Source organism: Prionailurus viverrinus, chromosome B2 (genome assembly GCF_022837055.1).
Source record: "Prionailurus viverrinus isolate Anna chromosome B2, UM_Priviv_1.0, whole genome shotgun sequence".
Lineage (NCBI taxonomy): Eukaryota > Metazoa > Chordata > Mammalia > Carnivora > Felidae > Prionailurus > Prionailurus viverrinus.
Genome location: NC_062565.1, coordinates 18093425 through 18165332, shown reverse-complemented (window position 1 = coordinate 18165332; position 71908 = coordinate 18093425). Strand labels below are relative to the sequence as shown.

At 44.8% G+C, this 71908-nt stretch overlaps 1 protein-coding gene and 1 non-coding gene across 2 annotated transcripts; both read left to right on the top strand.

Moving 5' to 3' along the window:
- The first annotated feature begins 44614 nt into the window (after nt 1–44614).
- LOC125166397 (uncharacterized) lies at nt 44615–66772 on the top strand. Its single transcript, XM_047860337.1, has 5 exons — nt 44615–44746; nt 45806–46048; nt 62914–63036; nt 65899–66068; nt 66751–66772. The coding sequence occupies exons 1-5, from the start codon at nt 44615–44617 to the stop codon at nt 66770–66772; spliced, it is 690 nt and encodes a 229-aa protein (XP_047716293.1).
- LOC125166972 (U6 spliceosomal RNA) lies at nt 60946–61052 on the top strand. The gene has a single exon (XR_007152650.1). It is a non-coding gene; the product is annotated as a U6 spliceosomal RNA (small nuclear RNA).
- Nucleotides 66773–71908: the final 5136 nt, after the last annotated feature.

Genomic DNA, 71908 nt, shown 5'->3' with positions numbered 1-71908 from the left:
CCAGTGACATTCACAGTCCAGGGACACAGGGTCACCAAAAGACTAAGACCTAATCATAGGACTATAAAGTGCTTCTTCTCACTGTGCATCTTAACTCCCTATCACTAAAAGCCTATTTACCACAGTTCCATTTACACAGTACATCATATATGCCATTCAACAAAAACTTACAAAGCATACTAAAAGGCAAAAAATGCCCCTTGGGAAGACTAAACAAATATCAGAACCCGAGTCAGATATGGCAAGAATATTGGAATTATCAGACCAGGAATTTTTAAAACCTGTGATTAACATGCTAAGAGCTTTTTTTTTTTAATTTTTTTTTCAACGTTTATTTATTTTTGGGACAGAGAGAGACAGAGCATGAACGGGGGAGGGGCAGAGAGAGAGGGAGACACAGAATCGGAAACAGGCTCCAGGCTCTGAGCCATCAGCCCAGAGCCCGACGCGGGCTCGAACTCACGGACCGCGAGATCGTGACCTGGCTGAAGTCGGACGCTTAACCGACTGCACCACCCAGGCGCCCCAACATGCTAAGAGCTTTAATGGGAAAGGTAGGCAGCATATAAGAACAAATGTAAGCAAAGAGATGGAAATTCTAAGAAAGAACCCAAAAGAAATGCTAGAAATCAAAAACACCATAACAGAAATGAAGAACATCTTTGAAGGGCTCGCTGGGAAAGAAAGGATCTCTGAGCTCATGAGTATGACAGAAGAAACTTACAAACTGAAAATCAAAGAGAAAAAAGACTAGAAAAAAATAGAACAAAGTATCAAAGCACAATGGGATAAAAGACGCAATATATGTATAATGGGAATGTCAGAAGGAGAAGAGAGACAGAAAGGAACAGCAGCAATATTTGAAGTGATAACAACTGAGAATTGTCCCAGATTAATGTCAGACACCAAACCACAGATACAGAGAGCTCGGAGAACACCAAGCAGGATAAGCGTGCGCATACACACACACACACACACACACACAAATAGAAAAATACACACACACACACACACACACACGCACACACATACACAAATAGAAAAATACACACACACATACAAATAGAAAAATACACACACACACACACAAATAGAAAAATACACACACACACACACACACACACACATACACAAATAGAAAAAGACACACACACACACACAAATAGAAAAATACACACACACACACACATACACAAATAGAAAAATACACACACACATACAAATAGAAAAATACACACACACACACACACACACACAAAAACTACGCCCAAGCATGGCATATTCAAACTACAGAAAAATCAGATATAAAGAAAACATCCTGAAAGAAACCAGATGAGAAGAAAACCAAAAACCTTACCTCACCTATAGAAGAGCAAAAAATAATAATGACATCTGACTTCCCCTTTGGAGCATGCAGGCAAGAAGAGAGTAGAGTATTTAAAGTGCTAAATGAAGGGGCACCTGGCTGGCTCAGTTGGTTAAGTGTCCAACTCCTGATTTTGGCTCAGGTCATGATCTCATGGTTCCTGGGTTCAAGCCTTGCATCAGGCTCTACACTGACAGTGTGAAGCCTGCTTGCGATTCTCTCTCCCCACCCCCATCTCTCAAAATAAATAAACATTTAAAAAAAATTGTTTAATTAAGTGGTAAAAGGAAAAAGGCAAAAACCAAAAATCCCCCAATCTAGAATTCTGTAATCTGTAAAATTACTCTTCAGAAGAAACAGGGAAGTAAAGATTTTCTCAAACAAAAATTGAAGGAATTCATTGCCAGTAGATATGTCTGGCAAGAAATGTGAAAAGAAGTTCTTCAGAGAGAAGGAAAATCATCTAGGTCGGAAACTCAGATCTGCGTGAAGAATGGAAAAGCTTCAGAGAAGGAAGAAGTGAAAGTCAAATAAAAACTTTTATTTTTATTCTTAATTCATCTGAACTTATAGTAGTTTGCTCAAAATACTAACCATGTATTCAATTATGTTTTCTTGCCGTTCCTTAGCAGTATTCCACACATATTCCACTGGGGACAAACGGCCAGTGTTTCTCTGAGTGCTCTATACCTTTCTAATCTGTGAACTCAGATGCCTATTAGAACAAGCAGTTCTCTTGAGACAAAATAGAACTGACTCATTTGTCATCAATAGGGAATGAGTGTCTTATCCTGCCCACACTTGGAGTGGTTTTCCGGGAAGTGTGGGTGTGTCCCCATACACCTGCTCAGACAACAAATGAATCCAACCTCCCACGATTCCTCTTCTCAACAGTCGGGGGTAACATGGGGCTCAGCATGCCGGGGGCTCAGTCGGTTAAGCGTCTGACTGTTCGTGTTGGCTGAGGCCATGGTCTCACCGTTGTGAGTTTGGGCTCTGTGCTGGGCATATAGCCTGCTTAAGATTCTCTCTCTCTCCCTACCTCTCTCTCTGTCTCTCTCTCTTTCCCTCTGCCTCTCCCCTGCTTGCAACACACGCATGTGCACGCTCTCTCTCTCTCTCTCAAAAAGAAAAAAAAAACTGAGAGAAGGATTTGGGGGTTTAGCATTTGCATAAAAAGCTAAAAGAAATTTTTAACTACTTGAAAGAAAGAAAGAAAGAAGAAAGAAAGAATGAAAGAAAGAAAGAAAGAAAGAAAGGGAGGGAGGAAGGAAGGAAGGGAAGGGAAGGGAGAGGAGGGGAAGGGAAGGGAAGGAAGAGGAAGGGAATGAAGAGGAAGGGAAGGGAGAGGAAGGGAGGGGAGAGGAGGGGAGGGGAGAGGAGGGGAAGGGAAAGAAAGAAAAGGCGAGGCGAGGTGAGGCAAAAAAAAAAAAAAGAGAGAGAGAGAAAAGAGAGAAAAAAGGGAAAAGAAAGCCTGATCATTGCTGAAGCAGCGGAGTCTTGAAATTTCCATTGCAATGGGGCTGGTGTTGCTAAGCCCCCATTCGGCCTGGAGTCCCTGCACTGAGGCCCGTGGGAGCCTCTCAGGTGGCTGACCCGAGAATGGCAGCAGAAGGGGCAGCTGAGCTGGTGGCCGGGAGAAGGGGGATGGGAAGAGAAGGGGGGGTGGGGAGGAAAAGAAACAAAAGAACGAGTCCAGGAAAAGTGTACTCGGGGAAGAGCAATATTAGCTGAAAAATCGGACAGGTTAGCGATTCCCTGTGACGGTCAAAGCTTTAAAGAGCAAAGTTACCGAAAGACTGAAGCCAAATTCTACTAATACCTGCTCAGCTCACAGAATCCTGGACACGCTGGTCTCTCCCAAAATGTTTTCCCCAACATATTAAACTGCAATACTGTTGGATCAATTGTGTTACTTTCAAGACAATCGGCTTTAGTTTGCACACATTTATAAGTCTTCTATCTCCTCAAATCATTTTCCCCCCACAAGACAAATAAACGTCTATAATAAAGCATGGAGGTTACAATCCTCCAGCTCTCTTTCCCGTATGGACTAGATACCTTGGAATACTTACACTGGGATACCACCCGTCTAGTTACCCACTTTGATGATCGAAAACACAAAATAAAGAAAAGTTACAAAATAAACTGGATTACAAGGTTGTTGAGAAGGGTCGCGTTTGCCAATGAAAATAATCAAACCCATCAGTCACAAGCAGAGGAAAAGAAAAGCCAGCCAATAGTTCATTAGAGTAGAAAAGGTTTTTTCTTAATCGCAAAGACATCATGGGGGCGCCTGGGTAGCTCAGTGGGTTAAGCGTCTGACTTTGGTTCAGGTCGTGATCTCACAGCTCGTGAGTTCAAGCCCTGTGCCCTGCTCAGTGCTGAGAGCACACAGCCTGCTTGGGCTTCTCTCTCTCTCTCTCTCTCTCTCTCTCTCCCCCCCCCCACCCCCCCCCCCCCCCCTCCGCTCACACCCTCTCTGTCTCTCTCTCTCGGAAATAAATAAACGTCAAAAAAAAAAAAAAAAGGAAAGATATCATGAAACTGATAGTTAGAAATGGAATGAACTCTTATATAATGAGACAACACTCTTGCTAAGGGAGCACCTGTAGGGAAGTTATTTTCAAACCCGTGGGTCATGTGGCCCTATACAGCATCTCGAACATGTTTAGTAAATTATTTTATTTGATCCCACTTAGTTTGTACATTTCTTCCTCGTGCAGAACCCCCGGGGAGGTATCCGTAAGCCACGGTAACACGGGGACAACTTTTTTCCTGTGGACTGATAAAAAGTTTACCAAACGTACTGGAGACGCATTTCCCCAGGCTTAGAAACTACATCTGAAGGCCAGCTTCGAGGAATTCCTGGTCCTTTGAGAATCGGCTTTGCCCCTTCGCCCTGCTTGGGCCCTGGGTGGGCCGATGAGCGCCCAACAACAGTTGCCAGGCACTCTCCCGCAATCTGCCTGATTCCTTTCCTTTGTTCACACCGCTCTCCTAAAACCGGCAGCCCAGGATCCTTGCAGGAAAAAAAAAAAAAAAAAAAGCTGCCAAGTCACGCGCGTTGGACTCGTAAAAAGTTGGATGCTTGACCTTTCTGGTTTTATAGCTGTGTACAGGCGGCACGAAAGACCATTTAGCTGCGTGATGCTTCTCTGCAAACCCCCTCCGCCACCAGCACCAGGTGGGGACCACCCCCCACCCCCCACCCCCGCCCCCAGATGGTCCAGTTCTCCTCTCCGGGACCCGGTTTGTTCTCCCAGGCGCTTCCGAGTCCGGAGGCCCGGAGAGGAAGAGACGGGGCGAGCCCGCGCGTGCACCGGCACACAAGGCTCAAAACCGGGCTTCTGCTGAGGACTGCACGGCGGGAACCGAGAGGCCCAAGGCTGCCCGTGGAACAGATGCAAGTTCGCCGTGCTCCGGTTCAGCTGGGAATGCAGGCTGGAACGCAGAAATAAATCACATGGAACTTGCTGTCATCTCTGCCTACCTTCCTGCTAAAGCCTCCAACACCGCCCGCGTGACTGGCTGCAGTCGCTGTAGTTTTTAAATGAAGGCTGGAGACGCGTTGGCAGCGCTGTCTCATTTTTAGCTAATACCTTTGTGGGCTCTGCGTTCGCATCTGGCCAGTGCCATCATGCTGGGTATGATTATAATAGGCTGCTGCTCTTTCCCAAGCAGGAAGCTGGAGTCCTGTCACTGACAGCCTAAACAGAGGCTTGTTCCAAGCACAACAGCACATCGCAGCCAGGGAAGGGTCTGCGGCGCGGGACTTCTCCCAAGGCATAAAAAAAAAAGAGAGAGAGAGAGAGAGAGGGAGAGAGAGAGAGGGAGAGAGAGAGAAATGTGTTAACTGTGCTAACAGTGCCAAGTAATATGCTTCGTTAAAAATTTAATCACCTACAAGTGCAAAACAAGTGCAAAGCAATCATGTTGTAATTAGCACAGCAATTAACACCTCCCTTTTCGATAGCACATGCATCCTAGGAAGTGCAGGATTGCAAGTGTTTATGCCGCTGACAGGCTCGGTTCCTATAGAGAGGGGGGAAAATGGCTTAAATAGAATTTTGGGGGGTTTTGGCGTTTGGGCTGCTATGCGTTCATGAAATCTCAGAACCAGCTGCCATTTTGGTTTTGTGCGAAAGTCGTTCTGCCGTGTGGTGTGACTCAGGGACTTGCCCACTCCGTGTCCTCTGAAGTTTCCGAGTTGGCATTGCTTCCTCTTTTCTAACGTTCAAATGTGAATGCATCCGCAGAGGGGCCGAATTTGCACGCACAATGGGGCTTCCTACCAAAAATCTATCCATAAATCATTGTCTTCCTCAGACCGTTATCAGAAAGAAAATACCCAATGGCGAAGTGAAGGCCTATTGGGGGGAAAAAAATGGTGCTGGAAGTATTCACTCTGTCACTTGAGAAAATTTAGGTCTTGTCGATGCCCCCAAACCCAGTCACTGAAGCAAAGATCTTCTTAAGGACTAACAGCCAGTTCTTGAAGGAGGTGGGGTAGGGAAAGGAGTTAGACCCTCTCCCTATGCACTACCCCAAACCAAGCACAAGCCTAGAAAGAAGCAGAGAACGTGACGGGAGCTGTCTGACATTGAGGGGGAAGCCCTTATTCTGGCGTATACTGGCCTACTAAGCTGATTTATAGGGACCCCTGCACCCATACGTGGAGATTTGTGGGTGAGACAGCTAGAAAGACAGAGCAAGAAGTCTTCGATACCCCACCGGACAAAGAGAATTTTACCTTTAAAGAGAGATATCTTTAACTGCTCAATCTGTTTCAGGTCCCCAGACAGACAAAAGTGTGACAGAGTGCGCAGTCTACTGGAAATTCTTCCGAGGCCCCAAAGTTCACGGCATGGTTTAGAAATGACTATGGAAATGAAACCCAGCCAGCGACTCTCAAACTCTAAATGTGTTTGAAAGGAGTTTTACAAGGAATTAAAGAACAACGCAACTAATGAAACATTCAGGGATTTAAGGATTTCCCGAGCAGCATGAAGGCAAAGCAAATTAAACCTTTAGGATGAATTTGTTTTATTCTTGTTGGCCACTGACAATGGAATGCGTGCGATTCGAGGAGCAGAGGAAATATTTCCAGGGTGAGATCTGGGGAGCAGAAAAGCAGTGGCCCAGCCTCACATTTCGACCGTTGACTTTGTGACAACGCTGCTAAGATAGGAGGAGTGAAAACCAAGAGGCAGTTCCGGCATTCTGCATTCTTTGCAAAGCGCAGGCGCTCTTAGGCGCTGTTCACTTTCTTGGTTTTGCTATTCCATTTTCCCAGCAAATCTTTGTGTTCAAGCTCAGACGCCGGTCCCGGAGAGCTGTGAGGAAGGACTCGGGGAGACAGAACACACAGGACACGCAGGACAAACTGCAACAGAAAATTTCGCCCCGGAAAGCTCAGTAGGAAGTAAAATGAAACCCCTGTCTCAAATACAAAGAGGACAAATGTCTTATTATGCTAGGAAACCTCCAATTAAGGATGGAGAGCCAGTTGGAGTAGACAGCTCCCATAGTCGTGGTTTTATTCATTCTTACAAAAATACGTCTTTTGAGACCGATGTTCTTTAAATATTGCTATCATTTGTAAAACTGGTTGAAATGTCTGCCAGATCATAGCCTTACTCCAAAGACCCAGATGATATATTCCTGCATTTGCATTTATTTCTAAGGAATATTTTGTCTCTGCTGCTCAACTTTTATTTTCTCTTTCACCAATGAGGCTTAAATGAGGGGAAGTTTAAAAACAAAGTCACCGTGCATCTTTGGTAATCTTATTAATTTATTTAGTAGGAAGTATCTACTTAATACACCGAGCATTGACCTATGACCATGCCAGGCATTGACTGGGAACTCTTCCAGGCACTGACCTAGGACTAAGCATTCTTTACAAGATAAAAACAAACTAGTAATAACTAAGAATAGGGGCACCTGGGTGGTTCAGTCGGTGAACCACCCAACTCTTGATCTCTGCTCAGGTCATGTTCTCGTGGTTCGTGGGATCGAGTCCCGAGTCGGGCTCTGAGCTGACAATGTGGAGCCTGCTTGGGATTCTCTCTCTTCCTCTCTCTCTGCCCCTCCCCTGCTCACACACACATGTGGGCACTCTTTCTCTCTCTCAAAATAAATAAACTTTAAGGCAACAACAACAACTAAGAATAAAGACCCAAGGCTATAAGCAATATAAGGAGGTTTTTTTACTGTCATATCCCCACTGCCTTGCTCAGAACCTAAGATGCCTTAGAAGTCCGTTGAATGAGTTAATCAATGAATCATCGGATGATCATCCAACCTGATTCTAAGTTGACACCCTAGTAGAAGTAAGATCAGTATATATCTCTAACACAACTTCTAAATTAGTAAGTACTCTAAGAAAGAGACCTATTAAGTGTTAGGAGAGGATGGAAAGAATACCTCCATTTTAACTGCTGGAGGGGGAGGGGAGAGTTAGGATGACAGAACAATAGATATTTCAGTTTTGCGGGAGCATGCTGTCCTTCGGCGGGAATAGTGTTGGAATAATGCTGGAAAGGTAGGTGGAGGCCAGATCACGGAAGTGTTGAATGCCTGCCAAACAAAATTAAGTTCAGGAAGAGAAGCCATTAAAGGGAGATTAATCTGGCCACAATGTATAAAACTGATTACACTAGAAATTGACTGGCAGCAGGAACACCAACTAGGGAACTACTAGAATAATCTAAGCAAAAGTTGAAGTTTACCCAACTGGGTAAGCTGTGGATGAGGTGGTGATTTTCTACTGGAAGCTGTCTTGTGAGAGCCGGGCCACGTCAAGCATCACACTGAAGTCTCAACACTTGGTGACAGAAAAGGTACTGGTTCTATTCACAGAAACTGGAAACACAGAAACATGAGGATGTGGTGGAGATAAGAGGAAGATTTGGATTTTACGCATACTTTTTTTTTTTTTTTTGACCGATTGGCTGGACATCTGGTGGCAAATGAGAGGCCCTTGGAAATGTCAAATGAAAGCCCACAGAAATGGGGCGCCTGGGTGGCGCAGTCGGTTAAGCTTCTGACTTCAGCCAGGTCACGATCTCGCGGTCCGTGAGTTCGAGCCCCGCGTCAGGCTCTGGGCTGATGGCTCAGAGCCTGGAGCCTGTTTCCGATTCTGTGTCTCCTTCTCTCTCTGACCCTCCCCCATTCATGCTCTGTCTCTCTCTGTCCCAAAAATAAATAAACGTTGGAAAAAAAAAATTAAAAAAAAAAAAAGAAAGCCCACAGAAAGAAGTCGGAAGTGGAGGTAAAAATTTCGCATCCTCAGCATGTTATTTTAGAATCATCCATGGGCTGAAGGTTTGGAACTGAATGACAGAGAAAAGCAAAGTGAGAATAAAACTTTGAAGGCAAGTCAAGTGTTAGAGGAAGAAGGGAAGTGGAGGAGGGAAGAGGGTCATTCAGAACCATGAAGCCCAAGGAGAAAGGAATTTCCAAATGCTTGTGGGGCCGAACGCCGCAGAGAAGTGAACGTGATGTGAATGAGGAAGGGCCATTGGATCTGACTTCCAGGAACCGATCAGTGACCTTTGAGAATACAGTTTCAATAGACTGGTGAGGTCAGTAGAAAGATCGCAAAGGATCAAGGGTGGAAATGGCAGCAAATCAGTGGAAGCAGAGAGTACAGATATGGCTTTCAAGAAGACTGACATTTAAGCGAAGGGAAAAAAATAGAGGTCTATCTTAGGAAAGAACATGTCAAAGGTCAGTTTCTTTAAGACAAGTGTGCCTCAAACTGAAGGAGGGTATTTATCTAGTAAGACTCAAGATACAAGCAGAAAGGGATAATTGGTGGAGCAAATTTTCAAAGCAGACAAAAGGAAATGGGATGGTTGGAGAGACCCCAGACAGCCAAACAGAATTTCTCCCTCTGAGGCAGTAAGAAATGAGGAAAATTTTAATGAAAAGAAATACTGAAGTGAAAAACTGAGAGATTTTGATGGACTCAACAGATGAAAAAGTAGGTTACTTTTCTCTATTCCTTCTGCCAAAAAAACCTAAAGACCCTGGGGGTTGTATATAAAAGAAACATAAGAAGAGAGAAGAAAGTGGACCAGCTAGGGAATCTCAGCACCCAAAAAAGGATCAGTGATTTCTGCGAGTTTTCTTTTTGCCTCATATATCCAAGATTTGGAGCTAAGAAGTCAGCCTGGAAACCCCAAGAAGCACAGACAAAAACAAACAGAAACGGGAAAGGGGCAGCCTGGCAAGGCAGAAAAAGTTTCAGATAATAATTGTTCTACTATAACAAAAAACAAAAACAAAACAAAAAAAAACACTACAAAGCCCCATGGCCTCACCCACACCAACACCAGCAAAAGCCCAGTGGGGAGTCTAGACTCCTACCTTCTTGAGGCTGTAACACGGTGCCCAAACACACCCACAGAGCTGGCAGGCCTCGAAGAAGGCCAAACAGGGAGCTGAAACTTTCACCCCCACTAGGAGATGGTGTCAGTGGAGGCCATAAGAGGAGTAGAAATAAGGCACTCTTACACCCCGATCCACATAGCTCAGTGGAGAGCTCAAACGCCCAGCCCTTGTTAGCACTGAGGAGCCCTCTAGACTTGTACCCCTACTTGACAGGAATAAGGGTTTACCATCTCCCCTGCTACTGCCATAGAGCATCAAAAGAAGCCAGCAAAGCAGAAGGTTTAAATTAGATTCAGAGTCTCATAAAATAACACTACAAAGGTCCAGGTTTCAAACTCACTAATCAGACCAAGAACCAGGAAGATCTCAAACTGAATGAAAACAAGAAATATTTTTCCAAAACAGAAAACTCATTGCACAGGTTCAGTAACAGAAGGAAAGGGACAAAGGCAAGGACCAGTCAACTGAGATAGAACAAGGGAAATTAGCCAATCTAAACAACAGAGAGGAAATTAACTGGAAAAATTAAATAAATAAACAGAGTCTCAGAGACCTGTGGAACTATAACCAAAGTTTAACATTTTGTCACTACAGTCCCAGAAAGAGAGGACAAAGAGGACAGAGCTACAAGAAGAAAAAGAGGAAGAAGGAGAAGGAGAAGGAGAAGGAGAAGGAGAAGGAGAAAGAGAAAGAGAAAGAGAAAGAGAAAGACAAAGACAAAGACAAAGAGAAAGAGAAGGAGAAGGAGAAGCAGGAGAAGGAGAAGAAGGAGAAGGAACAATGCCTGAAACATTTTCCAACTTTGGAAAACATACAGGTCTAAGAAGTACAGTAAATCCCAAAATAGGATAAACTCAAAGAAACTCACACCAAGTCACATCAAAGTCTAACTTCAGAAAACTAAAAGTAAACAGATTTGAACAGAATTGAAATCATACAGCATGCATTCATAAACAATACACGTCTAAATAACCCATCAGTCAAAGAGGATGTCTCAAGTAAAATTAAAAGAACATTGAACTGAATGAAAATGAAAATAAAATATATCAAAATTTGTGGAACACGGTTAAAGTAGTGCGAAGAAGGAAATTTATAGCGCTAAATACATACGTTAGAAAAGAAGAAAGTCTAAGTCAATTTTCTAAGCTCCTACATCCAGAATCTACAAAAGGAACAAAATAAACCCCAAACAAGAAGGAAATTCTAAAGATAAGAACAGAAATCGGTGAAACTGAAGACAAAAAAAGAGAAAAGGCAGCTGATTCTTTGAAAACAATAATAAACTTGACAAATTCTAGCTAGACTGACAAAGAAAAAGGAAAGAAGATGCAAACTACCAGTGTTAGGAATGAAACAAGGGATACCACTATGAACCCCACAGACATCAAAAGTATAAGAAGAGAATACCACCACCAACTTTAAACATATAAATGTGATAACTTAGGTGAAATGGACCAATTTTTTAAAAGTACAAACTGCTACCACTCACCTAATATGAAACAGATCACTCAAATTTTCTTATAACTATTAGGGAAATTGAATTTGTAATTTAAAGTTTCCCAGGGGTACCTGGGTGGTTCAGTCAGTTGAGCATCCGACTCTTGATTTCAGCGCAGGTCACGATCTCATGGTTAGTGAGTTTGAGTCCTGGGTGGGGCTCCACACTGACAGCACAAAGGCTGCTTAACATTCTCTCTCTCTCCTCTCTCTCTGCCCCTCCTCCACTCCTACACATGCACGTGCTCTCCTGCCCACCCACCCACCCCCCGCCAAAAATGAATAAATAACCTTCAAAAAAATCCCACAGAACAGTAGTCCTCATTAATATAAACACAAATCTTATTGACAATACATTAGCAAATAGAATTCAGGAATATCTAAAAGGTTTATATGCCATGACCAACTAGATTTCATTGCAGAGATACAAGCCTGGTTCAATACTGAAAATCAATCAATGCAATCCAACATGTTAACAGGGTAAAGAAGAAAAACTGCATTAACACATAAAATGATACAGAAAAAGGGGTGCCTGGCTGGCTCAGTCAGGGGAGCGTGAGACTCTTGATCTTGGGATTGTGGGTTCAAGCCCTCTATTAGGTGTAAAGATTACTTACATAAATAAAACTTTTTTAAAAATTGATATAGAAAGGCCTTCACAAAATTAAACACTTACTCATGATTTCGAAAAAATACTCTCAGAAAAGTAGGAATAGAGTGGAACTTCCCCAAACTGACAAGAAATGTATACAAGAAATCTACAACTAACGTTATACCTCATGGTGAAAGACCATGTTTTCCTCCTAAGAGCTGCAACAAAGCAAGGATGTTCACTCTCATCATTCTTATTCAGCATAATGCTAGAAATCCCAACCAATGCAACAAGGCAAGAAAAAGAAATAAAAATATATGTATCAAAAGGAAGAAATGAAACTAGAGTAAAACTTGTGGAAGACATGACTGTCTATATAGAAAATCCTCAGAGGGGCACCTGAGTGGCTCAATTGGTTGAACATCTGACTTTGGCTCAGGTCATGATCTGACAGTTTGTGAGTTCAAGCCCCGCATTGGGCTCTGTGCTGACAGCTCAGAGCCTGGAGCCTGCTTTGGATTATTTGTCTTCCTCTCTCTCTGCCCCTCCCCTACTCATGCTCGCTCATTCCCTCTCTCCCTCTCTCTCTCAAAAATAAGTAAACATTAAGAAAATTTTTAATTAAAAAAAAAAGAAAAAGAAAATCCTAAGAAATCTTGGGGCGCTTGGGTAGCTCAGTTGGTTAAGTGTCCAACTCTTGATTTTGGCTCAGGTCACAATCTCACAGTTCATGAGATCAAACCCTCCATCAGGCTCCGCACTGATACCACTGAGCCTCTTGGGATTCTCTCTCTCCCTCTCTATGCCCCTCCTCACTCATGTGCATGTGCATATGCTCTCTGTCTCTCAAAAAAAATAATAAACTTAAGAAAAAAGAATATCCTAAGAAATCTACAAAGATCTTAGACAGTTAATAAAAGTTCAGCAAGGTCAAACAATGTAGGATAATTATACAAAAGTCCATTGCATTTCTATATTCTGGCAGCAAACACATGCACATCAAAATTAAAAATTAGAAAACATTTATAATTGCTAAAAAATAAAATAAAACACTTAGGGGCAAATCTAACACAACATGTAGAGTACTTGTATGCTGGAAACTACAAAATTCTCATGAAAGAAATCAAAGAAGACATAAACAAATGGAAAGATATATGCTGTTCATTGATTGGAAATATCAACATAATAAAGATGTCAATTCCCACCAAATTAAATATACAATTTTCCTAAGGCTGCCGTAACAAGTTACCACAAACTAAGTGGTTTAAAACGAGATTTTTTTTTTCTCACAGTTCTGAAGGCCAGAGTCTGAAATAAAGGGGTTGGCAGAATTGATTTCTTCTAGGGTCCTTGAGAGAGATTGGTTATGTGGCTCTCTTACCCTCTAGTAATTCCCAGCAATCCTTGGCATTTCTTGGCTTATGACAACATAGTTTCAGTCTCTTCCTCCACCTTCACATGGGTGTCCTCCCTATGTGTCTCTATGTCTCTGTGTGTTCTGTCCTCTTCCTATAAAAACACCAATCACTGAATTTAGTATGACTGCATCCTAAGCCAGTATGACATCATCTTAATTAACTACATCTACAAAGATCCTAATTTCCAAATAACATCACATGCTGATGTTCCAAGCAAACATGTTTCAGGGGGAGGGAGAGGGGACACTCTTCAGTTCCCTACAAAGTTTAACTCAATTCCTATCAAAACCCTGGCAAGATTTTTTTTTAGTAGATATAGACAAGATTATGCTGAAATTTTTATGGAAAGGCGAGAGAACTAGAAAAATTAAAATAAATTTGAAAAAGAACAATGAAGTTAGAAGAATCATTCTACCCAACTTCAAGAATTTTTTAGCTATAGTAATCAACACTATTTAGTATTGGTGGACAATGGAATGGAATAGAGAATCCAGAAATAGCTCATACACATATGCCCAAGTGATTTTTGACATGGGTGTAAAACTAGGTCTATGGAGGAAAGACAGCCTTTCAACAAATAGTGCTAAAGCAGGTGAATATTCATCCATAAGGGAAAAAAAATAAACCTCAATTGAAACCTCGCATCTTCTATCAAATTTAACTTAAAATGAATCATAGGCTTAAATGTAAAATGTCAAACTATAAATCTCTTAGAAGAAAATATTCACCAGCTAGAGTTAGGAAAAGAGTTCTTAGATTTAACACAAAGAACACAACCCATAGCAAGAAAAAAATAATAAATTGGACTTCATCAAAATTTACAACTTTTGCTCCATAGAAGACCCTGTCAAGATGATTTAAAAAAAAAAAAAAAGAAAGAAAAAGGTGCAGACTGAAAGAAAATATTTGTAAACCACATATGTCACAAAAGTCTAGTATCTAGAGGGGTGCCTGGGTGGCCCAGTTGGTTGAGCATTCAACTTCGGCTCAGGTCATGATCCCACAGCTTGTGAGTTCGAGCCCCACATCACGCTCTGTGCTGGCAGCTTGGAGCCTGGAGCCCGCTTCAGATTCTGTGTCTCCCTCTCTCCCTGCCCCTCCCCTGCCCACACTTTGTCTCTCTCTTTCTCTGAAAATAAATAAACATTTAAAAAAATTTTTAATAAAATAAACTTAAAAAGCATAAAAAAAGAGAAGGCACTGGCAGGAGATGGGAGTAGAAAGACTTTGAATGGATGCTGTCTTTCTTTTGGATAGGAAATCAGAGATTAATTAGAATGGATTCTTACCCCCTCTTTTTCCACATCAGCCATAGAAACCCATTAAGATATCAAAATGCACCTACACACATATACACAAATATCCTTGTGTCCCAAAAGAAAAACAGAATGCTGAAAAATCAAAACCATGGGGCCCTTGGGTGGTTCAGTCGGTTGAGCGTCTGACTTCAGCTCATGTCATGATCTCGAAGTACGTGAGTTCCAGCCCCGCGTCAGGCTCTGTGCTGATGCCTCGGAGCCTGGAGCCTGCTTCCGATTCTGTGTCTCCCTCGCTCTCTCTGCCCCTCCCTGCTCGCGCTCTGTCTCTCTCTGTCTCTCAAAAATAAATAAACGTTTTAAAAAATTTTTTTAAATAAAAAATGAAACAAAAAAGAAAAATGTGAGAAAGGAAAGGAAATACACACCTCGGTGAGATGTGGTATTAGTAGGAGTACTAGGAATCGTAGCAGCACTGACCATTTGCTGAGCACACAATAACAGCCACCTATGAAGACCTTCCCCTGCGTTACCTCATCTGGTCATTTTCAAGTAAATTCCACCAATGTGCCAATTTTACAGATGAAGAAATCAAGGACTGCAGAAGTGAAGCCACACAGCTGGGAGACAGCCAAGCAGGGTAGTACAGCCTGACTTGAAAGCTGGCGGTCATCCCTGAGGCGCTGTCCACCTGTTCCCAAGAACAGAAAATGACCTCATGGGGCGCCTGGGTGGCGCAGTCGGTTAAGCGTCCGACTTCAGCCAGGTCACGATCTCGCGGTCCGTGAGTTCGAGCCCCTCGTCAGGGTCTGGGCTGATGGCTCAGAGCCTGGAGCCTGCTTCCAATTCTGTGTCTCCCTCTCTCTCTGCCCCTCCCCCGTTCATGCTCTGTCTCTCTCTGTCCCAAAAATAAATAAACGTTGAAAAAAAAAAATTTAAAAAAAAAAAAAAGAAAATGACCTCATGACAGACCGTGTGGCGTTGACCTTGAGATGCCCCCTACCTGGAAAACCGGAAGAGACAGTAACCCAGGGACACCAGGGCTGGAGCCCAGGAGCTCAGCCTTCCAAATTTAAACATCCACAGAGTGTGGAAAAACTCAGGCCCCAATTCTGACAACCTTGATTCCCAGTGTTTTTCATCACGTGACCTCCAAACATCCATTTGAAGTCTGGTGCTGTCTATGTAAGGATGGAATTAAAATGAGAACACCCTTAAAGTGTTAATTTGTTGGGCTTTGTTATGACTGTTCGTGATGGCAATTATTTAAATGATACTGGTTAATTTGTTTTATTGTTTCACATAGTTTGAATTTATTTGCTATTTATCGGTTCACTTATATAATGAGTAGGGTTAGATTAATAGATTTTAGAATGTAAATTCATTTCCACTAATGTTTATGAGCTACGTTTGTAGATGGGTTTAAATAAAAACACAACCAGGAATCAGGCTTACAGTACATTTTTGAAGTGATAAAGTAAAGATTCAAATATGTTCCAGGAAGAGATAAGAGACTCAGATTCACAAAGAAAACGACCCCACCAGAGACGGAAGCCACGGTCAAATTCAGTCACATGGTAAATAGGCCTCCTTTTCTCCTGGTCCACCTCCAGCCCCAGCCAAAATTAAAAATTATAAAATAATAATCCCAGGGTCATGAATACGTAATGTGGGAGGCGTCGCTGAGAAAGGTTTCCACCCTGTCCTGCTCAGAGCTGGTTTTGTGGTATCGTGACAGAGTGTTATCTGAGACCCGAGCTCTGGGGACCCCTTCTAGATCTTGCTGCTGCCCTACTGAATGGGATGCCTGAGGAGGAGTAGAGGGCACATAGGAGATGGAGTTCGCTGTGAAACCCGTGCCTGCCCAGAACTGAGCAAGCTATTCACGCTGATCTGGGAATAAATCACTCCCGCCCTTGCAAAGAACGAACCTTTTCTAAGCACCTGGGTAGTGCTCAGCACATGAAAAGAATCTGTTGGTAAAGCGGGTTGTGGTGCCCAGGATGAACGGATTCATCTCACTAGAAACAGCCAAAACAGTCACGGGGTACCTGCCCTGGCCTGAACCCCCCAGCCCAGTTCTTAAGAAGTCCGGGTGCCCCGCACAAGCCAGTTAACTCTGCATAAAGCAACAGTGTTGTTATGGGGCCGGCTGAAAATGGAAAGTTTGAATAGATGGCTTAATTTCTCCAGGCATTAGTGATTGTGTTTTCTTTGTTTGTTTGTTTTTAAGATTTTATGTTTTTTAAGTAATCCCTACACCCAGTGTGGGCTCTAACTCACAACCCTGAGATCAAGAGTTGCGGACTCCAGCAACTAGAAGCTTGGGTGGCTCAGTGGGTTAAGCGTCTGCCTTCACCTCAGGTCATGATCTCACGGCTTGTGGGTTCGAGCCTCGCGTAGGGTTCTGTACTGACGGCTTGGAGCCTGAAGCCTGCTTCGGATTCTGTGTCTCCTCCTCTCTCTGCCCCTCCCCCACTCATGCTCTGTCTCTTTCTCTCTCTCTAGCTCTCAAAGATAAATAAACATTTAAAAAAATGTACATAAAAAGAGTCACAGACTCCACCAACTGAGGCAGCCAGGCGCCCCTGTTTTCTTTTAAACTTATTTAAAATTTTACATATCTTTTAGATGTCTTCCATAGGTAAATGTTTCATAAGAAAATGTCTAGGAAAGGGGCACCTGGGTGGCTCAGTCGGTTGGGCATCCAACTTCGACTCAGGTCCGATGTCACTGTTTGTGGGTTCGAGCCCCGCATCGGGCTCTGTGCTGACAGCTCAGAGCCTGGAGCCTCCTTCCAACTCTGTGTCTCCCTCTCTCTTTGCCCCTCCCCCACTCCCACTCTGTCTCTCTCAAAAATAAATCAACATTAAACAAAATTTTTTTTTAGAAAATGTCTAGGCGACACGAAGAAACTGCTCTAGACATGAAAAATTGAGAGTCGTCAGAATCCGTGTTTGCCTAAGAGAGACACACGTGTGCACGTTCACTTATAAAAACTATTTACGGGTTTTGAACTACATCATGTTAAGCCTCCAAGTAAATTACTGTTTGGAATGTAGGAGGAGGCTGAAGACTGGATAAGTGAATGTATAATTCTAGCTTTACATTAAGGACCTAAATTCTTAAGACTTGGTGTTCACAACCGTTAGAAGCATAAGCTACAGAGGCAACAATAGGCCTCCCCTGTCCCCCAGGCCACACTCTGGATGTGCAGCTCCCCCATTCTGTTCATTCACCCTTAAACTGAGAAGTGACACTTCAAGGGGCGCCTGGGTGGCTCAGTTGGTTGAGCATCTGACTCTTGATTTCAGCTCAGGTCACAATCTCATGGTTTGTGGGATTGAGCCTTACGCTGGGCTCCGTGCTGACAGCACAGAGCCTGCTTGGGATTCTCTCCCTCTCTCTCTGCTCCTTCCCTTCTCATTATCTCTCTCTCTCTCTCTCTCTCAATAGATAAACACTTTTTGAAAAAGGGTAACACTTCAAGATGTTCGCTTCCGGTCACAATGGAATGACAGGAGCTGGATTTACCCACTTGCCTTAAACAACTAAGAAACAGGACAAAACACATGAAAAATATACGAAACTTCAGATCGCAAACAGCGGATCCCTAGGTGAAGGGAGAGCCCTGGAGTTGTTCCCACACTCCCCTGGTTGGGGAGAGGGTGGGGGCAGGGGAGGTCCCAGGCCACAGTGGAGGCAGGGAGTCCAGGTGAAGCCCAGCAGTCTCCCTGAGTTGAGAGCTGGGACTTCAGGAAGGCCAACAAGTCTAGATGTCACAGAGAGAGTTCTGGAAATCCGCAGCGAGTCTGCCTGGAGTCTTCAGCCAAGTACTCATCAGACCATGCCCCTGAGGAAACTACTAGAGATCAGGAGAGAGCTACTCCAACGGAGCAGGCAGAACCATCCTTAGAGCTCAGACAGTTTCTGGAATATTCAAGTTCCCTCCTGCCAGAGTAGAAAAACCTCACAATACACAGGGCGTTGAGCAGAGGTACTCAGAAGGGAACTGTTGCAGTGGTGGGGAAGAAGTAGTCCCAGACTAAAGGCTGTTCTGGTCTCACCTGCAAAGTTTAAAAGTCAGCCTTGGGGCGCCTGGGTGGCGCAGTCGGTTAAGCGTCCGACTTCAGCCAGGTCACGATCTCGCGGTCTGTGAGTTCGAGCCCCGCGTCGGGCTCCAGGCTGATGGCTCAGAGCCTGGAGCCTGTTTCCGATTCTGTGTCTCCCTCTCTCTCTGCCCCTCCCCCGTTCATGCTCTGTCTCTCTCTGTCCCAAAAATAAAAAAAATAAATAAAAACGTTGAAAAAAAAATTTTTTTTTAAATAAATAAATAAATAAAAATAAAAGTCAGCCTTGGGGCGCCTGGGTGGCTCAGTCGGTTGAGCGTCCAACTTCGGCTCAGGTCATGATCTCATGGTTCATGAGTTCGAGCCCCACGTCTGGCTCTGTGCCGACAGCTCGGAGCCTGGAGCCTGCTTCGGATTCTGGGTCTCCCTCTCTCTCTGCCCCTCCCCTGCTGCTTGTGTTCTCTCTCTCTCTCTCTCTCTCACTCTCAAAAATAAACATTTAAAAAATGAAAAATAAAAATAAATAAAACTTCAAAAATCAAAGTAAGCCTCAAAAGGATCAAACTGCTTCTGAGAATCTGAACTGCACCTCCACACACAGCTCAAAAATATTTAAAAGAATAAAAGAATATTCAGCTCCCAACAAGATAGAATTCACAGTGTCGGGGGTCCAATCAAAAACCACCAGCCATGCGAAGAAGCAGGAAAGAAAAATCAATCAAAACTGACACAGAAATAATAGAGAGTACAAAATTAGTAGACAAGGATATTAAAACAGTTGTTAAAACTAGCTTCTAGGGGCGCCCGGGTGGCTCAGTCAGTTGGGCGTCCGACTTCGGCTCAGGTCATGATCTCGCAGTCCGTGAGTTCGAGCCCCACGTCGGGCTCTGTGCTGACAGCTCAGAGCCTGGAGCCTGTTTCGGATTCTGTGTCTCCCTCTCTCTGACCCTCCCCCATTCATGCTCTGTCTCTCTCTGTCTCAAAAATAAATAAACGTTAAAAAAAATTAAAAAAAACAAACAAAAAAAACTAGCTTCTACACATTCGAGAAGGTAGGGAAAGCAAAAGCATGCCAAAGAGAAATATGTACACTATTTAAAAGGCCCAAATAAAACTTCTGGAGGTTAAAAAAAAAAGTCTGAAATAAAAATATATCGGATAGTATTAAAAATGAGACCTCCTATTATTTTTGTTAGGATTAAGGTAAAAAATTTAAAATGCTTAAGCACCATACAGGGTATTTCATTTGTGTCGATAATTGATTTAATAAAATAATAAGGATTTGGTTTTAAATTCAGATTGGCATACGGGCACCTGGGTGGCTCAGTCCGTTGAGCGTTGGACTCTTGATTTTGGCTCAGGTCGTGATCCCAGGGTCATGGGATCAAGCTCTGTGTCAGGCTCCCTGCTGAACATGGAGGCTGCTTAAGATTCTCTCTCTCTTTGTCTCCCTCTCCCCCACTCCCCCACTCTCTCTCTCTAAAATATTAATTAATTAATTAATTAGTTAATTAATTAATGAAATCCAGATTGGCATAATAATAGCTAACATTTACTTAGTATCTACTTGGGTTCTGTACGGTGCTAAGGACTGTAATTTCAATATTTCTAAGTCATACAAGTAAATTTTAGATACCAATAAATATGAGGATTTGGTTTTGTTGTTATTACTAGGGTTTGATTTCCAAATTTAGTTTTGGCATTCTGATCTTTTTCTTAATTTTTTTTTTAACGTTTATTTATTTTTGAGACAGAGCATGAACGGGGGAGGGGCAGAGAGAGAGGGAGACACAGAGTCGGAAGCAGGCTCCAGGCTCTGAGCCATCAGCCCAGAACCCGATGTGGGGCTCGAACTCACGGACCGTGAGATCGTGACCTGAGCTAAAGTCGGACGCTCAACCGACTGAGCCACCCAGGTGCCCCTTCTGATCTTTTCCTATCTCTCTTTTTACACGGTGGTTAAAAACAGCATCAAACTGGGGCACCTGGGTGGCTCAGGCTGTTAAGTATCTGACTCTTGGTTTCAGCTCAGGTGACGATCTCACCGTTTGTGAGTTCGAGTCCCAGATTGGGCTGTGCACCGACAGTGTGGGGCTTGCTTGGGATTATCTGTTTCTCCATCTGTCTCTGCCCCTCCCCTACTGTCTTTCTCTCTCTCTCTCTCTCTCTCAAAATACATAAATAAACTTAAGAAAAAAATCATCCATTAAAAAAAAAAGCCAACATCAAACTACGTGACCAGCTAAAAGCCTTATTGCCATGGCATACAATGTCCGAAAGAGCATTCCACTGCAGGACGTTTAAATTTCTTAACTCAACTTAAAAAAAAAAGTCACATAGAGAAATGGATATTTTACATAATTCTACCTTTATCCTGGTATTTTTAAAGTTTATTTATTTTGAGAGAGTGAGAGAGACATAGAGCATAAGCAGGGGAGGGGCAGAGAGAGAGGGAGAGAGAGAATCCCAGGCAGGCTCCACGGTCCTCACTGACCCCGACTTGAGGCTCGATCTCACAGACAGCAAGATCATGACCTGAGCTGAAACCAAGAGTTGACTGTTCAAGGGACTGAGCCACCCCGGCACCCCTACCTCTATCTTAATATTAATAACACTTATACAGCACTTTCTAGTCTACATGTTTATTATAAACATCCCCTCATTTTGACTCTACAACACATGAGGTCATCGTTATCCACATTAAACAGAAAGGAAACCGAGGCCCAGAAAGATGCATTCGTTAGCCCAAGTTTATATAGCTGATTGGTATAGATCTGGAATCCAACTCTGGGCCCCCTGCCAACTGGGAGATAACCGACTGTACTGTCTCACCTTGTAAATCCCCCAGGCCAGCAAGCCCAGTGCACTGGCCATTTTCCCCTAGCGACAGGAAACACACACACACACACACACACACACACAGACCTTCTAGGAATCTCTCAGCATTTTGGCACCTTCATTCTGAAACTTAGACATGAATTTGTCAACAGTTGTCCAGTTCCTTTGGCACATTGCTAGGCTTCAAGTCCCAGCTGTTCTCCTTAACAGCTGTGTGACCAAAGGCAGGGCACTTAACTTCTACACTCCTGAGTTTCCCAACTTATAAAGTGAAACTCCTAACAACTGAGCCTGTCTCAGAAATGTATTTTAAAGATTTTATGAGTCAACATCTTTGTAGGGTTTGCAACTGTACCTGACTTACGGTAAGTGCCCTAAGGGTTTACTATTATTATTGTTATTCCTGCATAGAGATTCTGGGCTAAGGCATGCCCAGATAGCTGGTATAACGTTATTTCTGGACATGTCTGTAAGAGTGTCTCTACAAAAGAATAGTACTTCAACCAGTAGATTGAGTGAAGACTATCCTCACCAAGGCGGGCAGGGCTCATCCCATCTGTTGAGGGCCTCGATAGAACAAAATGGTGGAGGAAGGAAGATTTCACTGTCTGATGGAACTGGGACAATCATTCTATCTTCTGCCCTCAGATATCAGTGCTCCTGGTTCCTGGGCCTTTGGATTCAGACTGGGATTTCTACCACTGATTCCCCAGATTTTGGGGCCTTTGGGCTCCAACTGAGCAATGCCACCTGCTTTCTCGCTTCTCCAGCTTGTAGACAGCAGACCATAGGACTTCTTGGCCTTCATAATTATGTGAGACAATTCTTCCAATAAATATATGTACCTCCTATCGATTCTCTTCCTCAGGCACACCCTGACAAACACACAGGTCCTCTCCATTTTCAACCCATTTCTTAGATAAATGGAAACTGGCCCTGGGCTGAATCACTGGATTTGGCTGTTCTGATGAATATTCCACTCATAACAGAAATTCTCAGTTAGGGATATGCCAACAAAGGGATTTCCATGTGTTTTGTGTCAAAAGCTAACCACTCAGCTTGGGAACACAAATGGAAATTTGAGTGCCATAACCCTGCAGTGCGTGCATACCCATGCAGACACACACCCAAATACACCCCAAGTTTCTGCCAGGCTAGACTGGTCGCTCCCTGAAAATGCAGTGGAATTGGTTCTGGCCCAGCCACAGTGCTGAGTTTTTCAGTCCTGGGCAAGCTGTCCCGGGAGGAGACAAAGAATACAGGGTGAGTGAGGATTCTCGTCAGGACCTATCAGCATTATTGCCACGGTGAAATGTTGTAACTAATGTGATTTCCCCTCATTCCTACTTTGTTGACTTTCTCAACAGGTACGATGAGAGCCAGTAGTAAGAGGAAAGAATTTAGGAGCCCTTCATTCCGTGACACTTTAAGAAGGATGGCTTCGGAGACTTTTGACCCCCAAAGATCACTCAGAGCCATTTCACAGATAAATAATCTGCACTTGGGCTCTCCCCCCAGCAGTGAATAAGGATCTTGTCACCCCAGGGTCTAGCCGCATGCCCCTCGAAAAATTAATACGGGCGATCCCCAAGTCGGAGAGAGGTAGCGAACACACATTCTTTCATGGCACGCCGTGGCAGTGACTTCGCTTTGGATTTCTTCAAGTCTCTTTTTCAAGTAGAAAATGCGATTATTCTGAACAGCACCATATCGGGGTCCACCACAACTGGACTCTACGTGTAATTTGTGGATGGTGAGTGCAGCAAGACCAAGCCTATACCACCCAAGCCCTGGACTGTCACTTAGGTAGAAGTATACGTGTCTCCTTACTCACTGCTTGCTCTTTGCTGCCTAGTATTTCCACCATGCCACGTGTGACAAAGCATCCATTTCCAGGCAACCCTCCATTGCATATTCTTTTTTTTTTTTAACTTTTTTTTCAACGTTTATTTATTTTTGGGACAGAGAGAGACAGAGCATGAACGGGGGAGGGGCAGAGAGAGAGGGAGACACAGAATCGGAAACAGGCTCCAGGCTCTGAGCCATCAGCCCAGAGCCCGACGCGGGGCTCAAACCCACGGACCGCGAGATCGTGACCTGGCTGAAGTCGGACGCTTAACCGACTGCGCCACCCAGGCGCCCCTCCTCCATTGCATATTCTTGATGGGAGGTGGCAGGCAGCACCATACTGCAGACCGGAAACACTTTCCGCAGACACACATCCTGCCACGTTACTGCCACCTCGTTGATTTAGGATCGGCATTCGCTAGACCCCTTCTTCAAGATACTGCGACCTGGGCGCACTGTTCGCCTCAACCGTTGTCTTAACCAGGGCTGGTCATTTCCAACGATCATTCTCCCCATTGGGTTGGCACGGGAAGCATAATCCAAGCGGGAAGCGGGGCTGTCTGTCGTTTTGCTTTTATTGTCTTCTGCATATACAGAGGGGTCCCGGGTGTCCCTTTCCATAGCTAAGTTCAATATTTTGGGCGCAGAACTCAAATTCAGTAGCATGCAGTTATGGAATAAACAAGGAAATGAATCACAACAGCTTGGATGAGGACAAGGCTCTGAAGCCAAGTAACCCACAGAGTGCCCACATTTATAGGCATGGTCGATGTTGCTGCTGATTTTATTTAAAGCTGGGGAATGCGGGACTCGGGCTGCAACAGGGAAAGGCCATTTCAAGGCAAATGCAGGTTCTGCAACTTGCACTCGTGCTGATTGTAAGCCTGGGGTTGGCGAGCCTTGTGCAAAAACCCGTACTTTCCAACCAGGCCCCATAATTCCTGACAAGATTAGATCCACCAGCCGGGCACACTTGCAAGAATTTTATGGCAGCCCAGTTCATCAGCATTGCAGCAGATCTCTGGAATGCCAGAGCGTGAAACTGAGCTGATGGGGACAAGGGAAGGCAGCCTGGGAGGAATTATTTCTCGCCTCCGCCCAGCTCTGCGTAATGTTGCTCTTCATTTTGGAGGCACAGAAACTCTCCTGCCCTGGTTCGTGTTGTCGGGACACCAGCGTGCTTCTTTTCCGTATCAGTGAAGTATCCTAGACAGCCACGAGCTCCGTACTGTCACAATATGGCATCTGCCATTTAAAACACCAGTTCATCATGGCCCCTCCCTCGTTCTGTCATTTCATTGGCAGAAGCGTCATTAACTTTGCAGTGACAATTATTAGAGGACCAAGTAAACTGTGGAAATTTGTAAACTCTTGCATGGCTAAATTAAATGCTATTTTAACTAACAGTTAATAGTGTTTACTGCTGTGTAATAGTAATTTTCATTTTTTACTGTATCTAATGACATTCTGATGACTAGAATTCTCTGTAGGGATACCAAATCATTACATTAAGGATGAGTGATTTTAGTATGCAATGACTGATCAGTATAATAATATGTAGACTAATGCTTGAGCTAGTAAATTAAATCATTTGCACCACAGTGTTTGTGAACTAGAATAGGGATTCCATTACGCCATTAAATTATAATGTAGAGCCTGCTTAAAGTAAAATAACAAATGAGCGTCTTAAATTGGTGATGCCTTGGTAGAACACTTTCTTAAGAGGTAGGGAAAAGACAGAAACATTCCTAGTCAGCCCAAACAGCTCATCACTTCCTTAGTAGGTGGCAGGGCCATTGAACTGAATTATAGAGAAAACCCTATAGACACTTTAAAATGTGAGCATAAGAGAGGATTTGCCTGTTGGAGGGAGAAAAAGGAAATAGGACCTCAGGGAAGATTTGGATAATCAACCATGTGAAGAATTGGGTTTTTGTTAGCATGTGACATACAATGAAAAAACACAAATGAAAGGAGACGGAAAGAATTCTCTTTCAATCTCGTGATTGGCCATACCTGGGAGCATGATCAAAGCATAACAGCCCCCCGGGTGAGACCCCTGCTTCCAGGCCACAACCAAGGACTCACCTCCCTGGACTGAAAGTCATCAAGGCTTCCCTAGCTCTCAGAAAAACTAGACCGCACTTCACAAGCATGAGTTTCTTATTAAGTCAGCCTCTCCAAAAGCTAAAGCCCGTTCAATGTCTAAGATATGAGATCAATCAAACTCAAGAGACTGCAACACTCAAAGGAAAAAGCCATCCAAGTTTTGAGACTTCCTTTAATCTCAGTGATGCTCAGTCATCAGATCAGGTTTTGGAATCAATAGTAAGGAGACGTCTGAAGAATAGAATCGATAGAGTAAAATACAGGAAGAAGAGAAGCAGTACTAGGACCCTCTTCTTCCTCAAGTAGAGGTTTGAGAGTGGAGTGAGAAGGGGGGTAAACTTTACGATAAAACCTCCGGGTCTTTTGGAAAGGAACATTTAGGAATGAGGTCTACTCCGATCAGTTCCACTTAAAATTATTTGGGGGCAGCCATTATGAGTGAGGCATGATGAGAATTCGAGACAAGCATGGAATCAAGAGTTACCATGCAGGACTCTACAAGCACCCAAAGAGAGGCCCTACCTCTGAACATGAAGTAAGAATGGCTTCCCCCTTTCTGTCAAGTAGGAGTCGGCCAAACGAAGGAAAGCAGAAAAGGCTTGCCATCATATCAAAAGTCCTAGAGGTTTAAGAAAATGTGTGGTATTAACCAAGCTTCAAGAGTGTAGGAAGGATAACTCTTTTTTTTTTTAATTTTTTTAACATTTATTTAGTTTTGAGAGAGACAGAGACAGAGTGAGAGCGGGGGAGGGGTAAAGAGAGAGGGAGACACAGAATCTGAAGCGGGCTCCAGGCTCCCGGCTGTCAGCACAGAGCCCTATGTGGGGCTCGAACCCACCAACCGTGAGATCATGACCTGAGCCAAAGTCGGACACTCAACAGACTGAGCCACAGGAGGGATAACTCTTGAATGTCAATAAGAGATTAGATCCTGAAGAGTTTATTGCATAGCACACTATAGGGCTTAGGTTCCCTCTTGAAGGTCATGGTGTCACTAAAGAATTTAAGTCAGAGTGATATAACCAGTGATCGGATTTGTATTCTGGAAAGGTCATTCTGATGGCAATGGGGAGATGCTTTAAAGAAAGGGGGAGGTACCGATGGAGATGTCAGTAAGAAAGTCATGGTGGTAACTATAACAACAGATGATAAAGGCTTGTGAGTGACAGCAAGAAAAGAAAAGCCAAAACATGTATTTAGAAAGTAAGATGATAAGACTATTAACTAGCCTAGGGGACTGACCTAGAATAAGTACTAAATGAATTAGTGCTAGGTATGATACAAGGCACCCATTCATTGGTTGCCTTTATTCACTACTAAACTTTACCCTTCAGTGGCCTCTCTCTGAGAAATACAAGCACCATTAATATTAGATTATCATACATTTCAGTTTCTTTCCCAGGGTATTCAAAAAGAAAAGTTTCATATAACATTATTAGGTGTTTTCTTATAAATTAAGTCACTCTACCCAAGGTGTAATCCAGAGCAAAACATCAGTCTCGAAGATTACATTATTCATGACCGTATTCACTGGGCAGATCCTCTACCAGGGTTGGTGACATCCGTGCCCTGGACAGTACTGATTGGTTTAGGAATGGCCTCCTGGCTCCTACGAGCTAACGAGCCGCCTTGGACACTATCCCTACCAACAGGCAACTTGCCAAAACCACCAAGTTCTCCTTCAGGGAGTCTCAAGTAAAGACAGATTTACTAAGTCTATAAAGACAGGCGTGAAAAAAGGAGAGACAGAGAAAGCAGTGAAGTCACCAAAGTGGAAGGTCACCCAAGCAAGGAGGAACACATACCTGCTGTGTACAAGGAAACAAACTTTGCGGTTTTGCTAGAGCTTTATTGCGTCCTAAACAATGGGATGTGCAGGTTGTGCACTGCACAAGACCCTCTGGCTGAGGGGATAAGCAGGAACAGCAACAGCAACACAGCTTGCCCCCCACCCACCAGGCCAAGCACATTGGCTTGGCACAGCAACTACCCCAAAGGGGTTGTCTTTTCTACATGTTACAAAGATCCAACAGTAGACAGTCTAGCCTTCTGTGAGACGTGGCGGGTGGAGTCGAAACATTCTCGTGCATTGCTTTTTTCCTCAGGCATCCTTATGGTAAACTGCCATTAAACAGTCTTCAGGAACACATAGCTTTACCCTGCCCAGCCGCAGATGTGTCTCAGTTTAAACTCTATCACCTATTTTTCTGAACTTCCAGCGCACAGGCTTTCAGGCAAAGCGTGCGTCCCCCTGTGGCACAGCCCACGCTCCCCCGTCACACCCAAGTGATTTGCTCATTAGTGTGACTGCTTTGACTGAAGGCAGTTGAGTCTTCATCCTCAAGGTAACCACGTGCGACTCTTTCCCTTGCCACCTAGAAGACCCTAGGAAGCCCAAGGGAGAAGATACGAATAAGGGAAGAAAATACAAAGACAACATAACTGCCAATACCAAATAAACTACCCAATTCGTTAAGTATGTCTGCACTCCCTATGCCCGGAGAGCTATTGTGCAGGGTTTGGGGGCTGCAACTATAAGCAATAATTAGCCTTAGTCTGGTCTCCAGGCTGAAGCCAGAGGAATCTTTTAAAAATCTAAGTTAGATCCTGGAATTCTTCAGGCCAGAGCCTGCAGAGCGAACGCCAAAGTCTTTTCGATGCTTTAGGAAGCCCTGTGTGATCTGACCTCTGTGACTTGGTCCCCTAGACCTCTCCCCCTTGCGTACTGAACTCTAATGGTGGGGTTGGGATCAGAATGTGGATTGACCCAAAAGGTGATAAAGTGACTTGCTGTTCCCCAAATGTCTGGCATTAGGTACTTTGCACTACCTGCCACACCAGTCTAGAACATTCTCTTCTCTGCCATGCCTTTGTCCAAACATCACCTCCCCTAAAAAGCCTTCCACCACCGTCCTATTTAAAAAGTGTGCAGCCCATATCCGCACACTCTGACCCCCTCCATCCCCCTTATTCTGCTCTGCATTTTGTCCCCACCAGTCCCTTCAACTGCTGACATTCTCCATCTTATGTTCATGGCTCATGGTCTGTTCCCCTTCCCCCCCACCCCCCACTGGAATGTCAGCAGCACAAGAGCAGGACTCTCGGTCTCTGTCACTCACTGATGGGTCCCAAGCGCCCTGAAACGTCACCTGGCACCTAGTGGGCCCTTAATAAATATTGGTTGAATGGAGAAATCAATGTGCTGAAATTTGATCCCTACCTAAAGCTTCACATATGTTAGCAGAATCACTACACTTAACAATCCTAACAAGCCATCACTATGCCCAGTTTTCAGATGAAAAAAACTGAGACACAGAGAAATTCAAAACAAGGCTGTGACCACACAGCCCATAAAGTGGCAGAACCCAGGGTCAAAGTCAGATGCTTTTATTCCAGAGTCCGTAACTTACCTATGAGACACTGCCTGGACCTCAACAGTTTTATAGTTCAGAGGAGGCAAAATTAATACAGGCAATCTTTCAGTTACTAGTTTATCTGCAAGTTCCTCCGTGGAATCCAGCCTTCTGGACTCTTTCGCTCTAATCAAAGACTGAAGGAATTATGAGGGAAAAACAAGATGGAGAGGAAAGGGAGCTGATAAACGTATGGACTGGGAAGAAGGGCAGACAATATGGAATACAGTTTACCCCCAGTGAAGAATGTCCATAAAGAAAAACAATCAAGAAACATTTTAAGCACTTTGTGAGTAAGTGCTCACAATTTTTAACTCATGGCTCAGATGCACTTTCAGGTAAAATTAGAATGACTTTGAATGTCATTCACTATATATAACTTGAGTAGGAAAGTCAGTTCATGAAAGAGGCGACCATGACTTGGTTGTACTTTTTGTTCTCACAAGAGGTTATAGATGATGGTAATCAATGCTCATTGAATTAAATATTAAATGATACGCTTTTTGAATACTACCTGGGAAAAATGTATGAAAAAAAGAAAGATGGTTTTGTTTCTTTTTTTTTTTTTTTCTATTCTATGCACTGAGTATCTTTCTTTCTTTCTTTTTTTAAAGACTTTATTAAGGGGCGCCTGGGTGGCTCAGTTGGTTAAGCATCCAACTCCGGCTGAGGTCATGATCTCACTGCTCATGAGTTCGAGCCCTGTGTTGGGCTCTGTGCTGACAGCTCAGAGCCTGAAGTCTGTTTTGGATTCTGGGTCTCCCTCTTTTTCTGCCCCTCCCCCCACTCACACTGTCTCTCTCTGTCTCTCAAAGAATGAATAAATGTTAAAAAAAAAAAAAACATTTTTTTTTAAGATTTTATTTTTAAGTACTTTCTACACCCGACATGGGGCTCAAACTCACAACCCTGAGATCAAGAGTCACATGCTCTACCAACTGAGCCAGCCAGGCACCCTTGGATGTCTTTTAAGATATCAAGAGCAGATTGTTCTTTTAAAGATCAAGGTATGCTTTTAGCATAAAAATATATATTACGGTTTAAAAATCTCTTCTATAAATCCAAAACTGCCAAACTCAAAATAGTTTCTCAATACGTTTCAATTTATTTTGATTTCATAGTAGTTTAGGCTTCAGGTTCAATTAGTACTGTGATTTTCAAAATATAAACCCAGTGTTCTCAAAACTGATCCAAAACATTTCCTTTACATCCTCCGAGTCTACTGGCTTCAATGTTAGAAGCATCTCTCTAGATTTGTTGTGCTCTTTAAAGTAGTTTCATAACCACACTTTCTTAGCTGTGAACTATTTCCTGCTGGTGACATCACAGCCATAATATAACTGCCGATGAGGACTTGACCAGATTACCTTAAGTAAATAAGTATGTATAAACAGATTATCTAGCATTGTGCTTTATTTTAGTCCTGATTTCAGGGACCCATTGTTTTGAAAGGATCAACAATCTCATCAGTTGCCTGAAAGAAAAGCCCTTTCCCACATGCCACCTTGCATAATGGGTCAAAGATGATCAGATTTGATTTTGGAAAGGAAGTTAAGTGACATTACGGAAAGAATTTTTAAAATTTGAACGGAGGCATTTTAAAAATTCTGGGTATTTTCGAGGATATCTGATCACCTGAAACAGGTTATTAAAATACACAATGTTCTGAAATTGAATTTAAAAGTTCTGCGATAATCCAGGAGCTGTGGATTTGAAATAGGGACGGTCTTGGCGTTTAGTATGAAAAAAGCAGACAAGGGGAGCCTGGGTGGCTTGGTGGGTTTAGGCGTCCAACTCTTGATTTCAGCTCAGATCAGGTCTTGTGCTTTGTGGGATCCAGCCCTGAGTCACGGAACCTGCTTGGGATTCTCTCTCTCCCTCTCTCTCTGACCCCTGCTCGCTCTGGCTCTCTCTCTCTCTCTCTCAAAATAAATAAACAGAAAGAAAAAAGAAAAAGAAAAAGAAAGAAAGAAAGAAGGAAAGAAAGAAAGAGAGGAAGGAAGAAAGCAGATGAGACGAGGAGAACATTTCCTTTCCATGCTATTTTTACTAATTTGTGTTATTGGGTGATCAGAAATCCTTACTTAAGGGATTAGCCACTGTTGTACTGTTTTATTCCGGTGTTCCAAGAATTCCTTTGGAGATTAAAAACAAATCCTTGGAAAAAGGATCCAATTTTTTTTTTTTAGTCCAAAATTACTTCTCGGGACACCAGTGCAAAACATCAGAAACGAGCTAATCCCTTAAGAAAGGGATATTTGATAACTCAATAGCACAAATTAATTGTGAGAATACTCAGGGAATCCAAATGCATTATGATTAATTTAATTCTTAAGAAATACATTGAATAATGTAGTTAATCCCCATAAATGTAACCTAGTGGAGGGAAGGTGGGAGTTGGTGTTCTTGCCCTCCTTTGATTTTATAAGCCAATAATCAGCCTGTAGTTCGAGAAGCACATTTTGCCTCCGCAGTGCTACAGTCGACACAGGCATCCATAAAAGGTTGTGTAAGTGTATAAATGTATTGCAAAGGCACACGTCATTTTCAGTGTGGAAATAGACGGAAACAGGTAGGCACTGATGACTCCTACGACCCAGTCTAATAACCTCTCCTGTAGGAGGACGACGATGTTCTTCTGATAAAGGAAAAGCCTTGTGTCCCAGAGAAAAGAGCTTGTCTGCGGAGCACATTTAAAGCTGAATGCGTATATTGCCTTTCACGGACCTAATGACTCATTTTATTTTTTTTTCCCCAAGAGGTCCAGAGTTACAAAAGCATTATGTTGTAAGTTGCAGATTCCTCATTACAGAAGTGTTTTATGTTCTGCAGCATTCGGATTAAGCTTCTCCAGTGATATATATGTTTTAAAAAATCAGTTACCAGGTCTAGTTTGTGGCCTACTTGGCATGCTTCAGCGAAAGACACTTAGCAAATAAGATTGGTAGTTTGTCACCTATCTTAAATAATATCTTAGCTCCTTATACCACGCAGCTTCTTTTCAAACAAAGACTGTCAATGGTTTCAAGCCCTTTTCAGTAAAAGCATTAGCCGACCGAAGTTAAGTGTAAAGCAGTCTGGAAAGGCACTGTAGGCAAGATGCTGTTCCTCTACTGAAATTAAATACAGACAACCAAACCGTAAAACCAAATTTTCGTCAGGTCAACAGCTAGCTGAGTGTTCCGGATAAGTGACTTCGGAGGATATGGGCAATTCTGATGGCTTGTCCACGGAATGGTAACCTCAGAAGGAGCACGGACCATAGGGTATCTTGCAAGCTGCGTGCAGCTCAGACACGAGTTTTTTCTGGGGCAGTCACAACCGAGTGCTGACTGGGAAAAGTACAGCCCGACTTTCCTGTCTTACTACCACCTCTGTCTGTGTGACCTCATGGGACTAAGTCAAAGTCCTTGTCCCTCCGTCTGTCCTCTGAAAAACAGCCATTGTCCGTTTCATTCAGATGTCCTGAATGGCCACCCTGTGCTAAGTTCCACAAATATGTAATTCGCGGTCCCGTCCCAATTCCAGAGGAAGTGGCCATCGAGTTGAGGGGGGCAGTAGTGAATCACAGGAGGCGAAAAAATAATACACATTGACATACCACAAAAGGCAACCGCAAATGACTACCGAGCAAGCAGATAGCTAAATGACAGATGAGTGGATCAGACAAGAAGCCTTTATGTAGGAAGTGACTTGGAGGTGGGCAGGACTGAGACAGGCAGAAAGGAGAAAAAGCTATTATTACACTTCCGTATTGGTGTGCCCACATACCACGCATGTGCATAAAGAAGGAGCCATATAAGGGGGCGCCTGGGTGGCTCAGTTGGTTAAGTGTCTAACTTCGGCTCAGATCATGATCTCACAGTTTGTGAGTTCGAGCCCGAGTCAGGCTCTGTGCTGACAGCTCGGAGCCTGGAGCCTGCTTCAGATTCTAGTCTCCTTCTCTCTCTGCCCCTCCCCCACTTGTGCACTGTCTCTGTCTCTCAAAAGTAAATAGATATGAAAAAAAGAAGGAGCCATATCAAACACACTTGCTGCTCTCCCTTATCTTCTATCCTCGTTCCCCTTTTTTGCGCTCCCAAAAGGCAGAGTGAAGATACAAATGGTCTGGTCAGAGCCTGGAACAGAAAGGAGACAAACAGGGCTACAGCCCAGAACGGAAACTGTGTAAAAGGGTCAAGCCCGAGGCCCGTTCCCAAAGGCGGCAGCAAGGGAACTAGAGCAAGGGTGAGTGCAGGTTCTGAGCCCTCCCATTCCTCACCCCGGCCTCCCCTGAAGCACTGGCAGGGGGTAGACCAGCAGTCTGGCAGACCACACCTGTCTGGGGGGAAAGGGGAGGCAGAGTCCGGCTGGCTGGCTGGCCGAAGGAACAGAACGGGCTCGGAGGGAGACCCAAACACTCCCCAACGGTCTCTGCCTCTGTCACGGGTTTCAGGCTCATCGTTGTTGATTTTCCTTCAACAAAGAGGAAGAGCCTACCATGTGACAGGCGTGGGGCCTTCTTCATTCTCTTCACTCCGACAAAAGAGACCCTGGCTCCGAGTAGAACAGCACTTAAGATGGCAGCCGTAGGGGCGCCTGGGTGGCCCAGTCGGTTAAGCGGCCGACTTCCCCTCAGGTCGTGATCTCGCGGTCCGTGAGTTCGAGCCCCGCGTCGGGCTCTGTGCTGATGGCTCAGAGCCTGGAGCCTGTTTCCGATTCTGTGTCTCCCTCTCTCTCTGCCCCTCCCCCGTTCATGCTCTGTCTCTCTCTGTCTCAAAAATAAATAAATGTTAAAAAAAAAAATTTTTTTTAAAAGACGGCAGCTGTAGCAACTGAAGGGCCCAAAAAGGGTCCTGGGCCATGGCTTGCTTTGTGTTTTTTTAGGTATCGGTTGATTTTGTGCCACCTATACCTTCTTTATCATCAATGGGAAAAGCAACTGGTGCTTCACAAGCTTTCCGAGGTATTTTGAAGACGAAATAGCTAATTCCGACAGGACTGGGGATTCTTGAGAGAAAAATGCGTTAGATCATGAGTATGATCCTATAATATCATGGGCACTTGGAGCCTCGGGTCACCTCTCTTCTGCATCCCCAGAAAGCACACCATTAAGTATTACAAAAACGTCTCATCTTAGATGCATCTAGTTAATCATACAGGGGAGCCAAAGCGTATGCAAGACTCCACAAAAAAACCACATTTACTATCCCGTGCTCGTGATTTTAAGCTGCTACAGGCACAGCGCTCACTGATACCCTTCCCGCTGTGACCCATGGCTTTGGCAGGAGAGAAAAAGGCCCTCTACTGGAATCGGTTCGTTAATACCCTTCCAAATAAGCAAGTCAAAAGCAAACAATGACACCCGTTAGCGAGCAGATAGCTAAACCAGGAAGTTAAACATTTTCTTAGTACTTTCTTACCAAATGAACAAAGAGGCTATAACAGGATGCACAGCCTTGAAAAGCAAGAAAATTCTCGCACGTGCTACAACACGGATGAACGTTGATGACATTATGCTAAGGAAAGTAAGCCATTCACAAAGGACAAACGTTGTGCGCTCCCCTCATGTGGGATACGCAGAATCGTCAAATAAATTCATAGAGACAGAAAGTAGAATGGCAGTTGCCAGGGGCTGGGGAAGGAAAAATGGGGAGTTAGTGTGTTACAGGCACAGAGTTTCCGTTTGGGAAGGTGAAAAGGTTTGGGGGATGGACAGGGGTGATGGTTGCCCGCAACGTGAATGTGTTAATGCCAATGAACCATACACTTGAAAATGGTTAAAAAGTGGGTCGGTTCAGTCAGTTGAGCGTCTGGCTTCGGCTCAGGTCATGATCTCACCGTTCGGTTCGTGAGTTCGAGCCCCGCGTTGGGCTCTGTGCTGATAGCTGGGAGCGAGCCTGCTTCAGATTCTGTGTCTCCCCCTCTCTCTCTGCCCCTCCCCTGCTCGCGCTCTGTCTCTCTCTCTCAAAAAAATAAATAAACGTTTAAAAAAATGTTTTTAATGGTTAAAACAATCCATTTTAGGGGTGCCTGCCTGGCTCAGTCGGTGGCCATACATTTCCTGTTCTCAGGGTCGTGAGTTGTGAGTTTGAGCCCCGTGCTGGGTGAGAAACCACTTAATTTTTTTTTTTTTAATCTTTAAAAGAAATGATACATTTTAGAGTATGTATATTGTACCACGATTTTATAAAAGAGAATGCAATGGAAATGTACAGAATGAGATGATAGGAAGTCTGGTATTTGCCTCCAAATAAGAAAGTGAGAAGGGGCGTAAGTTAAGCAAGGGCAAACTAAAATTCCTGCCAATTCTAATTGTTAGAGCTGAGCGATTAGTACGTGGAGGGTGTATACTGTTTGTATTCTTTTGTTTATGCTTGAAATGTTCCAATAGGAAAAAAAAAGCTTAAAAAAAAAGAAAAGAGAAAAGCCACGATGTAGAGCATGATCACAATTTTGTTTTCTTTGAAGGATTACCTGCATAGAAATGCATAGAGCTGTACTGCATAAGCATGCATTGGTTTGGGGGAAAAAATGTAATATATGTGAAAGAAAAAGAGTTGTACAAGTAATGGAATAACACCTGACTGCACAGAATTCTAGTACCTTCAGAAGGGGCAGCATGGAGTCTGTCTCTAGCCCTGAGCTGAAGTGTGGAGATGTGGTTGTGGGGCTCGGGGGGGGGGGCGGATTTCTAAACCCTGGAACTCACCATGCAGTTGTCCCTGGTTCCTGCCCTCCTGCACTTCCAGAAACACACACACACACACACACACACACACACACACACGCACATTTCTTCTGTTAGCTCCCCTTCCCCAGGTTAGATTGATGAGTAGAAACTACTAAGCCCTGGGTCGACCCCTGGGAGCAAGGCCAGTGACGGCAATCAGCGGGGCTCTGCCCCAGGCCATCTCTCAGCAAAGAGCCCAGACACTTAGGCTGGAGAGAGTCTCCTCCACCCACCCCCAGGCCAGGCCCCTTTAAAAGGAGCTCCAGAAGAGGCTTCAGTTGTGGCTCTTTACATTATAATCAGCCCAAGGCAATGAAATGGTCTTGATGTGCAAATTTCACGTTGAACAATGAATATTGCACCGAACATTTTACATGTACACATACACACACACACGTAATGTTAAGTCTTCTGCCCTACCACTTATTGATTTCACGGTCTCCACGAAATAACAATGTGCTGGTCATCCAAGAAGAATCCTATGTTTATAAAACTGTACATCCACCACACCTAGGAAGCGCCGCTCACAGTATGTGGCTGTGAAGTGGAATAGAAGGGTAGGGGTGACGCACAGCCATTATTTAATGAAGAAGGGCAAAATCGCGGGACATTTCCCCTGACAAGGAGAAAAATAAGACCATACGGTAAACTGATTGGGAAGCTCCAAATAAGATCATCTCCAGGACAATAAACCCCAACTGGAAATTGACCAGAGCACCCCCCCCCCCCCGGGAGACATGCGGAGTCATCCTGAGGGTCGTGAGTGATCCGAGTCTTTGGTGTCCTGATTCCAGTAGGTGATCCTGCCTGTGTGGACAGGGACAAAACCACCAGAGAGAGATGTCGCTAGGTGGGGGGATATTTTCCCTATGTTAACATACATGTCATTCATTTTCCATGCAGACTCACTTTTTGCTCTTCAAGGAAGAAGGGCATGATGGGCTTGTCCCCTGAGTGCCCTTTTACAGTGGGTCCTGATCCGGGACAAGAATGCCAAACCTCCCACATCTTTATCAGCTGAGGAAACGAGCTTAGGTGCACCTAAAGGCTCTGGAAGAAGGTTCTTAGTGCCTGTGATAGCTTCTGCATCTGCTGTCCTTGGAAGTGTCCAAGATTGGATATTTCTAAGATTGACTTGATGGGTGGATGAGACGGACCGTTGATCTCCAAGAAACTCTAGAGAAAATAGTGCTGGGGAGCAAATTCTTGTGTCCCTGAATCTGGCCTATTACCAAAGAGCTTAAATGATCCTAAACATCTTAGGAAAGCTTTTCAAATAGAAAGGAAGAGGCAGTAACAACTATCACAGATCCCGCCCCTCCCCCATATTCTGGTCATATTTGAACAATATTATTGAGTTAAACACCTGCCTTAAATACCCCCCAGGGCAATGACCATCATCATTGTCCCCTATTCCGTGTATGAGGCTGAGAGTAAACTTCCCAATCACTGACCACATTTCTATGATTCTGAGATCATTCCAAGGGCTGCTGCCTTCTGGCACCGTAATGAGCTTGTTTGGGTCCCACGTTCCTTCAGACCTCCACATACCTGACAGAAGTAGTTAGGCAAATCACCCGGCCTTTCCAGGCTGAAAATTTCGCATCCGTAAAATGAAGGATGCTGGTAACTTCCAAGTCCTTCCCACACTCCCTTCCCCCTTCTACGATTCCAAAAATAAATATTAGATGCAACTTGGAATTTCCGAGAAGGAGAAATCTGAAACAACAGTTTAGCCTACAGAGCCCACGACCTGAGCCAGAGTCAGTCTTTGAAATGAGAAGTATGCAAAACCACAGGGCAAGACAGAACAAAAGCCCCTCGACAGCATGGAGCTGACCCAAGCCTTTCTTTCCTTCCACCCTTCACCCTGTCCCCAGCCTTCTAGATTCCCTGAGACCTTCCCTTTTCCTCTCCCAGCGGGTAGGTCCGCTTTCCCCGTACCCAGAAACCAAACACATGTTATTCATGGGACTACACGCCATGTGTCATTTGGCCGGGTTTTCGTTTTTTTGTTTGTGTGTGTGTGTTTTTTAATAAGCTGCCTTATCATTAAACCTCTTTCATTTCAACTTCTCTGCATCCTTCCAACAACTGTATAATGAGGATGCACATAATAAGAGCAAATGACTCCTTTTAAAACGCTGACCTAAAGTTCTAGTGCACTAAAACCAAAATGACTGGAGTCGGGCATATTAGCCCTTTACCCTTTCTATTTCGTATATACGTGGAAACAATTAAAGCCGGGTGGGTTGTGTTGTTTTTTTTTTTTTTTCCCAGTGTATTATCATTTTGTCTTCCCCCTGGCCTTTTCCATCACATTTCAAAGAGTATACATAATATCAACTGCAGAGTCTCTCCTGTTTCCATTCTCTTCCCTCCTTTCCTCTTAACAACTGTCATCCTTTTAAGATTAGCCAACCATGGGCTATCATTATACCCCAGCAGTGCAGTGAGGTTGGGACAACGGCCACAAACGAGAAGAAAAAAAGACAGACAGAAAAAAAGGGGGGAAAAGTTGGGGGGGGGGGCAAGGGAGGCGTTTAAAGCTCCTCATAAAATTAAATCTTAGATTTCAATTCTCCCTCATATTTTATTGTCTTTTCTTTTCTTTTTCCTGTGGTAAATGGTAATTAGAGTCAATAATCTTTTGCTGAGAGAGCACCTTGTCCTCACAGTGTTTATATCATCATCATCAAAGATCTGCCTTAAGGCCCTGGCGTGTTAATAATTTAAGGTGTGCACAGCCTAGTTATAGCAGGAAGCCTAGTTATTGAGTTTGTAAACCAGCCGATGATTTATGGGAACACCTTGCATGAGTCATGCTCATTAAATAAAATACTTCAGTTTAATAAGGAACATGGGGTAAACAGTTCTTCCCGTTACCGGGTGAGTGTGCAATTGGAGATTGTTGAGTTTTGTCACCGAGTTCACCAATGTCATTTTGTCTTAATTGTGTTAGCAGGGGGGAGGGAGGGAGGGTTGCGCGTCCGCGTGCATCTGTACGCGCACACGGTGTTAACGCTGTCCCTCCTAGAACTTTCCCCTGAGAGACTGTATCATGGAAGCCAAGTCCTCTGATGGAGAGAGAATGTTAAATCTCTCTCTAAAAGGCTACTAATTAAGAAACCAGAAATGCTCATGGAAATAAAATTACAGGAAAAAATCAATATATGGTTGTTAAATGTAGCCTGCATTCAAGAACCATAACCATATTTTACTGTTAAACACTACGGCTCACTCATTAGGAATTCCTAAGCAGACTGAGACAGCAAAAGCCAAACCTGGCATCCTGCTCTGTTAAAAGGAAGTGTGCACACAGGGTGTGCTTTTTCTCTTTAATGTCCCATGTCTGAAGCTTTGCAAAAAAAAAAAAAAAAAAAAAAAAGGAACAATGTTGTTGGATGTCGGTGTGGACCGTTTCCTGACCAACACCGGTCCCGTGACCACCGGTGTTTCTTTCACACCGAATTGGAGCCTGACATTGGCGCTGACACCCCCAAGTCCGCGCGTCGGGTTTCGCGGATTTCTGTATAAAGTGAACTTGGATGTTCGGCGTGTCAGGTGCTTTCCAAGAGGGAAAAAACGAAAGTGAGGGAAAGCGTCCTGAACGTGTGTCTCCTTCACGTTGCTCGCAAAACTCCCTGCACCTCCGCATCCAGTCTGGTAAACTCTGGGGCGTTCCCAAACGATACTCGAAAATGTTTCGTGTTTTTTGAAATCACGAAAAGAGCCTCGGTTGCACTCGTTTAATAGCCCAAACAAAGTCAGTGGTTTTTCCCAGCTTTCCTTAGAAAATAGACCTATCCCGAGAAAGAGATGCCACCCCGAGGTGGTTTGATGAGTGAGTAGGTGGACTTTGTGGTTTCTGTTCTGCCACCGAGGAAACGGCTAATCTGAGCCTCAAATTACAGTGTTTCCGTCCCAGGAGCCCTACCTGGTTTGGGTTTGATGTACAGTTCACAGGGCTGTGGACACCGTCGGGGGAACGCGGCTCTCCTGTGCAGAAACAGGGCAATGCTATCCTTAGCTTCCTCAAGGAGGAGAGCACCTACGAGCCTGTCCCGATTTAAATCAAGTTTCACTTTTTGCTTTTAGAGCGTGTAACACATATTCCCTTTCTGATCCGAGAGAAATTATGGGATAATGCAAAAGAATGCACAAGGAACACTTCCACGGGGGACATTTCTGCAGAGTGGCCTTACCACCGTAGACATGTGGCAGCAGATCTTTAGTTGACCCTGCGCATCAGAAATGACCCTGTTTCAGGGCACCTGCGTGGCTCAGTCAATTAAGCCTCTGACGTCGGCTCAGGTCATGATCTCACTGTTTGTGGGTTCAAGCCCCGCGTCAGGCTCGGTGCTGACAGCTCGGAGCCTGCAGCCTGCTTCGGATTCTGTCTCCCCCTCTCTCTGCCCCTTCCCTGCTGGTGGTCTCTCTCTCTCTCTCTCTCTCTCTCTCTCAAAAAATAAATAAACATTTAAAAACATTTTAAATAAATAAACAAATGACCCTGTTTCCCAAGTATACTCAATTTTATTCAACCGCAACAAATGAACAAGTCTTGCCTTACACACCTCTCGTCTAAGACCTATTTTATACCTTTCCTCTCTGTACACAGAAATCTTCTATAGAAAAGTAGTTTCCAGCAGAAACACGTTATTCAAAACATTTTAAATTCCAAGTAGCCTCGTGGGCATTTTAATAAGTCACATTTATAATACAAATCAGACTGTAAGCTTCCAGCAGGCCAAAAATAGGTATTTGTATTATTTTCCATATTATATTTAGCAGTGTCGTGTAATTAAGTTCTTACTAACTAATGATTGCGTTAACAGGACCCACGCTATTATCTCATGCCCCCAGGTTTGGTACAGTTTCCCTTTCCTCTAATGGCATACAGCTCTGGTTTACACATAAGTTTTACAAATTCTGCTTTGATTTCAGAAATGTTTTTTTTTTTTTTGTAAGAAAAATTAAATAGCTGTGGGTCCATTAAAAAATCTCCCTGTGTCTGGGCGCACGCGCGCGTGTGTGTACGTGTGAAATCTAATAATCTCACTTTAAGGCAAGGAGACGGAGGCCACTGAGATGTTAATAAATATATCCAGGGTCATATAATTATTGATTAGTTTGGTTCTCTTGAGAGTGAAAATATAACTGTCATCCTTGGTGTTCTTACAATACTTTTTTCCCTTCCTTCAGAACCTCAAAGCTCTGGGGTCATTTTGCTTCTCACCTGCTTAACCTCAGCCTCCCTGGAGAGGTAGATCCCTCAAAGGGGCGAGCACTGTCACCTCCATGGTGCCTGTGACAGCTCACAAAGGGGGCAAGGTTTCCACAAAGGGCTTGGGGAACAAAGCCACCTCTCGTGTAACTAGCCCACCTGGTAGACAGAATCCAAGGTCAGTCTCTGTTACCTTCCACTTCATCATAGGGTGAATTCCGTTTTGCTCCCTAGAAAGGTCTAAGTTTCTGCTCTTACGGTTCCACGGATAAGCATCCTCAAATAAGAGCAAATCATGAGCATTCTGGAAAACACTTGTTTCTCCAGCTGACGCTGAGTGTTTCAGTATAAAGCATTTGACATGAGTCCCGAGCCCACACACTCCCCCACAGGCCACCTGCCTTTGACGTCACTGGGAGCTGGGCCTTCTTGGAGATGAAGGCAAAGATAACATTCGCAGAGGCTGCTTTGCAAAAGTCAGCTTTTCTCTCTGATAAGCCAGAGACCCACGGAGCCAATGCTCTCCCAGGACATCCTTCTTGCTGGGCTTTTCTACCAAATCCACCTAAATCAGTCTTTAAGAAAACCAGGGGAGCTGCTCATTATGGTCCCGTTCACCACACCTGTCTGATAGCATCTCAGCTACTCCCTTCAAAGACAACACAGGACAGTCATTTTTTTTTCCCAATGCCTCTGTTCCCATACAGTGTGTTTTACTCACAGTGCCAAAATGTAAGCACAAATTGAAAACAGATTGCTTACCCGTGCCCAAAGATAAATATTTACTAGCCAGCAAATGCAAACCCGGTGAGAGTCGACTGGTCCAAAACGCAATCCTCTAAGAGAGAGACCCGTTTCTGAAGGGTGCGCCTTCAGTGTTTTCTGACCTCATTCGCTCTGCAAGGGGACACTTGGGGACACCGTGGCTGAAAAGGGACCACGGTTGCACATGATTGCCCGGTTGCCGAAAAGCAGCAGCTACCACGCGGGGAATCTTTTGCATCATTCCGGAAGCTGAAAGCAGAGCTTATCTCTCTCTAGAAATAAAATCAGAGAGAGTCCAGCGGGGGTGGGGGGAAACAGTGGCGAGGAGATAAAATCTTGAGAACGCTGGAATGAGGAGTTCTCTTTTCCTCTCTCTACTTTGTTGTGTGTGGATGGCGGCTGCTGGGAGCTCTCTCAGCCACCCTGAATGTATAGCTGCCTTTCGTGCCCCAGGGCCACAGGAGATATTTTACTAGAGATGCAATCAGCTCTAACCAATCAGTAAGAAGGGTTAATCAGCTGATCGATTGGTCCCTGAGCAGCCGGGACCTGGCTCCTCTCTGACTGGCTCTAGCCTGGCCTTGGGGCAAGAGGTTGGGAACTTTTAATTATCCGCAGCAGCTCCCACACTGATTGAATGGTCAATGGGTTTACCACTGAGGCAGCACCACTTGAATAATAATAGAAAACCCTGTGAATGCTGGCGAGCGCAAACAGAGGGCCAGAAAAGGCACTTGGATCTGCAGAATGCACGTTAAGACGGGTTAATTGCCTGGCAGCAACCAAAATTCAAAGGTCTGGAAGATGTTTTCTCCCAGTGTGGTAGGTGCCGGGGAGAGATCAGTGAGATGGCATTTTCTTGTGGGACTCTTCAGCCGGTGACCATTACTGGCTACACATTGTTGCCCCAGGACAAAGGAGAACTCGCTTACCCTGGTGGTTAAAAAATGATCACTGGAGGACATTTGTATTTTGACATTTGCAGGCAACTGTCAGGGCTTAATTATTTTTCATTGTGAACTTCCTCTAAAAGGAATAATCTTCCCCACTTCCACTCTACAGGATGTGCTGATTGGGGGCGGGGGGGGGGGGGGAAGGGGGAGGAGGGAGGTTTGGCGGGGGAAGCAAGATTACATCATGCCAAAAAATATAATGCTCACACCCAGGGTTTTTTTTTGTTTTTGTTTTTGTTTTTTTTTGTTCTTAAGCCTTCCTCAGCTTTCTGGTGTGAAAATCCTTTACATTGTCCAAACAGAATAAATCACTAATCCAATAACTCACTGTGGTAGTAGTCTCATCTCTCCTTTCCTGAGAAAACAGTTCATTCATGATGGTTCCTTTTTCCCTCAAGATAAAACCAACAAGTGCCTCCGAATAAAAACGCTATCTGTGTTCAAATCCTCTGAGGGTGAGGCAGTGGAAACGAATGCCCCAGAAAGGGCAAAATAACCAGCCAATAACTCTATGCGCTGGCAGGGAGGCTAGCAAAAGATGCGAGCAGTTGCATGGAGCTGCTGACAAGGATACGCGTGGGGTCAAATTGAAAAGAAAAGAAAAGAAAAGAAAAGAAAAGAAAAGAAAAGAAAAAGAAAAGAACAATCAATTTGCGAGGCTGTCAAATAAAAGTCAACAAGAATCCCTTTCGGAGATGTCAACCAGAATTTTAATTGTTCGAGACCCGAAATCGCCCTATTTAAGCAGATTCCATGCTAAAAAAAATTTGCCTTTCTCCAGTGATCTCACATAAACACGGAGCGTTCATCAGACTCCACCAGAGTCATTACTATTTATATTACCCTACCCTGGCCGTGTGCAGTCAATTCATAATTGTCCAGTTTTTCTAATTAATCACAAAAGATTTTTGTTTTGCCTGCAGCTAGTTCTGGGGTGACTCACGATGGCAAGCCAAAGCTCATACATCAAACACAGGCCCTTTCTCACTCTGGCTTTCTGCTGGGGAATGCGGCTCAGGGCTTCGCGACCAAAGAGGCACGCACCGGGCATGCGCGGCCCCAGGCAGGGGAGAAGCTGGAGATCTGTCCTCTACTGTGTGACTTGTTATTTTTATCTGATGCTTGCATTCTCGGGCCAAATCAGATCCAGATAGCAAAGCAAGGTTTCTAAATTCAGAGCGCTGCCGCTCCGGGTTCTTTCTCTCCGCTTTTGTGCCTTCCTCCTCTTCCCCGTTTATCAAATTGTTCGAGACTGCAGCCTTTCCAAAAGAGAGATCCAGACGCCAGAGTTCATATCCTTCGGTCCTTCCAAGGGCGCCCTTGCACGGAGGCCACCACGACAAAAGAATGTCACCAGGAAAAGAAAGAAGCCCAGTCTCTGTATTTTATCCTAACCAATCCATGTAATCACAGGGCGGCCGGCAGGAGGTTTAATGCGCGGTTTATCTTATTGAAAGGCACCTGGGGGTGTTTCAGCAGGTGACCGGTTGGAAAAGGTGTCTGATGCAAATAACCTCTAGGATTGCCAGGAAGGGGGCCATTGCCACAGCTTGTGTGAGTCAGGACAGCGAGCACACTCCGTACAGATGACCAGGCGGCCCACTGGGCAGGAGGCAGGCAGAGACGGTCCTGTGTGACCCGCACTGCACGCAAGGAATTTCAGGGTGAGATCAATCACTTTAGAAGATCTCCTTTGACGGCACTGGCGTGGGGGCAGCCCAACGGGAGGAGAAAAACATGCTGCCCGGCAGCCCTAAGGAGCCTTCAGGACTCCATCAGAGGCTTCGGGGATGTTAGACAACTCTTGGCCACTGGTTTTATTTAGTGATTCATTTGGCTGGTATTCTCTACGCACAAATTGACGTAGTGTTATGATAGCCAGATCCCAGGCAGCACCGGATACGTACATGTCCTCATGGAAGATGCCGGCCACGAGGCCACAATGCTCCCACCTGCCCGCCTCGGTGAACCAGGCGAACACTTCTTCTTCCCCTTGGGGTCTAACTAGACGGCACCTCCTCCGAGAAGTCTCCCTGGCCATTTGCCTCCACGTCCTGCCGCCTATGCCCACCAGGCTTAGATGCATCTTTTCTGCACCCTGTAAAAGCTTGAACTGCCTCTATCCTAGCATACATCACGATTGCCTGGCCATGTGCCCTCTTGCCCACATTGTTAGGGGCACCACGAGAGTGGGGACCACCGTGTTCATTCTCAGTTCCAGCTCGCGTGTCCATGTAGCTCCAGAAGAGAAATCCCTCAGAACAGAAGTGGCCTACCACCAGGTGGAAAGATCATGGTAACTGTGAAGGGTGATGAGGACTAAATATAACTTCCTACACTTATTTTCCAAGTTCTTTAACTTTCCAGGGTTCCACGAGCTACATACTCCCTCACTGGTGCCCTACTTTGCCGGGTTCAGGTCCGCCCTGAATTCTTCACATGCTGGAATCAGGCTGAGGGTTAGTTTATCTTAAATCACAATAACAATACAAATAAAGAACGCTGTTATTGAGGCACCTGGGTGGCTCAGTGGGTTAAGCGTCGGACTTCGGCTCAGGTCATGATCTCACTGTTCGTGAGTTCGAGCCCCGCGTCTGGCTCTGTGCCGACAGCTCGGAGCCTGGAGCCTGCTTCGGATTCTGGGTCTCCCTCTCTCTCTGCCCCTCCCCTACGTGCTCTCTGTCTCGCTCTCAAATATAAAAAATAAAACATAAAAAAAAAAAAAAGAAGAACTCTGTTATTAGCTCCTGATAAGGAAGGCCAAACAAACCTGGGTCTGTGTTTTTGCCTTTTGGCTTCTTCCCTTTCCGAAACCTAGTTTGCATACATGGGGTGGGGGTTGGGCGTCAAAGGGACAGCTGCTTGTTTGATCTAATTAGTCTGATTCTCAGTCTTTGCTATGAAAACACAGGGGAAGGGGGATTCCAGATCATCCCTGGACCTCTGTGAAGTAAAATCTTCCTTCACACTCGAAGGACTGGACCTCCTTTAACATAACAGATGCCAAATTTCTAAAGAACCTGAGGTCACTGGGCCTTTAAATGTCATATTCTTTCACACATTTGTATTCAGCGCGTGCTGAATTCAGCAAGGGCACACCCAGCTATTTGCAAAAGACAGAAGAGGAAGGGCCCCTGCCCTCATTCACAAGCAACCAACACCTAGGTTGCTGGTCTTCTGGGCCCACAAACTTACACAGACTATGACACGTCTGATGGGAATCATAGAAAGACGGGGTGGGGTGGGGGGGCCGGCGGAGGGACATGGAAACTTGCACTTGAAGGTGGGGCCTGAGGTGGGGGTATCCCGCGAGACTTGCGCGCAGAAGTCCCTTCAAGCAGAGTCATAAAGGACCACTACTAGGCCAGCAGCGCTCCCGGCAGGTGGACAAGAGTGAGCCGGACTCCTTTCTCAAGGTGGCGGAAGGATATTCAGACCTGGCCCCTGGGAGCGAATGGAAGATCTGTCCCCAGAGGCTGGAGAGTCACCGGGCCACCAAATGGAGTGCCTTATACACCACAGTCAAGACTTTCTATTTTTGTCCTAAAGACGATGAGGAAATAGCAAAGAAGGGTTTCACACAGGTGCGTCAAAGACTCAGGTGTGTTGTCCCGGGGCGCTCTGGTTGGGGCCGTGGAGCAGGAAAGAGGGGCAAGGTGGGAATGGGGGAGTCCACGGGCAGCCCCCGAAGAGGGGCAGGTGAGAAGTGATGGCAGCCAGGACTGGAGCCATGCCTGTGGACATGGAGGGAAGGATGGGTTATGGAGATTCTGAGTGGTTAAGATGAAGGGTGAATGAAGAGTGGAATTTCCCAGGGAACAACCAGGATTAGTGTCTCCGGCATTTCCAGCTCTCAGCTCTGCTTTACCTAGTCCCCCAAACCAACAGATCTGACCCTTGTATCATTGAGTTCAGGAAAAATAAGTTAGTGAGGCCAACTAAACCCCCTGCTGCTCCCTGAAACCCAAGACCCAGCCAAGAACATTTTCTCATCCACCCAACATCCCTCCTTGCACTCTCTCTCCTCACGTATTTGGAACCAAAAGGGACTTCGCGCAGCAACCCGATTCCCTCCTGAGTCCTACCTGTGCCCACTGCAATCCAAATGCAGGACATCTCCACCACTGTGCCCTCTTTACTGGCGTGCAGCGGTTATCAGGGTGGCCTGGCAAAAGGCCATTCTCTTCTCCAGACTTGAAGTTGCTCCCTTGTCACAATGGGGAAAAGTGCAAATGCTGCCTGTTCGGGCCCCCACAATGTGCACAGAAAAACTGCAGGTCAAGACGATAAGCCAGAGGCGCCTGGGTGGCTCAGCGGGTTAAGCATCCAACTCTTGGTTTGCGCTCAGGGGTTCGAGAATAGAGCCAGAGTCAGGCTCCCTGTGGGTGGTGTGGAGCCTGCTGGGGAGCATCTCTCTCTCCCTCTCTTTCTGCCCCTCCCCCAAGCATGCACTCACTCTCTCAAAATAAATATTTAAAAAAAAAAAAAGAGGGGGGCACCGGGGTGGCACAGTCGGCTGAGCGTCAGACTTCCGCTCAGGTCATGATCTCACAGCTCGTGAGTTCGAGCCCTGCGTCCGGCTCTGTGCTGACAGCTCGGAGTCTGGAGCCTGCTTCGCTTTCTGTGTCTCCCCCACTCTCTCTCCCTCCCCCACTCGTGCCATGTTTCTGTCTCTCAAAAATAAATACACATTTAAAAAAAAAAGAGGATAATCCAAACTGAACTTCTCAGAAGACCAATGCCCTCTAACCGCAGAGAATTCTTACCAGAGAGCGTGTCTGTAGTTCTGTATTTTCCACCCCCACCCTGAGAGACCTGCAACAACAGACATTTGAAGCCAGGAAACTAGTGATAGCAGAGAATTACTGATTACGGATGGTCCTTGGAGTATAGTCACCCAGAAAGGGAATTTTGAATCTATTTGACAATTCTAGGGACGCCTGGCTGGCTCAGTCAGTAGGGCATGTGATTCTTGATCTCAGGGTGGTGACTTCGAGCCCCACATTGGGTGTAGACATCGCTTAAAAATAAAATCTTTAAGGGGCGCCTGGGTGGCTCAGTTGGTTAAGCGTCCGACTTCGGCTCAGGTCACAATCTCGTGGTATGTGAGTTCGAGTCCTGCGTCAGGCTCTGTGCTGACTGCTCAGAACCTGGAGCCCGTTTCAGATTCTGTGTCTTCCTCTCTCTCTGACCCTCCCCTGTTCATGCTCTGTCTCTCTCTGTCTCAAAAATAAATAAATGTTAAAAAATTTTTTTTTAAATAAAAAATAAAATCCTTAAATAAAAAAGAAAAGAAGATTCTAAAACCAAAAATTGTCGTATCTCTGGCTGAAAGCTAGAAATCAAAAATGTCAACAGCAAGACCATTTCATGTCAATAACCAAAATAATGCTTTTTTTTTTAAGGACCAAAAAAGAATTCTAAGTACGGCTGGGTATGGTAGCAGGTTTCTGATTGCATTATTTCGCTTGTTTATAATATGCTAGACAGCCAATTTCTCCTTCCCCTGGAAAGGATTCTGAATTCTCAACATGTCTTTTTTTTTTTTCCTAATAAAGAATAGCTACGCAAGTGGCTATTTTTCTCTAATGCTCATATAATAGGGGGCTTGATGCTAATAACAGGTGCTCTCTCAGGTAGCTGGATAAAAGAGCAAAGCCCCTGCGTACCCATCTGAAGGAGTTTTCGAAAATAAAAGAATAGCCTCCTTTAAAAAAATGAAGTACCATTTGCAATGGGGGGGGGGGGAGAAGAAGTCTGTAAATAAAAGATTCCTAAACACAACCCATTTCTTCCTTTATGTAACTGAAGCAGTGTGATGTGGAATAACAAAATTACAAATCCACAGAAGCGTTTGCAAGGGGGTCTTAAAGCCTATTGAAGAAAAGATTTAAACTCTAAGGAGGATATAAGGGCCCACTCGTGCCTGGGACAGGACGATAATAAAGGAGGATCTCCTTGGCTTCACTGTTGGGCATTGGACCAAGAACTGAGTAAGAAGGAAGGATAGGAAAACATTCAGGACTGAACTGGAGAGAAGTTTTGGTAGGAGCAAAGGGGTGCCTCCTTTCCAGTCACTGAAAGGTTGCCTTATTTTCCTGCTGTCTCCGATCTGAGTTCCACCTCTTCCATAGCATCAGCTTCCAGCTCCACTCCCACCAGTGGGAATCTGATCTGGGAAGTGACCATCTCCTCAGGAAATGTCACATGCCCTGGATGCGGAAAGCCCCGGAAAGCCTCCAACATAGTTGCTGGTCTGACCTGAAGAGCTGAACACCTGCCGATGGGGCTCCACAAGTACGGGGCTCTGGGTTCTAGTTCTAGAGCCAGGGCTAAAAGGAGGGTTCCAGAATTAGCCGGCCATTCTTTCTCGAGCTTCCCTCAATTAAGTAGAACCTAAGCCTCTTTCCCGCAGGCTGATGGACCAGGACCGCAGGGTGGGAGCCGTGAGAGTCCTCTCACTGACTTCGCTGCCCCCTTCAGGGTGTCCAGGGACACGAGATCCATTCTGGATCCAAAGTCGTCGTGGGCGCTGTGGGCACATTTGTCTCTGTGGCTTTCACTGAGGATTAGCACGGTTTCTACAAGGGTTGTGCTAATGAAGCAACACCATTAAGTTGAAGGAAAGAAGTGACATCTTTCTATCTTCCCTCCTCTCTCCCCTTTGTGGCCATTTCTGTTTTCATTTTTTTAAGTTTATTTATGTATTTTGAGAGAGAGAGAGAGAGAGAGCACAAGCAGGGGAGGGACAGAAAGAGAGGGAGAGAGAGAATCCCAAGAAGGCTCCGCCTGATGTGGGGCTCAAACCCACAGACCAAGAGATCATGACCGGAGCTGAGATTAAGAGTCAGAGGCTTAAACTACTGAGCCACCCAGGCTCAGTTTCTTTTTTTTTTTTTTTTTTCATTTTTTTTCCATTTTTTTTTTTTACTTCCAGATTCGTAGTCAAAGGTAAGATACTTTCATGGGGCGCCTGGGTGGCTCAGTCGGTTAAGCGTCTGACTCTCGATTTTTGGCTCAGGTCATGATCTCATGAGATCGTGTCAGCTCTTTGCCGACAGCCGGGGACCTGCTTGGGATTCTCTCTCTCTCCCTCTCTCTCTCTGCCCCTCCCTTGCTCATGTGCTCGCTCACTCTCTCTCTCTCAAAATAAATAAACATTTTTTTAAAAAAGCATTAAATCAGATGAGGATAATGGCAAATACGCCTCTCTTTCTTAGAACACCATACGAACAAGTGCTCATTCTCCAATACCTGAAGGAGTATCTCACAACACGCAGGTAATATAAGCAGCAGGAAAGGAGGTTGAAAGTGACTTTCTGTCATCCCCGCATTAGTGCAATGGTAAGATGAATGTTGCATCTTGAAACGCCGAGCATTTTTTCGCCTCCTATTATTAACCTTGCATGCTTCTAAGCAGCACGGGGTCCTGGAGAAAAAGGTTATAGCAAGTGGATATTTGAGAGCAGAGATTGCTATCCAGGGTAGGCTGAATTGGATGTGCTTCCGTTAACCTTCCTTTGTGCTTGAAATCCACTCTTTTAATGCAGCTGTTCCTTCCCATTTATAAAAACTTCACAAACGCAGCCGCTCAATGTAGTTGGATTCGGCACAACATTAGATTCAAATAAAGGGCCTTAAATGATTAAACGGACATTCCTCCGAGGCGGCCGGGAAGATTCCACCCAGAGAAGCGCTGACTGGCTTGTCCCCTGTGCCAACGCCAAATACCATAAGGGGCTTTGTGTTTTATAGCATCTTTTCTCTCTCGGCATGCGTCCTATACCCCAGTTTGCGTTTTTATCAGGCTAAAGAGGACATATTTTATCATAATGGCTTTATATCCGATGCGTACAGGCCCACACAAATGGGGTATTACCAGCTAAAGAACTGTACCTCAGGCACCATTTTATTAGAACCAGTGTTCACATCAAACAATACATCATAAGTATTTTATATTAAGCGTGGACAAATCATTTGCCTGAGGATTAGGTGTGAGGCCATTGAAATGCAATCCTTCTGTTGATTTTTTTCTTAACTGCCAAACCAAACATGGCCAAAGAAGTAACTGTAAAGGCTACCGCAGGAGCACTCTTCTACATTTCAAGCGTAACATAAAAAAACCAAGCGAAAACGCGTGTGATACAGCCACATACGGGGAAACGTTTCTTCAACGCCAACGCTCATCTCGGAGGTGTGTGTCTGATCTGTCCCTAACTTTGCTTTCGCTACTGGAGTGTCCCAATGAAAAAAGAAAGCCGTGCCCAGGAGAAGCCAACCAAAACCTCCCACATTACCGTCAACCTGGCAGGCTCCAGAGTAATTCACTTGACTCTTCTCCTCAACGGATCCCATCCCTCAAGGGCTCACGGCCAGGGAGAAGTCCTGGCTTGTAAGACCACTGTGGCAGCTGATTTTAGACTCTCAGACCAGTGTCATCGTCTTTAGGATACTGTTAGTAAGAATTAATAAATAGGCATCAGGGATATTTTTTTAATGTTCAATTATTTTTGAGGGAGAGGGAGACAGCGCATGAGTCGGGGAGGGGCAGAGAGAGAGGGGGAGACACAGAATCCGAAGCAGGCTCCAGGCTCCGAGCTGTCAGCACAGAGCCCCAGGTGGGGCTTGAACCCACAAGCTGTGAGGTCATGATCTGAGCCGAAGTCGGTAGCTCAACCAACTGAGCCACCCAGGCGCCCGGGCCTTGGGGATATTTTTAAACTAGACATCTGTTGGGCAGTCTCTAAGATACTCTATTATGGGTTTTTTTCTTACAGAGGAGGATACCTTATTTAAAAAAAAAAGGGGGGGGGGGCGCCTGGGTGGCGCAGTCGGTTAAGCGTCCAACTTCAGCCAGGTCAGGATCTCGCGGTCCAGGAGTTCGAGCCCCGCGTCAGGCTCTGGGCTGATGGCTCAGAGCCTGGAGCCTGTTTCTGATTCTGTGTCTCCCTCTCTCTCTGCCCCTCCCCCGTTCATGCTCTGTCTCTCTCTGTCCCAAAAATAAATAAAAACGTTGAAAAAAAAAAAGTTCACATGATGCATCGTCTTCCAGTAAATATTTGCCTTAATCCAAATTCTGCGAATGAAGATTTGCCAAGTGAAGGGAACACAAATTAACACAATGTGGCAGTTAATACGGGGTAAGAATGGAGTCAGACGTCCCGAGCTAGAATCTTTGTTCTGTCCCCTGCCAGGTGTTCAATCTAGGCAATTTACTTGACATCTCTGGGCCCCGGTTTCCTATGAAATGGGTATAGTGGCAATGCCTGCCTCATAGGTTGCCATGAACGTCAAATGAGATCAGCAGGAGGAAATCCTCTTCCGCTTCTCCCCCTCCCTTAGCATTAGCCATTGGGCTGCATTTAGGAGCTCTGCTTCCTGTCTGCAGCTCTCTCTCTGCTCCTCAGCCCTTTTTTCCATCGGAGCAGGGATAGGCTGTGTGAAGGAGAACTCTGAGTGATCGAGGAGGCAATCCTTGGGCTCTTTCTTGTTGGCCGGTTACCTTCAGGTCCCAATGCACTAACTTCTCTTCTAGCCTGATTGTAACCATGCACGTTTCTCTCTGCATCCACCTGCTGAAACCACGCCACCTCTGTTAAGTGCGCCAAGCAGAAACCTGGGACATACAACGTTGCCGTCAGCGGACCCTCTGAGCATGACAAGTATTACCTGAAAAATAATAAATAAGGAATCATTTTAAAAAGTATTATTTGAGCAAATAATTGAGCAAAGGTAACAATCCTAGCAGGCAATTGTTAAGGGTTACACATAATCAAATGGAGGGGCGCCTGGGCGGCTCAGTCGGTTAAGCGTCTGACTTCGGCTCAGGTCGTGATCTCACGGTTTGTGAGTTCGAGCTCCGCATCAGGCTCTGTGCTGACAGCTCGGAGCCTGGACCCTGCATCGGATTCTGCGTCTCCCTCTCTCTCTCTGCCCCTCCTCTGCTCATGCTCTGTCTCTCTCTGCCTCAAAAATAAATAAAACATTAAAAAAAATTTTTTTTCAAGAAAAGTGCTGGTTAAATGAATGAATGTGTGAATGAATGAGTGAATGAATGATGGGGTGGGTTTAGTCACTTAACCGACTGAGCCACCCAGGCACCCCCATTTAACCAGCCCTTATATGCCAAGCACAGTGCCGGACACAGGGGGAACAGATAAAGTTGCTGCTTGCAAATGCTTGGTTCTGTGGGTTTCGGAAAATGCCCAACACTCTGGAAACACTCATTCAGATACTCAGTGTTTGGGAAATTAACGAGGGAAGCCTCCTTAGCAGCAATGTTCAGATCCTATTTTTATTGTGGGACTTTAACCAAACCCCAGTAATGAAACATGTTCAGAACAGGACCCCCTTCACAATCTGCTTGTGACAGACTCATCATATCCATTCTGCAATATCTGATTAAAAACATATAGGGGAGGGGATCTTCATTTTAGATATTCTGGAAGCACTCAAAAAGATCAGCAAAGAAACTGGACAGCTTCCATGGGCCCGGTCTTCTTGAGTGTAGCTCTCATCACCGCAAAGAAAAAGAAGTATGTGAAAACTGAACAACTGGTTATTCTTTCCCACAGAATTGCCTAGAAACATGAAAAGTCAACTTCCATTATCTATATACTTTCCTAAACAAAGCACAGGAAAATCAGATGGTCTGAGTGGCATAAAGGGTGTGGCGTGAGGGAATCTTCCTTCTAAAGGCACTATGGGGAAAGTTCTAGACCACCCAGCCCTTCCTGCTTCAATAATCAATCACCTAGTTTCTGATCCTACAGGAGTCACTTCCTCTCTTGTGCCCCATTTCAACCTAGAATGAATTAAGGGGAATACTTCTCACCAGCTTCGTGGCGTTCGGAACAGAAGAACGTGCACATATTTTCATTGACCACAATGTGTGCTAGTCTCCCAGAAGCCTTTGTTCTGTAAGGATTTAAGGTCTCTAAGCTAAGATAGATAGCAGCACTCATGTTTTTACTTTTCCCTCAGATTTATGCATTTTTTTCTTTTTTTTTTTTTAATGTTTATTTTAGAGAGAAAGACTGTGAGCGGGCGAGGAGGGGCAGAGAGAGAGGGAGACACGGAATCCGAAGCAGGCTCCAGGCTCCGAGCCATCGGCACAGAGCCCGGCGTGGGGCTCGAACTTACGAACTGTGAGACCATGACCTGAACCAAAGTTGAACCCTTAACCGACTGAGCTACCCAGACGCCCCCACTGCTGCTCTCTATGCTATTTTATGATTCTTCTCAACTGTATTTTTATCGGCTCATGTCTCACGACACATGGGATACATGGTGACCTGATTGCTCACCGCCAGAGGTAAGGAAAAAAAAAAAAAGGTGGAGATCCCACCTAAGATCGGGGAAAGAGCATCCTGCTGCTGATATGCCCAGGGCCCTGTTGGAGGAGGGTGTTTTGGAAGAACTTAATCTATTAGCCCTCATCACCTCTTTAGATAAACCCAGAACTGTATCTTGAGGCAGAACATTCTCTGCATTGAAGACTAGCCTACGTGTCGCTAGCCCCATAGAGACAAGTCTAGCACTTTCCTCCCTAACCTCTGACTCACCCCTAAGGCTGAGCCGCTCTCCGGCCAGCCACGTCCTCTATTTTTCATCTGTAAATGAAAACCCCCCAAAAGGGAACAATGGTAATAGCCTCCACCAACATTGTTCCCTGAAAATTGGACAAGATTTAAGGCAATTGTGTTAAGTATTTTGTGCCACAAAGAAAAATGCTTTCCTTCTCCCCAGAGAAGACTTCAGGAGAAGTCTTTTAAGGCTCCATTCTCTAAATTCCCTTTTGAGAACAGTTCCTTTTGAGAACCCCAAAGAACATTCGGGAGTGCAGTCATCCCCACTCCGTGAAAGGGCACCACAGAATGACAGCTGGAGAAAGATGGAGTTCTAATCCAAAGCCTTGATTTTACATATGAATCAACTTGAGAGCGATAAACGTTGTTGGTTTACCAAAGGGCACATGACTAATTAGTGATGAGCCAGGAGGAACGATACCATTCTTCTTAAATTATTTACAGGAACCTTTCCCACACTTCCGCTGGGACAGCACACTGAGATAACCTTTCTGAAAAGTAATTTAGGCAACCTCTTTCAGTAGGGTTAAATACATGCATATAAGTGGAGCCAGAATTTCCATTTCTAGGAATTTGCCCTAAGAGAGTACATGGAAAATCGCGCTATGACTTAGCCACAAAGATGTTCGCATTAAGGCAGTTGATAGCAAGAAAAATTGGGAAGCAAGATCAATGTACAATAACAAAGCATTGGTTAAATTAAAATGGTACACGTACGGGACGCCTGGGTGGCTCAGTTGGTTAAGCGACCGACCTCGGCTCAGGTCATGATCTCACGGTTGGTGAGTTCAAGCCCGGCGTCGGGCTCTGTGCTGACAGCTCAGAGCCTGGAGCCTGCTTCGGATTCTGTGTCTCCCCCTCTCTCTACCCCCTCCCCTGCTCATGCTCTGTGTCTCTCTGTCTGTCAGTAATACATAAAAACATTAAAAAAAATTTTTTTAAACGGTACACTGTACAAGAAAACCTATACAGGTACTAACAGCTACATTGTAATAGATTGTGTTATTAGGTGAAAAGCGGAGGTAACGATACCACGTGTGCCTAAGACCCGAATTCCACAAAGAATCTGAAAGGGGGTGAAGAATTGCCTGCGTGATATCGAGACAGGTCAAGGAAGCTAAAGTAGATGGTGTCGTAAATATCTTTTGTTTCAGTCTGCATGGTCTATGTTTTTCGGGACTTTGAGAAGCTCTCACTTGACACGCTCTGGGTTTTTTTTGGATGCTTAAGCTGAGTCCCCACCTGGAAGGACATGTTGTAACAATGAATGGAAAAGGGGAAAAAGCAGAGGTCAGGAATGAGGCCTGGTGGGAAGAGGGAGTGGGGGGAGGGTATAACTGAAAAGGAGAAGCCAGGTAGAGATAAGAGTAGAATCGGGTGGAGCTTTAAAGATGAATAACAGATGTCTGATAAACTCTGACCAGGCCATCCTCATGATGAGTCACCTAAGCAGGAGCAGGGACAGGTGGGATGCAGAGCTCAAAATGGGGGTTAAAAGTTCCAGGATGTTCAAGTACTTTCAGATTTACAAGGGGGGGGGGGGGCGAAAGTTAACAGGGTACCAAGACACAGTAATTAAAAAATTTGGTTGATTAGAAAAAGGCATCCTTTGGGGCGCCTGGGTGGCTCAGCCGGTTAAGCGACCCACTTCGGCTCAGGTCATGATCTCACGGTTCGTGGGTTCAAGTCCCTCGTCGGGCTCTATGCTGATGGCTCAGAGCCTGGAGCCTGCTTTGGATTCTGTGTCTACCTCCCTCTCTGCCCCTCACATGCTTATGTTCTCTCTCTCTCTCTCTCTCTCTCTCTCAAAATTAAATAAACATTTAAAAAAACAGGAAGAAAGAAAAGAAAGAAAGAAAAGAAAGGAAAAGAAAAGAAAGAAGGGAAGAAAGAAGGAAAAAAGAAAGAAAGAAAGAAAGAGAGAGAAAGGAAGAAAGAAAGAAGGAAAGAAAGAAGGAAAGAGAGAAAGAAAGAAAGAAAGGAAAGAAAGAAGAAAAAAGAAAAGAAGGAAAGAAAGAAGGAAAAAAGAAAGAAAAGAAGGAAAGAAAGAAAGAAGGAAAAGAAAGGAAAGAAGAAAAAAGAAAAGAAAAGAAAAGAAAAGAAAAGAAAAGAAAGAAAGAAAAAGGCATTTTTCTGACCAGGATTCTGAATGTCACAGCGTGGAAGGATCACCACAGCAATTTTATATCTCTGGGGCAATACAATTAATAAAACAATTAATAATACTTAACCATTATTAACAACTGGTTGTTAATAACAATGGTTAATAATACTTAACCATTATTAACAATTAATAACACTTAACCAACAGGTAGAGTATGAACACCTGCTCTCATCTTCTCTCTCCTTTCCTTACTCAGCACGTGTCACGAAAAATACAGGCTAACGGAACCAGATCCAGATGTAGATCCCAACTAGTCCTCCCGACACTGTTTCCTCATCTGCCTACCACGGAAGATGATCGTAAGAACTAAGAGAGTTAGGATGTATAGAGTGCCTAGCACGTAACAGGCTTTCAGTAAATATTTGCTTATCCTTACCCACCTCTCTGTGCCACCGGCTGGCAGTGGTGGGGAAAGAAAGTTGAATCTAGCAAAGACAGAGAATCAGGCCATCCAGTATATGCTATCTCCCCCCTGGGTTTTACGGTCATCCTGGTTTCATCCAGATATACTTTGACCTTGACTGATTTCTTCCTTCCCGGCAAAGACTATCTAACCCCGTGTACTTGTACACGACTTGTTTCACTGCTCCGAATGGACCTGTTGATGTTACTTAAGGTCTTGCCTTTCAGAGAGAAGCCAGGGGATTAGCTGTGTCTAAAGGTAATATTTATGATTTCCTGATACTCCCATTTTCTGATTCTAGAAAATATGCATTTCGTATCAGTGACTACGACCCAGTGATCACCCACTGCCAATGTCTCACCATTCTGTGTACCCACTACTCACTCACCCCACAATATCCCAGAGCAGCTTCGAAGGTTAACCAAACACTGGTTCGAGGCCAGCCACGCCAAGCACTGCTTACAGTTTTAGCATGGATGTCTGGTAAGACCGTTTCAGGCTGTGTTCCCAATTATCTTCTTTGAAACACTAGCCAGTATTAGAAGCAGAGGTTGAGAGATTTCCAGCTTAGAAGAAGACTTCATCAAAAGAGTCTGCTAGGAAAGCATCCCAATTTTCTGTATTCTGACTTCTAGAAAGTTCTTTCTTCTCATGAATTGAGATCTGTTCACCCATATCGTACATCTACTGATCTTAGTTCCACTCTGGAGTCATGTAAAACAAGCTTAAAATTCCTTCTTTTCTTTCATATGCTCCGTAGTTAATAACAGATGCGCAGTAAGTGAGATTATTACTCATTTTCATAGACCGTACCTCTAACAGAAGTCTATTCTACAAGCAAAAAAAAAAAAAAAAATCAATAATAAAATGGCTATTACCAGCTTAGAAAATTTCTGTATCCAAACTATCCCCAAGATAATATCTAGAAAGCAAGTCAACGTGGAAAAAGAAATAATGGCCAATATCAAAAGCAAAATGAAAACAAAGATAGGGAACCTCATTGCCTGGGCTTCCCTCTTTTTTATATTTGGACATATTTTCACTCAAAAAATCTTATCAGACAGATAAATGGTAGGCTAGGCTGCCATTATTCAAAAGCGAGGGTTCGAGCCCCGTCTTGGCTTCTGTGCGGACAGCTGACAGCTCAGAGCCTGGAGCCGGCTTTGGATTCTGTGTTTCCACCTCCCTCTGCCCCTCCCCCGCCAGCACTCTGTGTGTGTGTGTGTGTGTGTGTGTGTGTGTGTGTATGTGTGTCTCTCTCTCAAAAAATAAACATTAAATTTTTTTAATTATTAAAAAAAGAGTGAATACTGATTCTTTATGTAGAAAACAGACAGTGATACTTCAATTAAACAAAGAAAAAGAAAAGAAAAAAAGAAAGAGACAGCCATCAGATACCTGTCCAAGTAGTAGGGTAATCTTGGCAGAAGGAGCTTTAACCCACAGAATGTACCCCCGAGATATGTATTGTATAATTTTATTACTGTTATTACCAACATTAATATTTTTATATGTACAGTAATTTATATTTTCCAATCCCTTTCATCGCCAACACCTCATCAGATGGATCATCAGAAAAAGAAATTAAAGCAAGTATTATTAACACCATATTTCAGATTAGACCCCGGAGGCCTAGCAAAATTGGGTAACACACCTAAAATAAGAGCTTAGAAAATTCATTGTTACTCTCCACGGAATTGTGTTTCTTGCACTTTTATTGAGATGTAACTGACACACTGCCTAAGTTTAAGGCGACTTGACTTGTATGTATCATGTAATGATCACCACACTAAAGTTAGTTAATACCCATCCTCTCATGTCGACAGAAAACAGAAAGACTATATATTTTTTCCTTGTGATGACTACTCAGGGTTTACTGTCTTAAGAACTTTCCTGTTGGGGCACCTGGGTGGCTCAGTTGGTTAAGCTTCTGACTCTTGATTTCAGCTCAGGTCATGATCTCACGGGATTTAAGCCCTGTGTCTCGCTGTCCGTGTGGAGCCTGTTTGGAATTCTCTCTCTGTCTCCCTCTCTCCCTGCCTCTCCCGTGCTCTCTCTCTCAAAATAAATAAATAAACTTAAAAAAAAAACAACTTTCCTGTATATTATGCAACAGTGTTAGCTGTAGGCATCATGTTGGATGTCATTTCCCTAGTGCTTATGTATCTTATAACTGGAAGCTTGTACTTTTTGATCACCCTCCTCCAATTCCCCTGTCCCTCTACCCCCTACCTCTGGTAACCAAGACTCTGATCTCTTCTTCTGTGAGTTTGGGTCTTGTTTTTGTTTTCGTTTTAGATTCAATATATAAGTAAAATGATACAGTATTTGTCTTTCTCTGACTTATTTCACTTGGCATAACACCCTCAAGGCCCATCCATGTTGTCAAAAAATGGCAAGATTTCTTTTTTTCATGGCTGAATACCATCGTGTGTGTGTGTGTGTGTGTGTGTGTATACATTCATCCATCAATGGACACTTACGTTGTTTCCATGTCTTGGCTATTGTTAATTATGCTTCTATGGACATGGGGTGTGGATATCTCTTTGACATAGTGTTTTCATTTCCTTCAGATATATTCCTAGAAGTAGAATTGCTGAATCTCAATGTGGTTTTATTTTAAAACCTAAATTAGTAGATCCCATGGAGAAGTGCACCCCATTTCAAAATTCTCCAGGTGTTATGGACTAAATTGTGCCCACCCAGCCAAATTCTTTTTTGTATACAAATGTTTTTATTTCTTTTTTGAGACAGAGACAGAGTGAAGGGGAGAGGGGCAGAGAGAGAGAGAGAGAGAGAGAGAGAGAGAGGGAGACACAATCTGAAGCAGGCTCCAGGCTCTGGAGCAGAGTCCGATGCGGGGCTCGAACTCACAAGCTGTGAGATCATGACCTGAGATGAAGTCAGACGCTCAACCGACTGCACCACACAGGCGCCCCTTGCCCAGCCAAATTCTCATGCTGAAATCCTAACCGATACCTCAGAATGTGGCTTTATTTGGAGGTAATGTCTTTGAAGAGGTAACTGAGGTTAAGTTAGGTCATTGGAATATGGACCCTAAACCAATCTGACTGGTATCCATATGGGAGGAGGAGACTAGGACACAGACAAACACAGACGGAAGACCACGTGAAGACATGGGGTGAAGGTGGCCATCGACAAGCCAAGAAGCACCTTGATTCCAAGTTCTGTGTTGTGAAGATTCTCCCTGGCAGGTTCTATCAGTTACAGCATCACCAGCCAGTGCTCTGAAGTCCTGTGAATTTTTTGATTATGGATATGGAGGTCGCAGAAAGATAGAAAGTCAGTGACATTTGTCTGTCTCCCATGCTCCCCACAGCAGTCTGTGCAACGGGGTGTGGGCACACCCATGACTTCTAACTTCACCCCATGTCCCTGAACCTGTGCTTCGCCTCCTGGTCTCATTGAGACACCAGGACGACTTCTTGCAAGAAAGTGCAAGCTCTAAAACGAGTCTGTCTGTCAGCACAACTCCACATGATGGACAGTGACAGACACATGGAACATCTCAATTCTATCATTTTTCAAATATAGCGATCACACACCACACTGGGATACGTGGCGGCAGAATCAGCTTTAGGATCTCTCCAGTCACATCACTTAAGACGGCCCTTCAGTATCCTAGCATTCAGAAGGCTATCCTTTTAGGGATCATTTCTGTAGTTTGTATCCTAGCGTTCGAGCACACCACCAATGTCTGAACTGATCGTTCACTTCCAAAACCCAACTGCAGACAGAGATGCTTCGTTTGGACGGGCAAGGATACTAGATATCGCTGACCAGGTAGACCTAGTGCCAAGGAATAAAAGAACTTTGAGCCCTTCTACATGGCATCCGTCATATCTCTACTTCATAACTGCTCATAACTAAAAAGCTGGGCTCACATTCAAACTTGCTACGTTGAATTCTGTCCCGAAATGCATTTAATCACTGATAGAATTATGTAACGTTATGCAAGACAATTATGACATTATGTAAAACAATGAATCCATCTGGCTGGCTTATCTGTAAATAATTATAAACGTGTACTGTAAATAACGGGGCCTTCCTTGAAGAGGGCACACGTGCTATTCTAGGACCTCTTTGCATAATTAGCACAAAGTCCCCAACAAATGTGCACATCTGGTAAGGACCAAGCTGTGTTGGATTCAAACACACGGTCACTACCTGGTAACTGTCCTTTAAGCACCAAATCTTAATCCTGGGTAACCACAATTGTGACATCTGCGTATTTCCTTCTACTTAGATCTAACCGTCACACTTACAGGTTAGCCTTTCAAGATAATTAACTTAAATATATAAAGAGTGCTCGCTTCAGCAGCATATATACTAAAATTGGAACGATACAGAGAAGATTAGCACGGCCCCTGCGCAAGGATGACACGCAAATTCGTGAAGCGTTCCATATTCTTTTGTAGCAACGTGGATGGAACTGGAGAGTGTGATGCTAAGTGAAATAAGCCATACAGAGAAAGACAGATACCATATGGTTTCACTCTTAGGTGGATCCTGAGAAACTTAACAGGAACCCATGGGGGAGGGGAAGGAAAAAAAAAAAAGAGGTTAGAGTGGGAGAGAGCCAAAGCATAAGAGACTGTTAAAAGCTGAGAACAAACTGAGGGTTGATGGGGGGTGGGAGGGAGGGGAGGGTGGGTGATGGGTATTGAGGAGGGCACCTTTTGGGATGAGCACTGGGTGTTGTATGGAAACCAATTGGTCAATAAATTTCATATATAAAAAAAAAAAAAATATATATATATATATATATATATATATATATAAAGAAACACACAAGACACAGATCATGGGTTACCTGGGATGTATGGTTCTAACAAACCATGGGACGAACACAAGGGATTATTATTACATCCAGCCTGAATGCTTCCTCGACATTATCCTTCCATAATTATTCCAGGTTTCCCCAGATGTGGTGAATACAACACACTCAAACTCATGTCCTCCAAGAAAACTTTTTCTAGGGCCTTCCCCACCCCCCAACTATTTTTCCTGGAGACCTTTGAAAGGAACATCTTCAAGGACTCAACAAGTATTTACTGAACCCCTGCTGCTGCTATGGCAAAATGTTCTGCTTTTTAGGGGCTTGCAATCTAAGTGTAAAGAAATATTCCTCACGTTTGAAATTTGGGGGAATTTTGAAGTCTCGTGTGATGCAATTTCTCTGTAATACGTAAGCATGTGTCTCCATACCTCTGTGACGGTCCAGGTGCACATCTGCATTTGCTCAGGCTCATGTTCCCAGTGCTTCCAACAATGGTGAGTCCTTGACAGTTATTCATAAATACATTTGAATAAAATATGGAATAAGAGTTAGCAGGAGTTGAGGGAAAGGGGACATCAGTTAAGAGCAGAATTACAGGGATTATTTCTGGAGGAAATGACCTGAGTCCTAGAAATTCAGAAGTCTTTTCATGTCCATCGTGTGTGTGTGTGTGTGTGTGTGTGTGTGTGTGTATACATTCATCCATCAATGGACACTTAGGTTGTTTCCATGTCTTGGCTATTGTTAATTATGCTTCTATGGACATGGGGTGTGGATATCTCTTTGACATAGTGTTTTCATTTCCTTCAGATATATTCCTAGAAGTAGAATTGCTGAATCTCAATGTGGTTTTATTTTAAAACCTAAATTAGTAGATCCCATGGAGAAGTGCACCCCATTTCAAAATTCTCCAGGTGTTATGGACTAAATTGTGCCCACCCAGCCAAATTCTTTTTTTGTATACAAATGTTTTTATTTCTTTTTTGAGACAGAGACAGAGCGAAGAGGAGAGGGGCGGGGGGGGGGGGGGGGAGACACAATCTGAAGCAGGCTCCAGGCTCTGGAGCAGAGTCCGATGCGGGGCTTGAACTCACGAGCTGTGAGATCATGCCCTGAGATGAAGTCAGGCGCTCAACCGACTGCACCACACAGACGCCCCTTGCCCAGCCAAATTCTCATGCTGAAATCCTAACCGATAACCGATACCTCAGAATGTGGCTTTATTTGGAGGTAATGTCTTTGAAGAGGTAACTGAGGTTAAGTTAGGTCATTGGAATATGGACCCTAAACCAATCTGACTGGTATCCATATGGGAGGCTTAGACCCACATGAGCCCAAGTCTATTTACGCCAGCAAATTTTTTCACTGTCCATCAACCCCGTAACGTGTTCATTCTCCTCCTCATGAGGAGGATTAGAGTCCATGATCCATCCAGATTTTCTCCCCCTTGCACACACCGTCAACCCCCTTCTCTCTCTCTCCCTCCTATGTAGAATGCACTTGGCAAAACTCCCAAATCTGGTTACAACCAAGCCTGCATCTGCTCTGCATCTGTCCTCCAGCCGAACGTGACTGAAAGGAAGCACACAACTGCACAAACAGGTTTCATGTCAAAGGTAGGTTTTGTTTTAAATTTACGAACAAACATCTCAAGTTGTTTTTCAAATCTTCCTAACAACACTGGGGCGCCTGGGTGGCTCAGTCAGCTGAGCGTCCGACTTCGGCTCAGATCATGATCTCGCAGTTCATGTGTTCGTGCCCCGCGTCGGGCTCTGTGCTGATGGCTCAGAGCCCGGAGCCTGCTTCAGATTCCGTGTCTCCCTCTCTCTCTGCTCCTCCCCCGCTCACTCTCTGCCTCTCTCTCTCCTTCAAAACTAAATTAAAAACGTTTTTTAAAAATTAAAAAAAAAAAAACTTCCTAACAACACTAGATGTCCCATGGAATCAGTTTCTGATCCTCCCAAATGACTATTTCACACCTAAGATTCTCAGTGACCTCCACCCACTCTTTGATGACACTGCTTTATTTATTGGAGAAAGTAGCCACAGTAAGAATAGATGAACTTGCTTTGCCACAGCCCAGTTCTGCCAACCTGCCAGTAACTGTCTCTTGTTCTTACTTCCTACTTTTTAAGGTCAACTGTTCTCTGACTCTCTTCAACCCACTCCTCTTGCCTACTTAAGAGATTAGCCACCCCTATTATCTCCTTTTTCTTCCGATTCATTGATTTTTCCCTCTTCCCCACCACTTCCATCTATCTACAAAAATACTCTATTTTTTTTTTTAATATATTTAAGTGGGCCCTTACATCCAGCACAGAGCCCAGCATGGGGCTTGAACTCACAATCCTGAGATCAAGACCTGAGTTGAGATCACACTTTAATAGCTCCCTCTTTGGAAATCCACCCTTGACCCCACATTCTCATAGTTTCTTCCCTTTCACGGCAGAATTTGAATCATCTGTACTTGGTGTCCCCATTTCTTTGCATCTTTTCTTTAACCATTTCATTCAGAATGTCATCCCTACAATTTAACTATAACTGCTCTTGTTAAGATCATGACGTCTGATCCAGCAGTGGGTTTTCTGTCTTCATTTTACCAGACCACTCGACAGGATTTGGTACCATTGACCACCTGTTCTTCCTTGAAACACTATAGTTTGGGAGACACCATATCCTTCTGGGTTTCCTCTTGTTTCGTTGACTGTCCCTTCTCAGTCTTCCTGGCCGGGTCCTCATCCTCATACTGCCCTCTAAATACTGGTGTGTCCCTGGGGCATCTGGGTGGCTCAATCAGTTGGGCAGCTGACTTCGGCTCAGGTCATGATCTCCACAGCTCGTGAGTTCGAGCCCCTCGTCGGGTTCTGTGCTGACAGCTAGGAGCCTGGAGCTTGCATCAGATTCTGTGTCTCCCTCTCTCTCTCTACCCCTCCCACACTCACACTCTGTCTCTCTCTCTCTCTCTCTTTCAAAAATAAATAAACATTAAAAAAATTTTTAATAAATAAGTAAACAAATACTGGTGTGTCCCACCCTCAAGGTGAGCACCTCCGTCTCCAGGTGACCTCTTCTTCATCCATGACTTTAAATACCATCTACTAATTGGTGGTTCCCAAAGTGTATCTCCAGCTCTGATCATTCTCTTAAATTCCAGACTGCTGTATGTATCTGATACTCAATGTCTTCACTTAAAATTATCAAAACAGAGCTATTAATTTCCCAGTCTAAAGCACCTCATCTCTTAACTTCCCTATCTCAGAAAATGGCCCCACCAATCACCCAGTGGCACAGATCACAAATCTAGGAGTCATTCAGGACACCTCTCTTTCCTTCCCACTGCACACCTGATCCATTATCAAGTCCTTCGCCAATCCCTTAGACCAAGTACCAAGCCCTACCACCTTTCATTACTGCCACTGCCATACTTAAGGCCACCATCGGCTGTCACTTCTACTCTACGATAGCCATGTAGTTGGTGTTCCTATATCCCTCTTTCTCCTCAACAGAGAACGTTCTGTAGAAAAGACAGGGTAATTTTTTTAAACTATAGTTCAAGTCACCGTGCTCCCCTGCTGGGCTCCTTCCCATGGCTTCCCGCTACACTCAGAATTCAAGGTCCTCATTCTAGCCTCCAGGTCCATAGCAATGTACTGGCTTCTTCCCCTCATTCCATTCATCTTCCCCTCGATCACTCCTCTCCGGCCACACTGGCCTTCGTGCTGTTCCTGGGCCAAGCCTCATTCTCTTCCATTTCTTCCCGCAATGCTCTCCACCCCAATCATTACTCGAATGTCCTGCACCCCAATGTACATCTCTGCTTCGATGTTACTCCTCAGAGTGATCTTCTGGTCCACCCCATCACCCTGCAAGGCCTTACCTGCCTTCTTTGCTTCCCAGCATTCATCACAGTATGAAACTATACATACACACACATATATATATATTATTTTATATATTATTACATGTAATAGATATGAATTTCTTTACTTATAATTTATCTACCTTCCTTTCTAGAATATACACTTTTTAAATTTATTTAATGTTTATTTATTTTTGAAAGAGAGAGGGAGGGAGGGAGGAGCACAGAGAGAGGGGGACAGAGGATCCAAAGCTGAACAGCAGCAAGCCCGATGTGGGGCTCAAACTCACAAACAGTGAGATCGTGACTGAAGTCAAAGTCGGATGCTTACCTGCCCCAGCGCCCCCAGAATATACTTTTAATAGAGGAAGGAAACCGTCCTTGATTTCTTGACCTCTGTGATACCAGACCCAAGATGAGGCATTTAAAACGACACCGCTAAGGTAGGGAAGGAAAGAAGAGGGGACAGGGGTGGGAGTATGCTCTCTAGCACCCGGTCCCTTCAGCGAACGCATCAAACTAAAAACATCCAGATGAATAGAAACACCTTCAAGTCACTAACTTTGCAAAGCAGTTGTCAAGAGCCTCACATCGAGAGATTTCCTGTTGTGTCCCATAGTTCGGCCTACAACCTGACTCGGCTGTCTTGGAATTGGATTACATGGTTCCCAGATCTAGATTCACATCTAACAGGTGCATTCTTGGCATGGAGGCCCACTATCTGCTGCGAAAGTATCGGTCTCCGAGAACAGATACGGGAATGGGACTGCTTGGACTACCCCGGAGCAGGTGAGAGTATGCGCTTCTGGAGGTCAGGATGTGCCAGCCACTACGACCTGCAAAATAAACTTCAAATGTAGGTGAAGTAAGGTCCCTCTTTTCGTGAGACGCCCTGCACAGCAGGTAGGTAACCGTGTTGCCCCCCAGGACCACGCTCATGGAGACGTGAAAAGCATCGAGAACGTGGGGGAGGAAGAGATTGCATTCACTGAAACGCTTCGGTCCCTGGTTCAAAGCTCAGTAGTGTCCCCCTTTCTCAGCCTGACGCTCAACCTTTTCTGTCCCTTCACTACAAAGATCCTTCCTACGCCCATCCCCACCCACCCCTCAGACCATTTGCCCTTTTCATGGATCTCTGCAGAAAATATGCTTGGTCTTGCCTTAAACTACTGACCATACTAAGCATTTTTTTAAAGGGGGTGGGGTGCACCTGGGTGGCTCAGTCCGTTAAGTGTCCAACTCTTGGTTTCAGCTCAGGTCATGATCTCACAACTCATGGGTTGCGCGTTGACAGTGAGGAGCCTGCTTGGGATCCTCAGTCTCTCTCTCTCTCTCTCTCTGCCCCTCCCCCTGCTCACACACTCTCTCTCTCCCTGTCTCAAAAATAAATAAATAAACATTTCCAGTAAGTAGATAAACCGTTGACCATCCTTAACTTTCCCCTGATTCCTCTTCTCTTTTTTTGCCCCAGTTCAAAAACCTACCCGTTGTGAAGGTTTTTAATGTTTTTCATAAATTTCTCTAGTTATTATTAGTAGTTTGTCTTCACAAAGCTGGCCCTCCCATGGGTCCGCCCTCCCTTCCTTTCGCTCAAGTTGACTCACCCAGCTCTTGCCTCCCACATGCCTGTTGTCTGCACTGGTCATTATGTGTCACCACAGCCAGCTGTGGATTATTGCCGACACTGTTCCCAGTGTCTGATGATCTTCTAGTGCATCTGGGGGACGATCACTGCGTCTCTCAGGTCTTCAGATGAGGTGTCCCCACAAGAACCACACTTGGAATAGATTTTCCATGAATCTTTTAATCAATTCATTTACTTTATAAAGCAGAAATTTGAAGCACCATTGCAACGAGTGTCAGAGTCTTTGTTATTGATAAAAATTTCACCTAGGGGCGCCTGGGTGGTTCAGTCGGTTGAACTTCAAACTCTAGATTTGACCTGATCTCACAGTTCGTGAGTTCGAGCCCGGCAGCAGGCTCTGCACTGACAGTACAGAGACCGCTTTGGATTCTCACTCCCTCTCTCTCTGCCCCTCCCCTGCTCACTCGCTCTCTCTCAAAATAAAGATAAAGTGAAAAAGGGGTGCCTGGGTAGCTCAGTCAGTTAAGCGTCCACTCTTGGTTTCGGCTCAGGTCATGATCTCACGGTTCGTGAGTTCAAGCCCCACATCAGGCTCTGCACTGACAGCACGGAGCCTGCCTGGGATTCTCTCTCTCCCTCTCTCTCTGCCCCTCCCTGACTTGTGCCTCTCAAAAATAAATAAACATTTAAAAAATCTTAAAAGAAAAAGAAATTGACCTGAGTGAGAGAAATCAGCTTCCATACAGCAATATATTTCTGCAAACACATACATCAAACATTCACTCTAGGCTCATCCATATGGCCTATAAGTTTACTATATCTTCCACCTGCACCTACCCCCACTGTCAACAAACTGTGCGGAGTGTCTCCAAAGTGCTGGAATAGACGGTGAAGCACCAGCTGGTGAGGACAGAAAGGTAAATAAATAGCCTAGGGGAATTGAAAGAAGCTGCACAGTAGGGAGAATTCTTTTTCTTTTTCTTTTTCTTTTTTTAACTTTTTAGTGTTTCTTTTTTGAGGGAAAGAGAGCGGGAGAGGGGCAGAGTGAGAGGAAGACAGAGAACCCGAAATAGGCTGTGTGCTGTCGGGCAAAGCCCCGTGGGGGGCTTGAACCCACGAACCGCGAGATCGTGACCTGAGCCAAAGATGGACGCTCAAGTGACTGAGCCACCCAGGCGCCCCAGTAGGCAGAATTCTTGGGTTTAGTCTTGACGAGTGATAAAGAATCTGTCAGGAAGAGAGTTGAGTGAAAAGAGACTTTGGCAGATATTAAAAGACTGGATAAAGTAGACAGGGTGGATATACACAGTAGCGTATTTTTTTTAACGTTTATTTATTTTTGAGAGACAGAGTGTGAGCAGGCAAGGGGCAGAGAGACAGGGAGACACAGAATCTTAGTCAAGCTCCAGGCTCCAAGCGGTCACCACAGAACCCGATGCGGGGCTCGATAGCATGAACCGTGAGGTCATGACCTGAACCGAAGTCGGACGCTTAACCGACTGAGCCACCCAGGCTCCCCTGTACATGGCAGAATATTACACAGCAGTAAAAAAAAAGAATGAGATCTTGCCACTTGCAAAAACACGGGCAGGTCTAGAGGGTATAACGTTAAGTGAAGCAAGTCAGACAGAGAAACCAATTCCATATGATTTCACTCATGTGTGGAATTTAAGAAACAATACAAATGAACAGAGGCAAAAAAAGAGAGACTAACCAAGAAACAGACTCTGAACTATAGAGAACAAACCTGTGGCTCCCAGAAGGGAGGAGTGTCGGGGAGATGGGTGAAACAGACGAAGGAGATTAAGGAGCACCCTTATCATGATGTGCACCGAGTCATGTATAGAATCGTTGAATCACTTTATTGTACACCTGAAACTAATATAACACTGTATGTTAATTATACTTGAATAAAAAAAAAAAAAAGACTGGAATTGTGAGGGTGATCATGTAGAAAAGTTTAGAAACATAACTTGGTTGGCGCGTGGGCACCTGTTCCAGAAATCTCACACGCAGAGCTACACAATTCTGCCAAGGTGAGACTTGGGGGTTGCGGGGAGGTGGATGGTGGATTATAATAATTCCATGGACCATATTAAGGATTTGAAGAGTTTGGACTTTCCTCTGTAGGACGCGAAAGAATCCACGGAGGTTCCAAGGATTTCAATTTTAAATAAGTTACATTGACAACAGATTGGAGAATGAACTGCGAGACTCAAGGCTGGTGGGAAGGAGAGACCGGCTGGGTGGGAGCCGTAGTTCAGACCAACGGTGAAGCGCTTTGAGAGCGAACACTGACGGGAGGGGAAGTCAGATTTGAAAAACATGTCTGAGAAGATGCAGCAAGCGTGTGCTGTGAATTATCTTCCAGTAAAATCTTTTTGTGACTCATGAGATGCGGAGGCTGAGGGAGGGCAGTGAATAAGGATGACGATGAGGGTTTTCTGGTGACAGAGACTGCCTAGGTGGTGACGACGTTGTCCACGCTGGAAGAGAGGGCAGGAAGAAGACAGGTCGGTTGGGGGAGGAACAATGCGCTTCGTCTGAGACACATTGAATTGGAGGCGAGTAGAATCTCAGGAGTAGAGAACAGGGAGAAGTCCCAACTGGAGACGGATGTTGGGCAAAGCCATGGAAACTGATGAGGTCACCCAAGCAAAGCACACAGAACAGGGAGAGGGAAAATGTCCTCCTTCACAAAATTTAGCAACGGAGAAAGAAGGGAGACAGCGGAGTGTCTGGAGAGAGGACCGTAGAGGGGGTGGAAGATGATTTTTTTTTTTTTATGTTTGTTTTATTTTTGAGACAGAGAGAGAGCATGAATGGGGGAGGGTCAGAGAGAGAGGGAGACACAGAATCGGAAGCAGGCTCCAGGCTCTGAGCCGTCAGCACAGAGCCCGACGCGGGGCTCGAACTCACGGACCGTGAGATCGTGACCTGAGCCGAAGTCGGACGCTCAACCGACTGAGCCACCCAGGCGCCCCTGGAAGATGATTTTAGACCTGAAGAGACATAGATGCTTTGTTGGCTAAGTGGAAGGAGCTAACACAGAGGGGGCAAGAGAATCCCCAAAAATGAGGGCTGGAACTGTAAGCAGAAGGAGGGAGTGAAGGGAGCAGAGACGAAAGGGACGGAGATGCAGTAACCCAGAGCAGAGGTGTTTAGCCTCGGAGAGGAGGGGACACGCCATTTCTCTCCCACAAAAGGGAGATAGATTAACAAGTCGTGTCATGGGAAAGCCATTGGCTGCTTCTCCAGATGGTCTCCATGTTCCCACACATGAGGTGGGGGTAGTGACAGAATCTGTGAAGAGTGAAGGCAGGGTGAGTGAGGGTAACACGTTTTAAGGACTTGGAGAGATTTTGGAACAGCAGCCCTGGAACAGGTGTAAGAAAGGCAGCTGGGAAGTCAAGACGGGGCGGCATCGGCACACGGGGAGGGACCAGCATTTATTAAGCACCTACTCCATGCGGGCAGAATCCTAACTGGTATGCAAGAGTTGGTGCGCCCGGGAAACGTCGGAGATCTTCATGAGCTTGAACTTCTCAGTATCGTATGGTTTCATCACTAATAATCTTTGAGCTCTTTGGCAAAGGACCATGAGACGTTGATACAAGGACAGTGATGATTGACGGTGGCCCTGCCCATTCGCCGTCTCCTTGCTTCTCCCGCATTGGCGCTGCCACCCAGAAAGCTGATTGCAGCTGGGTCTTGCCCCGTGTAGGAGGCTAATTCTTTCACACCTTCCTGCTACCACACTCAATCTTTGCTCCTCCTTCCTCTTCCCTGCTGCCCCACCCAGTTCCCATCCAAGCAGGACTACGTGATTATCAAGACAAAAGGCTGGAAGTGCCCTTATCAGGAGGAAGAGAAGGGCTCAGAGCTCTCCCCACCCCCGCCCCACCCAGTTTTGAACAGTTACTAACAATAGCTAATAAATTATGGGCCAGGTATTGTTGTACAGACCCTTAAGGTTTTGACTCATTCGTTTCTTATAATAGCCCCATGAGAGGAGCCAACATAGCTCGGAGGAAATAGATAGTGCTGTTATCGCACCTATTTCACAGATGAGAAAACTGAGGCCCAAAGTTCACCTAAGGTTACACAGCACAGGTTGTGAGTAACAGATTTCGAATCCGGCCACCCTGGCTTCAACGAGGGATACTGCCTTCCTGTAAAAGAACTAAATGGTCATTTTTGAAACGACCTTGGAAATAACCGGTCCCGGTCTCCCACATCAAGCAGCTATCCACATCTGCAGCTTGGATAGTTCCAGACTCGACAGGCAGTCTGCCTTACTCCTGCACAGCTCTGCCTGGAACAAAACCTGCCCAAACCCTGCCACTGGCTCCCCTTCCCTTGGGAAGCCCAGAGAATATACCGCCCAGGCTGTAATGCACCTGACCCCTAAGACCAGCAAGAGAAGGGCCATTTCCTAAGCTGAATAGGGAAAGAAAAGAGACCAACAGGCAGACACATTTATGGTGCTTTCTATGTAGCCTCGGTGGTGAATCAGGCCAGGGGAGTGCTGAGTCCCTGAGGTCAAAGAGCATTTGCTTGTCCTAAGCCACCCACCGGAAGGAGGACCCTCATCCCTGACCCTTGGAGCATTTTAATGTCCCATCAGAAAATGTCTGTGGGCCAACAGGGAAAAAATAGGCTTTACCCTCTCCAGCCCAGCTCTTTAGCTGATAATTCATCATCTGCTTCCGCAAGTGAGGAGCATCTTGGTAATGGCTTCCTTGTCCCCTATTAATTAAGAGTAGGTCTCTAATCCCTGGTTTTCCTTTGGACAAGGAGATTGACTCACTGTGCCCTTCCACGCTTGGCCTTTTGTCAACTTCCTCTGGGCCCCTTTGGAAGCTCAGTGGGTCTGTCCCCAATTCCTTCTCCTACCATATGGGCTGCACTCACCTGAGCAGAGAGAGGGCATTTGGTCAGACCAACAGCGACGGAGTGTCTCAGGAGTGAAGCAGCCAGCCTCCACCAGCCTGGGGACAGCAGCCTCAGAGGACTTTCCAGAAACGACAGCTATTCTTTTGAG

Bases quoted from the DNA above. Each gene is read 5' to 3' on its own strand.
- LOC125166397 (XM_047860337.1), top strand. From the start codon at position 44,615: ATGTGCCCTCTTGCCCACATTGTTAGGGGCACCACGAGAGTGGGGACC. The intron at 44,747-45,805 runs GTGGAAAGATCA...CCCTTCAAGCAG, and splicing joins CAGAAGTGGCCTACCACCAG to AGTCATAAAGGACCACTACT. The intron at 63,037-65,898 runs GTAGGTTTTGTT...TGTGTCCCATAG, and splicing joins AAACAGGTTTCATGTCAAAG to TTCGGCCTACAACCTGACTC.